Source organism: Aptenodytes patagonicus, chromosome 1 (genome assembly GCF_965638725.1).
Source record: "Aptenodytes patagonicus chromosome 1, bAptPat1.pri.cur, whole genome shotgun sequence".
Taxonomy (NCBI): Eukaryota; Metazoa; Chordata; class Aves; order Sphenisciformes; family Spheniscidae; genus Aptenodytes; species Aptenodytes patagonicus.
In genome coordinates, this window is record NC_134949.1 from 114,147,720 (window position 1) to 114,211,015 (window position 63,296).

The 63,296-nt window shown below is 39.4% G+C and overlaps 2 protein-coding genes and 1 pseudogene across 8 annotated transcripts in view; 2 read left to right on the top strand and 1 right to left on the bottom strand.

Annotated features, from left to right (window-relative positions):
- LIPI (lipase I) overlaps positions 1–5,905 on the bottom strand; it is a 20,476-nt gene extending 14,571 nt beyond the window's left edge. The window contains exons 1-3 of the mRNA XM_076328862.1: positions 5,734–5,905; positions 2,201–2,577; positions 446–554 (exon numbers count right to left, since the gene is read on the bottom strand). Of these exons, the coding sequence (XP_076184977.1) occupies positions 446–554; positions 2,201–2,577; positions 5,734–5,782 (535 nt within the window). The 5' untranslated portion in view covers positions 5,783–5,905. The remainder of the gene's footprint in view (positions 1–445; positions 555–2,200; positions 2,578–5,733) is intronic.
- A 3,929-nt stretch (positions 5,906–9,834) lies between these two features.
- RBM11 (RNA binding motif protein 11) lies at positions 9,835–19,874 on the top strand. 7 transcript variants are annotated; one of them, XM_076352056.1, is made up of 6 exons: positions 9,924–9,985; positions 11,885–12,397; positions 14,118–14,280; positions 15,775–15,853; positions 16,614–16,707; positions 18,654–19,874. In XM_076352056.1, the coding sequence occupies exons 3-6, from the start codon at positions 14,148–14,150 to the stop codon at positions 18,984–18,986; spliced, it is 639 nt and encodes a 212-aa protein (XP_076208171.1). In that variant the 5' UTR covers positions 9,924–9,985; positions 11,885–12,397; positions 14,118–14,147; the 3' UTR covers positions 18,987–19,874. The 7 variants fall into 7 exon arrangements, with proteins under 7 accessions (XP_076208143.1, XP_076208152.1, XP_076208171.1 ...); XM_076352066.1 differs by having other exon boundaries at positions 9,925–9,985; positions 12,036–12,397; XM_076352085.1 differs by lacking the exon at positions 9,924–9,985 and adding an exon at positions 10,333–10,725 and having other exon boundaries at positions 12,036–12,397.
- A 1,980-nt stretch (positions 19,875–21,854) lies between these two features.
- LOC143159253 (multidrug resistance-associated protein 1-like) lies at positions 21,855–58,601 on the top strand (annotated as a pseudogene).
- The last annotated feature ends 4,695 nt before the right edge of the window (positions 58,602–63,296 follow it).

Below are 63,296 nucleotides of genomic sequence, written 5' to 3' on the forward strand. Positions count from 1 at the left end.
TGATCTAAGCTCCCTGTACGAGATAGCTCAACGTACTAAAGCCTACACCATGTTCGGATACCTCAAACTGAAACTAAATCCTTGTGCCTGATTCCTGTGGTCTGACCAAGAGCTTTTGAACTTCCCTTCAGAGGGACCTGACTTGCTCCATCAACTAGACAGAAACCCAGGTAGCATATCATTTAACTTAAGTGGCATTTGGATGTAGCATTCAATTTTCATTTGAGAGACTAGAGGTAAACAGGTTGGAAAATTTCAGCTGTAATTTATGTCCTGAAGGCAGACTTTCACAATTTTCTGAACTTCTAGCAGGGATACATTTTTCCTCGTGTATGTTACTAGGCAGTTCTCATTTGTCGATATTTCAGTGCTAGCACCTATGTGATTCACAGCTATAACAATACAAGGTATATTAGAATATGTGTATCAGGATTAAAAGCCTTACCTGTAATTCTGCCAAGTTTGCCATTATACTTCTGGCCAACCAAACCAGCTATATGAGCCCCAAGACTAACTCCAATCATATACATAGAGTCAAGAGAAGCTCCGTTCACCTATGAGGGAAAAAAAACCCAAAGCCACAGCCACACACACAGTTAACTGAACAGACATCAGTAGACTGATTTAGTTTTCACTTTTTGTCAGTACTCTAAGTTACAACTCTAACTTCCTAACTTTAAAAACAAATGGAAACGACAAAGTTCTTTTCAGTTTGCCATGCTGTACTAGTTAAAACAGTGTAGTAATTATGAAATTATTTGACTAGAAAAATGTAAAAAGGAAGCTTGAGTCACATTTCTTCCAAAATGTCACACTAGTTAGAAGGGGAGCAGGAGAGGGAAGAGGAAGACATTTACCAGATACAGGAAAGATGAACCAAAACTATGGACTAGGAAAAAAAAAATTCTCCCCCTGCCTTAGCCTTCCAATAAAATAAATTAAAAACATAATACCATTAACAAAGACTTATACTGCAGAACTGCTGAATAATGGTGCCAAATGCACAACTGCAGGAAAGCCTTAAGATGCCCATTCTACAAAGCAGGCAGTATTTAAAAAAAAACACCTGCTGAAGAACTCTGAAAGAGTATCAGCAGACCTGTTGGAATCTCTGCAAAGCGATGGGATGATATGTGGGATCTGACATACAATGCATCTCAAAATGAATTAACAAAGGCTTCACGACAGCTTGCAAGTATGAAACTGATAGCTGTGGGACACAACATACCCCACCACCATCACTTCGACGACTCGCACAACAAGATCGGCCCAAGCATGCCCTGCTGTCATTGCTTTGCCAGGCAGATCTGTAACCAGCAATTAATCAAAAATCTCCATCAAGAAATTCGCAAAATACACCTTTTTAACCCACTCTGGACTGGAGACTGTTCTTATAGTCCTATTTTATTTTTCTATTCCATAACAATAAATTTACTGTCAAAATTACAAATTGTTATCACTATATCTAGTCCCAGAGGACAGATTCTGATGGGCTTTCTCTTCTTTCACCTCAGCCTTTCTCAGAATGCTGGGTCTTTTACTCAAATTCCACATGAATATTTTCTTACTGCACAGCATTCAAAATTTCTGAGAATGGCTGGGAAAATAAGCGGTGAGAACAGAAGAAAAATCAAGTGCTAAATCTAACAATGGCATAAATGAGATGATAACGTTTTATTCATTTGATTAAGCAACAAATCTAAAGCCCAGTTAAGACCACTGGCATCAACAATTGTTTCAGCAACTCCCTCTAGAATCAAGAAGTTTATATCATTTTGGAACAAATATTTATTCCTCTGTCAGTGATTTCTTTTTCATTTAAAATCTTTAATTATAGTAGTTTAAGAGTAAAAAGAGTAGAGCAATGCTTTTGTGAAATTTTAATGTTGCATACTATTTGAACATCTCTCACTTCACCTCCCCACTAGTGCATTCACTCTTTCCAGAAGACCTAAAACTTCCAGCTGGCTAAAGAAATCAGATGCACTCCCAGGCACACTTCAGTGAAAGGGAAGCAAGAACTCAGGTGGAGTTGAAGATATGCAGTAATAACTGCATGCAAGGTTAGTAAATACTTTGGTAAAGAAATGTCATTTGATATTGTTCACTGGGCTTCTCTTTAGACCTATTTTAAATATCCATTCCCACTCAAGCTATGCTATTTAAACTTATTCAGAACAGATGCAACTCTCTGCCTTACCAGCATCTGGTCAACATAGTTCTTCAGTATTTCTGCAACTTTTCTGCAGTTTTCAACAGCAGTTATGTAATTCACAGTTGTAGCACCACGATTCCAATCAACTACAATGAGATTAATATCCTCTGAAGACAGTAAAAGCTCCTTTATGTCACCTAGCCATGCCGGTGGAGATCCTGTTGGTCTGAAGCCGTGAATAACAAAGACAATTTTCCTGGAGGTATTAAAGTACACAGATGCAGTAACATTATGTTCAATGAGTCTCTCAGAACAATTTGGATTTTCCCTTGTGTATAGCAGTAGCTGGACATGCAGTTCTGTCCCAGACAAAGCATTGCCTATATTAAGATCTGTAAATTCAGGACATTCTTCCTCCTCATCTGAAAAAAATGAAAATGTTAGACAGTCATTCGATGAGTTAGACCACCTGCAATACCGCCTCTTCACTTTTCTTTCCACATTTTTCCACTAACAGTGAGCAACTTCCTTTTTCTTCACTCCAGACCTTTGCAATAAGGTGCCAGCATGTGCACTGAACAACAAGGACACACAGTTTAACTAATGACTCTGCAGATACCACTATGCTCCTCTGAACCCTTCAAATACAAAATTAACCTTTCCAATTGTTCCCGAACCATATATTTTCTCCATAACAAACAAAAATTAGTAGTCAGTGTTGATAAGAGCCTTTGCTTAACCACCAAATTTAGGTTCTCAGAATTTTTTCACAACTGGTATATAAACAGGAAGACTGCTGTGGTTGTTTCTTCCTCTTTTGGCCAGGGTGTCAAAGTTGCCAATCCTTAGACCTTATTGTTTGATCTAGCAATAAGAAACGGTTGCCTGACAGTACGGGGATGACCCAGAACCCTCCCCTAGTTTTGGATCACTGTAAGGACACCATTACCAAGGAACAAAGAAAGAAGAAACAAAGGATCCTGTTCTGAGTTTGAAAAAATAAGAATCTGTAAGGTCAATGTATGTAATGGCACAAGAAAAAATGTAGTATTTGGCATTTCTGTGCTCAGACAGTTGTAGCATACAAGGTTAAGCTGTAGATCACTCAGGATCGGCAAGAGGATGGAGATTTTCAAAAGAGTCCAAAAAGACTTAATTTTTCCCGTGTGCTTATCAACATCAAAAGTTAATGCTTTAAAAAGTATCCCTTGGCTACTGAGGTCACATTGTGTGGATAAGCCACTTCAGGATTCTGGGCACAATGCTGACACCTGTCACAGTTCTTCTGTATGGCCTCTTCACCTTCACTATGCTGTTAGCTGGCGTATGGCCAAAGAAATCTGGGCCAACCTCTTGACTTCTAGTGGGCTATGCAACTTTATACAAGGCTTTTGTCTGATATTTGATGGCACCTTTCTCAATTTTCCTGTCATTAACAACTTTGTGAAACAAGACTCAGTCAACTTCAAGAAAGAAAAAGTAGGAAGAGAAATAGTACCTACTCAGTTCCTTAAAAAATAATAAAAAACTAACTTGAATTTCTCAAAATTTTTGAGTTACAGGAGAGGCAGTTCTAGCGCTTCTCCTTTTCCCAGCAAGCGGCTAGCAGGCAGAACTGAATCCACCACATTTGCACATCTGAGACGGACAGTGAGCCCTCACCAGTTTATAAAGCTGCGAAGGGCAAGTGCGGGGGGGTTGCAAGGCATCTGAAAAATGTATTTGATACTATAGTGCAGATCTAAACAAAGCTAAACAATATGAATCACAGCACTTAAGATGCAGTAAAGATGTGGTGAAGACAGTAACTCGCTTAGGGAGCTAGACCAATCACCTCTAGGCCAAACCATGTATCTACAATGACTAGACCAGTCACTTCTGGACTGGACATCACAAAAAATAATGGGTATTTGCAAACCGGAACAGGGTTGAAGTTACAGAGTGTTAGAAATGGCCTGAAACTTCCTGTCTCAAATCATCCACACAAAAGTTTCATTCCTATCATCACCTTACGACAATAGCTACAATTATTATGTCTAGGAAAAGTTAGAATTACCTATATTTCAAAATAAGTATCACTGACCTCCTCATTTTGACATTGAATAATTTAAGTAACTTTTACTGTGATTACTGGACACATTATTAACTAACTAGTGGTACAAGAAGGCAACTCAGTTTCATTGCTGAGACTTATCCAAGAAAAAGTTCTAAAATTAAGAGCTATTCAGCTGCAGTTGCCTTGAATTTAATGAAAATGGTATTCAGGAACCCAGTAAAATGTCATACATGTGACATGCTACTGAGATGTTAATATAATGTGTCACATTTAATCCCTAGTTTTCATATAATGATATAAGACAATAAAACTAGAATAGAAATTCTGTTACACAAATGTCATATACAAAGCTAAATGATAAGAAACAGCCACTTCATTAAATTTTTGCTATTCAGATTCAAAGCTACAACATGAAACTCTTCCATTTTTGCCTAATACTGTTCTTAAATCAAAGTTTAATCACTGATCCTTATAATTCACTCCTACATATCTAACATATAAAAGATTCATGCTAAGATATTGTTGAAGTGTTCCTCCATACCATTTAAATGTTTTGATTTCTTATCATTTGATTGGTAGAAATAAGAATTAATTCTTCTAAAGCCAGTGGAATGACAGTGACATAAAGCAGAGACACAGTCTGGTCCATGGAATTGAGAAATCGATCACAAGGAAATTATTTTAACTGACGAAACCTATTTACTAGCTGGGAAATGTCAAAGGGAAACAACTCATTTACTTATGGCTCTGAAGTGACAGCAGTTATTCTTTGAAAAGTAAATAGAGAAAAAAAGAAAAGATGATGTCTTTACTGTGGAATTAGATAAGTACTATAAATAGATTTATAGATTTAATACTTTGAATTGTTTAGCGAGGAGTCATTGCGGGGAGGTTTTTCAAACTCCTATTTCTGATTGATTACTGGAAGGAATACCCAGCCGCCCTTTGCACACGCTTGTGGGAGTACTCACATACACTTTTCTGCACAGTCAGAACATAAAGATAGGCATTGGGCAGTTACATATGCAGCTTAACTCAGTTAATATGCAATTTTAACTTTCCTGTGTACGTTTGTAAGCATTTAAGTACCTTCGGTGGTTGAAAAGGGGAAAATCTTAAGTGCACGCTGACTTTTTTTAACTAAATTTTACTATTTAAAGCATAACACATAACTTGAAAACCTGTCGACCTATCAAATCAGAAACAAAAAATAAACTTAGGTTAACATGTTAAAACTATTTCACAATTACCTCTTTACTTTGTACAAAGTGCACATACCTGAGTGTGTCTCTGTGCAAAGTACAGCCAGAGATAAAGTATCAGGCTTTGTTCTATTTACTTTAAAATGAAAGCCTACGCCTCAGTTTCAAAGTCATCAAATCCTCTTTACTAATTGTCTGCTCCATTAGGCATAATTCACAAAGTTTAATCTTCTGGCCAATTTAAATGAAGGAATATTCATTTTTTATGCTTCAATAAAGCCAAGAGACTACATCGCAAAGAATAAGCTAGCGGTTCTTACCTGATTTCACCCAGTATACCAAGCAGATGAAGAACCACCATTTCAGCATGTGGAAATGGAGAAAAGCAATACGTAATATCCACGGACAAGTGGCAAATCTAGTGTTTCCTTATAGTATGCTAGATTTCCAACCTAACTGAATGCCACTAATGAAGTAAGTGACACGTAGAGGAGGAAGCAGAAAGCAAAGCTCTATTCAAGCTTCTGCAATTCATGACTCCTCCTATTGAATGACTTCAGTATGTAGGGTGGTTTCTCGTCTTTAAGGGTTGTGGCTGTTTTTTAATCTATTTCCCTCTCTCTTTGGCTATCAGCAGATTTACATGTAAGCCATCGATGTTATGTATTACTGACAACTCTGTTACACGCGTGGAATTTAGGAAGCAGAGTAACTAGAGGTACATCACATTACAGACCCACCATGTGTCTTTTTAAAAGCGTGTCACTCAACTGCAATTAGAGGCGCTGGGACGGCCAAAAGAAACTTAGAACAAAAAGTCATTTGGTGACAGAAGAATTTTTCTGTAAGAACTTGAAAATAATTCTGAGAACTGTACCTCCATGGATTATTTTTGCACAAAATTATCTTCTGAGCTTTTTCCAAGGAGTCATTCTCTAATCTAAATCCATAGGAGGTCTGTGAAAGCACTTATACGGGAGAGAGATGGAGCTTAGAGCCACACAAATCTCACTCAGACACTGACTTGCTAGGTGTTTTGGGTATGTCACTTAATTTTGTTCCCTCCGTTTCCCAAACTATAAAAAAGATGAAGAAACATTTATTTTTGTGAAGTTCATTTATTTACAAACCAATTCACTGGGTAAATACAAGAGGTCAAACTTCAGTTTCTTAGAGTTCACAGTGAGGCAAAGAGGCAGATAAACTCTGCATTATTCAAGTGAGACGTCTGGACGCTCAGTTTGCCTATATCTGGCCCCCAATTATTTCCCCTGCAGGAGAAAGAAAAACATACCATAACCACTCAAATATGAGGCAGATGCATCCCAGGAATGTTTTTTGCATAGCATATCCTTCACAGTGCTTCTAAACATAAGGTCTCCTTTTCCTTCCACAACAATTAAGGGGGGGGGTGGGGGGTTGTTTCTTTACTTACTTTTAAGTGATCGGTCTCTTCAGCTGGCTTGATGATTCTGAGCAGCTCAGCAAAGCTGTGCTACACAAGTTTCTGCAGTGGATAGTCTTTAGGAGGTCTCTTCAAAGTCCTTTCCCCTTTGAATGCAGCCACAAGGAGAAGAAGATGCAGTATGTCTACTCGTATGAAAATCAACTCAGCTTAACCGGTAAGCTTTTATTACTTTTTTGCTTCCATTTCTCAAATTTGTCACCCTATTCTCAGTAAAGTTCACTAAGGCAGCTCTTGTTATGCCTTTGCATTCCCTCTTCATCTCAAATCTTTGACACGTTGCCCAACCATTACTGTAAAAGCACAGCCCTACTGACATTACATATTACTTAGACCAAGTAATGGTATAGTGTCAAGTTGGCTCTTTCCCCTCCCTACTTTTTACCATAGATTACTGTTATAGCAAAAACTTAGTGCACCCAAGCAACCACCAGTTAGGCAGCCTCAGCACGCACTCAGTGTGCAATACGCATTCATATACAAGTTAAAGCATGGAAAGCTCAACACCACTAAAAACAAACCGGCAATGGCCCTAGTAAAACATCTACCGTGCTTATCCAAGAGCCAATCGTCTGATCTTAGAAGAAAACCTTACATATGTACCTTTACGTATACCTAATGCCACTAGTTGTGAATAAATACACTTGTTCTTTTACACATGAACGGGAGAAAAAAAGGAAATTTTAAGTTCCCTCTTGAACCGAAAACCAGTAAGCCCAGCTCACATGTAAGTAAAGTACAGTGCCACCCATGTCAATAGAATGACCCATGAAACAGTTTTAAAGCCCTCTGAAACCAGTGTCAGGAAAGGACTCCCTTACTAAATGGACGCCCAGAAAGTTTTGCGGTATTAATCAGGATGTTGAACTAGTGCCTGTTGGACTCACCTCTCTGTGGTATGACAAGGGGACTTTGTTCACCAACAGTGGCACTCACGCCACTTAGAAATTCATAAACCTTAACTACCATTACTATTTACACTATAGTTTCTGCTGACATCCCACTGACAGGTAAATCCTTCAAGGTGACTCTGAGTTTCAAGTACACTGTCACAGATGCGAGACCCTCAAAGTTCAGGCCCTGCCCATCCCACTTTGCTGCATATTGTTAAGTCCACTGCTTTTCTCACAAGGATACACTTCTCGTACTGAAATTCAGAGTTACCTGCTCCAAAAGTGCCTTATGCAAACCAGTGGAGGATGCCGGCACTGCCTCTTCAGGACTTTGACTGTCCCCCACAGCGCTCAGGACCATAGCAGTAGTACCTCCTGAACAAACCCTGATGCTTTTTGGGGAGCCCACAGTCCGCCAGCTATTAAAAAACCCTCAAGACTGGCCAAGTATTCAAGTTGAAAGAAAAATGTAAAAACTTCATTTTATTACAGTACAAGATTACTATGATTTACAGGTAACAGGATGGCACTTTTACAAATCAGTTTACCCCCCAAAGTTTCTGATGAAATAACAGCTAAAAACATTACAGCACGGTTTTCAAGATTAAGATCGAATTCTTACGCAAGACTCAATATCCTGATCCGTGGTCACATGTAAATGTATTTCCCCTTCTAATCTTCTCTCTACCCTCAAGGATTTTGTAATCTTGGGAAATCCCATTCTCATAGCAATTCTTGTAACAATTCTCATTTCTCTTATGAATCAAGCCACTTCTCCAGAAAAATTCCTCTCTAACCGCTGGCTTAAGAGCACTGCTCCCTTTCAGGCAAGATGAAATCACACTTGGCTTTTGCAATGCAGTATGTTAAACTATGAAAAAAAGCTGTCTAAAGATTACAAAGGGAAAAACCCTGACTGGCTGGAAGAAATTTAAGACTCATTAGGTATTCTACACTGAGGCTTATAATTCCTGTAAATTGATAATCCCTTTCTAAATAGACTTCACGAGTCAGTAACTAAGCCTCCATTTGAAAATAATGGGCATTGAGGCAAAGCACACCATCTATGCTTGGGGAAGAAAAAAAATTAATATTTTTCACATTGCTGCCATCAGGATGACTCCTGAAAACGTGCTTCTTTGTAAAACACCACCTTAAAAATATATACTGAATGTTAAATGTGCGTACGTGCTTGAAACCTGTTTGTAGCAACCACGCGACAGTGGGTTATAATGCGGGCATAACTTCAGCTTTAAAGACAGCAATCATATTCCAGTTCTTTTTGAATCTTGAAAGACGTACAACATCCGACACTTTACCTGTGTATTCTATTAGTAACTATCACAACGCTTTATCATACTGACGACTAGAACACTTGAGGGCTTTAAAGGCTTTTGAAGTCTTTGTCACTCGGCCCTACTCCAGCAGCTGCAGCATCCACCTGCTCCACAGGCTGGCAAGGGGAGAACAAGGCGAGAACAGGTCTGTTCTCGTGTGGTCATGCCCTTTTCTCCCAGCTCTTCCCTTCGCTTGCAGTTTCACGCAGACGAGAAGGAAACACTCCAGGGGCACACACACGCTTCTTCCCGAGGCCACCTTTCTGTACAATACACGCTTCCACTGGCAGGTCTGACAATAATGATCTCTTCCTCCGGTCAGCAGGGGAAACGCAGAAAAGAAAAAAATAAGACGCCTCTTAACGCGTTGAAGCTCCCCACAGAATAACGGCACTAGCGAGCGCCTGCCCCGCCTGGCACCAACTCGCCGCACGCTCAGCGTCTCTCAAAAACGCTATTAAACAAAACGTAGGCCTTGCCGCAGCTACGATAACGCCTCCAGCGAGACCTACGCCCACCGCGTTGCGTTGCCTTGCGTTGCGTTGCCTTGCGTTGCGTTGCGTTGCCTCCCCTGTCCCCTCACAGCTCGGCGCCCCCGCCTCTGCGCGACGCTCCTCCCCTCACACGAAGCCCTCCGGCAGCCCGCCCGCCCGCGTTGCTAGGACACCGAGCCCGCTCCCTAGCAACGCGCCCCGCCGCGCAACGCTTTACGGCAGCGGCGGCGCTTGCCCCATCTCCTCCCTCGGTGGTACGCGGCGGCGGTGGCGGCGCCGCCATGTCCTCGCCGGGGCGGTCCGAGGAGGCGGACCGGACGCTGTTCGTGGGCAACCTGGAGAGCCGCGTGCGGGAGGAGATCCTCTACGAGCTCTTCCTGCAGGTGGAGGGCGGGCCCCAGGGGCGGGACGGGGCCGCAGGGCGGAGGCCTCGGCGGGCCCCAGCCGGGCGCGGCGGCCGTGTTGTCCCCGGGGCCGGGCAGGGGCGAGACGAGGCCCCGGCGCTCTGGGCTGGGGAGCGGCCGCGGCAGCCTCCGCCGCAGGAGCGAAGCGCTGCGAGCGGCCGGAAAGCGCGAAGCCGCCGGCCGGCCGGGGCCGGGGCCGGGGCCGGGGCCTGCCGGCAGCGCGCCGCGGGGTGCGGCGGCCGGAGCCGGCTGCCCGCAGGCCACAGTGCGCGGCCGTCCGCGGGGGCGGGAGCCGGAGCCCTTCTCGTATTCCGCCTGCTGGCGACTGCCGCTGCTGCCCCGTCACCCTCGGCGCTGCGGACGGGAGCGGTCCCTGTCCCGCCCGTCTCCCCTCCCTCGGTTTTGTCTCCTCCCGGCCGTGCAAGTTTTGGTGCCACCGATGGGCCCCACGGTAGTCAGGAAGTTAAGTAATTTAAAGATGTCTTTAAAATCCCCAAGGAAAAAATCTTTTTACGCTTTCTTTAATACATTCTGAGCAAGAATTTTTTGATCAATAAGTTGCTTAAGAAAAACCAGTCTAAAACCTGAAGGTGCATCGAGCAAGGTTGAAACTGTTAACAGTGCGAGAGGCAATAGGAAGGAGCTGCAGGTGGGGCTCTGGACTTTCACCTACAAATGACCTTCATATCAAAATGGTTTATGTTTTGGTGCTTGAGAAGGTATTAAAAATTCCATTGGTGGGGTTTTCAGGGAGGTGGTGGGAAAATAATAGCTGGACCTGTTTCAAACCTGAGCTTAATTCTCTTTCTTTGGAAATAAGGTATGCCCAGGAGGAAAGAAAACGGCGAAGACAGAAAATGTTAAAGACACTGACTTGGCTTCAGTTTTGATTTCATATGGACAGCATCTCTGGCTAAGCCAGGCTTCTTAACCTCAAAGTAGTAAGGAAAAGAGGGGGAGAATATGGAGAGCAGGGAGCATTGTATCACTAATGCGAGCATCAAATTTCAAGATGCATTGACAGTAGTTGCTGATTATGGGCTTTTCCTGAATTTGTTTGTGGTGTGTTTGTTTTGTGGTTTTGGTTTTTTTTCCTCCTGGTGTGATCCAGTCAGCCTCTGTCAAGCTAAAAGGTCCCAGACTCTGACTGGACAGTTTAGCTGATGGTATGGTGATAAACTTGCTTCTACCAATCCACTAATTTCCCCCAGTCTCAGAATGAACCTTGCTTCCTTCTGGTGAGTTTACAAAATAAAGAGTGCAAAAAAAGAGGTGGGCAGAATCATCTGTTCTCTTGCTATTTCATTTGCTAATCAGAACTATTTCTACTCACCGGTTTTATTCCACCGATTAATCTGATATTTGTCTTGTTAACTAGGTAAGACCTCAGCGTGCTACCCCATTTGCACTGAAAGGCCTTTTTGTTTGGTATATTCTAGCCCTTTGGGTTTTTAGCTGTTCCCATTTCTTTCTAACTTTCAGTTTTTAACTTTTCCCTAAAATTAGCTAAGAAAGAGTTGTTTCTTCTTCTTTTCTTTTTTTTTCCTTATTTTCTATGCAGTATTCCTACCTGTTTCCAATACTAAACAGTAGTCTGCTGTTTAACTGTAAATGTTAGGTTAAGCAAGCTTATCTTACCAGGGGACATGAGTAATACCATACAAATTCTGGTACAAAAGTGATAAAAATAAGCGGATGCTCTCAGAATGCAGTTTTGCATGACGCTTCTGCATAATCTGCAGCAGTCATCCAACTGCAGACTTCTATCTGGGTCTTTAGGTCACCCCAATAACACCTACTTAGCTTTTCCTTCTCTTCATCATGTTCTCACTCAGGTTTCTCTGTCTTTGCTGCAACAGCATATGCTTCTCATTGCAGTATCGTCCTTTCTTGGAAAGTATACAGTTCAATATTCCTGCTGTGGCATAGTCCTAAAGATGCACTCCTGACCTCTCGCTTTTCCCCCATCAGATAACAAGCAAGTATCCATTACTACTTCTAAACTATGAATATTTTTATTTATGAACAGGAAGACTACATATTTGAAAGACTGATCTGCAAAGGACTTGAGTTCGTTGCTTCTAGTTCTTGAAGAACCAGATCCTCCTCGTTAGGCCAATAATAATCTGAAGATACGTAGTTTTTTTAAAAACTGCAGTGTAGTGCAGAGCAACAACAAAAATGCCTTAAGGAGCCAACTCGAGCAAAAATAAATGTGTTCAGAAGCTTCCTGAATGCCCTTCTGTAAAAACAAACAAACAAACAGACCCCAAAACCCCAAACAAAAACAAAAAACCCTCCAAAACAAACAAAAAAAAAACCCAGCAAACTTCAAGATATTTGGAAAGACAAGATCAACATTTTGAAGATTCCCTGCACAGGACAACCTAGGTAGTATCCATTGCTGTATAGCCTGATCACCCTCTGCACCAATAATAATAAATGGTACATTATTTTTGATCCTTTGTGTTTGTCTATATGACTTCCCTTTTCACCAGAGCTGGGGGGTGGGGGTGTTTCATTTTTCAGCAAAAGCATCTTACTTAATTGAAGATTAGTTTATACACAGCTGGCAAAAGCATACAGCAATCCGACATTATTATCACAGATGACAATCTTTAATGTCTTCACTCTGACAACATGGAGGGTATAATAAGGGAGATGGCTTCACATCACTCTGAATGCTCACAGCAGACAAACTGCAGATTTATTGTTTGACAGTAATCGTTGAAAATGCAGAATAATAAAGTAGATTACTCCCTATGGCTTATTTTCTTCATCCGAGCATATGCCGTGTGTTTATTTGGAATGTTTAACTGTTTATGCAGTTTAATTGCTGTAAAGCTGTTACGAGTTAACTTGCGTTTGCCTGAAGCTATAGATGACTTCTGAGCGACTTTTACTGAAAAGTACATATTGCATCAGCAGTAGTAGTGGAAGCCGGTTCTACCGATGAGTGCTATTTTTTGGTTCAGAACAATGAATTCTCCATCATCTACAGTGATTTAGACATTCAGTAATTTTTTTTTTTTACTGATGGATTTTTTTGTAACTTATGTTCACTTCATTGCTCATCTGGATATTACATCCTCCTAAAGTTAAGTTGTTGCATCCTTAATGCTCCTGAGCTGTGGCAGGAGACTGCTGTTGGCCACTTCTTTTCACTCTGCTAAATCAGCCATACAGACGCATAGTTTGTTTGATAAGAAACTGTTAATTTGGTGACTAATACACTGATTCCGTCTTGTGCAGAGAAAATTCATCATCTTCGATATCTATTATGAAAATGACAGTTTCATTGAAAGTAGAGCCAGTATTTATGGAATATTACTGCTTTAATTTGGTTCTAGAAGTACTATGCAAGGATTAAAATGGTACATGTAGGCAGAGGTGGAACTTCTCAATGAAGATATTTCAGCCAAAGGGTGTGGTTTGGGGGGGTTTTTTGGGAGGGGGGGGCGGGGAGGGCAGAAATGGTATGTTATGTCTGATGAGATGATAGGGTCTCTTGATTCCTTGCCATGCAGTTGTGATGAGGGTTAGGCAGTACAGAAAACTGTTTTGTGGTGGTTCCAGAAGCACTACTCTCCATTCGGGTTTGCTTTCCCACAGTGTTGATGCTGCCCATTTTAGGAATTTAAGCAAGAGTAAAATAGAAGCATATTAATGGAGTAGGTCACTTTTACATAGCTGATATTATCAATTTGCTTAGTTATGTTAGCTGTGCAAAAAGCCTCTGCAATAATTGTACTAGCAGCTGTACACGCATAAGGTAACTTTTGCTATGGAGTCAGTAAATTAGTCTTTCCCCTTGCAGCAGCTATCATCATCATATTTGAAAAATAATCCCAAAATCTGATTATCTGACCCATGGGCTGATGCTTGGTTCCCTTTTAACATTTGCAGAGCTGATTTTCGTTTGTAGAAGACTCAGAATTTGAGCTTGGGGAATGTGGAGAGAGATTTTCAAAATTAAGTAGAGATTCTTATACTGAGAAACTTACACTGTTTCTGACTATGGCAAAATATACATCATCATGAAATATTCAAAACAGAATGAAGTTTCAATCTCTCTTAATTTCTGTGAGAAAATAATACAAATTTCTTTCAGGCTGGACCATTAACCAAAGTGACGATTTGTATGGACAAAGAAGGAAAACCTAAGTCTTTTGGATTTGTCTGCTTTAAGCACAAAGAATCAGTGCCTTATGCAATAGCTCTGCTGAATGGAATCCGTTTGTATGGAAGACCAATTAAAGTGCAGTATCGGTTTGGTACGTTTAGTAGTCTCAATGATTAACCTTTAAGACTTTATAATTTTTTTTTAATGACTTTTTGAATCCTACAGTCTTTTACAAAGATGATGATTTATAGCTGAAACAAATTACAGTCCTTTTTTTTTTTTTAAACAAAAACTTCTTGTGGCTTTTGCATAGGGAAGGATTCAGTATTTTTTGTTTACTAGGAGAATATAATATGTTGGCTTAGAACAGCATAACTTGCAAGCCAGCTCAGACCACACCGCATGGAGAACATAGCAACACAGATTTTCACACCAGATTATATTTAGGAATCAGGATGTGACTTTAACTTGCAGTCTGGCAGGTAAAGTTGATTCAGTAAGTGCAGCAACTATCAAGCTGTTGATAGTTTTTATACTAAAGCCAGAGAGTTATCAGAGCTGTTGTTTTCAGTGGAAGGGATTGTAGTTCGAAGAACATAGTCAAATCAGAGTCACATTCTTCATTTTATGTTTATGAAAAGAAACCTTCTAGAAAGCTAATGATCAGGCAGCATTTGCAACCCAAACATTAAGGACTTGTGTTCCCACTATGCACTGTGCCACTCCTTACTTCAAAGGCTGTACAGAGCAGTTGCTGGGTTTAAGTAGAATGGTTGAGGTTCCTAAAATCAGAAGCAATCTCCCGTGTCTGTAACTGAATGGGAATTATTCTGTTCTTGATTACTTCAACAGCCTTGATTTATGCTTCTGTCCTGGTTTTGGCAGGGACAGAGTTAATTACCTTCCTGGAAATTAATTACCACTGTAGCTGGTACAGTGCTGTGTTTTGGATTTAGGATGAGAACAAAGTTGATAACGCACCCATGTTTTAGTTGTTGCTAGGTAATGCTTACACTAGCCACCGACTTTTTAGTTTTCCATGCTCTACCGACTGAGAAGGCTGGAGGTGCACAAGAAGCTGGGAGGGGGCACAGCCAAACTGGCCAAAGGGACATTCCATACCATGTGATGTCACGCTCAGTACATAAACTGGGGGAAGCTGGCCGGGGGGGGCCGCTGCTCGGGGACTGGCTGGGCATCGGTCAGCAGGTGGTGAGCAATTGCACTGTGCATCACTTGTTTTGTGTAGTAGTATTATTGTTGTTGTTATTCTTACATTATTACTATTATTTTATTTCAATTATTAAACTGTTTTTATCTCAACCCATGAGTTTTTCTCACTTGTGCTCTCCCAATTCTCTCCCCCATCCCACCGGGTGGGGGGGAGTGAGTGAGCGGCTGGGTGGTGCTTAGTTGCCAACTGAAGTTAAACCACGACAGCTTCTGTAAGTGAATAAATGATAAATGAACATTTTTAAGCAGTAAAATGATGCTATAGATTATCTGCCATAAAATGGCACCTTACCTTTATATACTACCTTAGATATGCTAGCACACTACAGATGACACAACACGTTCTGTGTTTTTAACTTGTTAATTGAATAGTTGTAACTGAATAGTCATTATGCTCTTGTCTTATTTACAGGGAGTTCTCACTCATCAGAACTAAACAGCCCTACGCATGGTTTTGAGAACTATATTGACTTATATTCACCTTCATATAGGTAACAAAAATCACCTGTGAATGAACTGTATGATTATAATTTTAAAAAAATCTTATTAAGAAAATTAGTTAATGCAGTAGAGCAGTCTTTAGGCTTTTCATTAAAACAGCTGTTGCATGCTTTAATTGCATCCTTACTGATGACTTGCAATGGGCTGTGGTTAATTTTAATGTTTGGTTGTTTAGCTTGGCGGAAGTTCAGTTAGCTTGAATTTTCCATTCTTTATTTGTTTCTGCAAGATACAGGACCACAAGAAAATACTGAAATATGGTGTTTGTACTAACAATGTTTGCAGTTGTTAGGGGGGGGAAAAATCTGACAATGGAGATAATCTTTTTAAACCCCACTGAGTTTATATCTGTATTTTTTGTGTGTGTATGTACAAGCAGCTGTCATGCACATAGGAATGCACAGGTATAAACAGGTATAAACCTGTTATAATGGAAGCCTGAACACCCCAGATTCAGTATTTTTCAATGTTTCAACATTTTCATTTACAAATGTGACAGAACTCTCTGTGGAAGCTAAACTCCCATGGTGAAATCCAGAACCCTTTTGTGTCTGTACTTAAGTACATGTGAGGATTACTCATTAATTGAGCCTTTGGGTGTATTTTCCTTGTTTTATCATTTTTTTTCATGGAAGTCCAGTTGTTAATACCTCAGTTCTCCTCTTGGATATTAATAAGTTAATCTCAGCACTCTGGTAAGCAATATGTGGTGGATGTCTAGTCTTTGTACATTTCCTTGTTTTTCCCTAGGTATCAAGAGCCTTATGGAAATCCTCCATTTCCTGTTACTCCTTTTCCAATGAACAGTAGTTTACCTCATGAATACTCAGGCTTTCAAAAGATGGTGAGTTTGTGTTAGAAGTTAAAAATTTGGGAGCTTTTTTATGAAGTCAAATGTATTCTGCATTTCTGCAAACAACAGTGCTTGTTTAATGTCTCAAAATGTGGTTTAGGCTGCTAACTTTGATGGTATTAGGTCTATTTATTTTAGCACTTAAGGGTACTATAATAACAGGGGATCTACCAAACTAAACTGTTTTCTTACTGCAGGAATGTCTTAAAGGTATATAGCTTAGGGAGGCTAAAAATGTCAGTCTAGAGATGGAGCTCTCTCCCGTACTGCGTACTGCGTTCCAAATCAAATCCCCTTGGTGAAACAAGCTAACCTAGTAAAATTACAGCCATGCGAGCAATAGCTTCTTCATATACAGCTAATTCAGTCAGGGAACCTCTTAGCTCTTCTACTCAATTCAGAAATGCCCAGCAGAAGTTTGAAATGTCCTAAAACCAAACCTAAAAGTCGCCCAGCAAATCACCACTGCCCAGGTTAGGGCAACAACAGTTTGAGGGTTTCTGGCCTGAACCTTTACACGCCCCTGCAGTTCTCACATTCATGATTTACTTTCACAGCAGTAGATAGCGACAACCCGTATTCCACTTCCCCTCTAAGAGACTCTGGCGCACCGGGCCATTCTTGTCCTAATCTCTTTTGTTTGAGATACTCCACAAGGCAAGGGAAGTAGTCTCTTCAGCTCCCTTCAGACCTGTGGGCCAAACCCTACTCACCAAACACATCATGGAGCTTCTGAATCTGACGAGTATGGATCAGCAGGACTGAAGAAACCCAACATTTAATGTGAGGTACCAACTCCGGACAGTACTGCTGCCACCCTGTCTGACTGGGGAATGGCCAGCCCTTTGTAACTGTAGAAGCGAAGTCTGGGTAGATTAGCTAGCTGCAATCTGAGCAGGAAAATGGAGAGGTTCCCTGTTTGCACAGATGTGGTGGCCTGCCTCCCCTCTTCCCAGGCCGTGCCCTCAGAAGAGCTGGTGCCTGCACACGCTTTCCCATCCCCTCCACTGTGGTTGGAAGGCTTGGGAGTGTACCACATCTCCCACGCTGTGCTCGCCGATGAACCCACTCCTCAGTAACAATGCAGTACATAAACACCGAGACCAAACTCGGCAGACCAGCACACACAACCAACTTCATCCCATTTTCTGCTTGCTAAAAGGGATGGTATTGCAGTATGTCTCCAATGATAGTTTGCTGCAGCTTCAGCAGGAAGTGATCTCGTCACATGTATGCCTTCACACATCTGCCTCACCTTTATTTGGGTGAGCCAGGCAGGTTACTCGCTTGGACTCTGCCAGCACATATAACATACTCAGATATGCTCCCCATCATTTTTCTGGTTACTGCCAGAAAACTTGGTTACTGCCAGTAGAAAGCCGCTCTTTTCTGACCTTTGTAATTCTACTTCTGTATTTGGGCTGTGCGTTTTGTATGAGAGGGACTCTTGGGATACTTTAGGGACTGTAGCAATAAGCTGGGCACTTACTGTGTTGTTCCAAGTGCTTTGATCTATGGATTCACTATACCTCGTTGGAGCGCCTTGTTCCACATTAACTTCAAAATTAGTTAAACCAGGTTAAAAAAAAATTGCATGTCTTTACATTAACAATAGGCACTGCAGTTACAAATGTGTATAAAATACATAGATGAAGAAATGAAAGGAATGCCATGTTCAATTACCTTACACAAGACTAACTGGCAGTTTAATCTTAAATCAGATTATGTCTCTGTTCTAACTTTGCCATGAAGAAATCGTCTACTTTTTCCAATTATACTAGCTGATGTAATAAAATATATAAGCTTTATTCTCAAATGTTCTGCGTTATTTTATAATTTATCAGTATTTTCACTGTATAAGCCATAATGCATGCAAAATTAAACTCTTCAGAACTTCCTCTTTACAGTGTTAACAACTCAAGTTTCTGTTTCTCTAGATGAACCATTTTTTAGCACAGCAGTACACAGTACAGAGTCCAATGGGTCAACAATTTCCTTACTATCAGATGACTCCATCACTGCCTTCAAATTTATCCTTTTCTCCCTATCAGAATCAAGCTGCCAATTTTAAGTCTGCACAGAGTTCTTTTGAATTGGCCCTGCCACATTCAAGTGACTGTGAAGTGCACCAGGTGGATGAAAGCACCTCTAAAAGAAAGAGACAACAGCAAAGTTGTGACAGTGACACTAGTATTGAGGATGAAAAAATGAGACAAAGAGAGCGTGACCGAAAATTCAAGAAGCGTAAAGCCAAGAAAAAGACACATTAATACTGTGTAACTGGATTCATCTTTTTTTTATTATTTGCTATTTTTATTTGAGAGAAATCTAATCTTTCATCTTTGCACTTTATTAAAAAAGGAATGCTCAAGATTCATATTATATTTGAAATGTGTTATGCATAAAGTATACTGATACTTTATTTAATCTCAACCTATTTAAAGAGGAAAGTACTAGAGTATAGGAAACATTTAAGAAGATAAAGTTTTTCTAATAAAAGAAAAAACCTAGTTGGTTCCTCCTCCTCCCCCCCCCCAAGAATCATGGAAGGCTATTATTTCACTAATATAGAAGCTTTATGAAAATATGTAACTTCAGCCACTCATGAAGCATATGTATCACTTCCATCACTTATGGAATGTATTTTTGTGAATGGTGTAAGAATTTTCTGAAGAAGTGAGCGGGCTAGAAATTCTAAGCGTCACATCAGAGATGTGCTCATCACTGAAGTATCAACACCTATAACTTTTTCTCTTTTCTGATTTAGCTCTGTTGTTACCTTCAGTTAGGATCACCTTGTATGGTTATTAGAACTGTTTTTTTCCAGTAGTAAATTTGAGGTCAAATATGGGCATTTGCACTAACTACAAGACTTACATATGTATCAATACTCGAATGTATGTACTTTATGGCTGCAGTTATGTACTGACTAGAACTACATGCATATATATGCATCTTTCTGTAAAGTTACTCTCTAGTGTTTTATTTGCTTATTTGAGAATCTAAATGTTCATTGTAACAAATGGATGAAAAATTTAATGAGTATCTCATCTAACTGATAGCACAAAAGCATGAGTCAGTGGAGTTAGTACTACCTCTTAAGAAGAAAAGTTTTTCCCTTGTTTAGCAGAGGAAGAATAAACTATCTCATATCGTGATGAATTGAAGTAGTCAAATGACCTATTTTCTGTCCTTCACAACTGCCACCAACAGCCTATAGACAGATACAGAGGTATTGTCTTACACAATACCAAGTACAGGTGAAACACTTTTAAGATCCTATTATACAAGAAAGCAAAACACTTAATTTTCAGCTATTTAATATTGCCTAAAGTTAAGTCTTCTGTTCAGACTAGATGTAGGCTTCAAATTGAACCTGACAGTAAAAAAGGATTTTGGTTTTATTAAACTCAGTTCTCTTGGTTATAACGTTGGGTTGCTTGAAAGGAATACTTTTCATCCTTACCCCGGTATTGAGAAAGAATATCCAAGTTTACTGGTTTAAAGGTGATGTATTCTACAAGCCCAAATGAGTTTCAGAAGTGGAAGAATGTTTAGCTTGCAAAGATTTATTTTTTTTCTGATAAGATAAATCACAGCTAATAAAATTACTTTCTCGAGACACTGCTTTTAACTTCCAAGGGAATTAGTTCTTTAGGCTAAGAGGCATTGCTATAACGCCACAGTATGGCACCCTTGAAGTGTCATTAGCAACTGAATTCAACCTTCTCTAGAAAGAACTTATGTAACAAAGGTTTGTGCCTTAAATGAGATTTATGCCTTACGTTTTAAGAAACTTGCTAAGTCCGCCCAATCCCCTTCCCTTTTTCCCTCTACCCTTCCACACAAACACTTGCCCCCAGTAACTTTTTTTTCCCCACCAGTAACTTTAGGACTAAGCTATGTAGATGTAATCTAACTTCTGTTGGAAGATACTGCTGACATTATACCAGTAAGTCATTGATCACAAAAGTTGCCACAATAATGGACAAAGTTAACAAGTCAAATACACTGGATTTCTTTAAACCTGTTCCCTATGCTAAAGAAATTTAAATATAATCAAGTAGAGGAAGAATATGTTAACATTAGCTTAAGTTAGAAGTGAAGTTCGTCAGACAAAAGAGAAAACAGATGGATGCCCAAACCAGAGTTAGCCTACAGAAAGAGAAGCTTAGTCAGGTCTATGCTAATGGGTCCTTACCAGACTTCTCCAGCGGCTAGGCAAGATAATCTGTTCTACGCAATTATACTCTACAAAAGGAACGCCAAGGAGGATCATATTGCATATGGCTGATAAAATATCAATACAGTTCTTCTAAAGTAATAATTTTTCTTACCTTCTTTCTCCCCAGTCTTTTCCTGAGGGAGGTACGGATTTTAACACCTCTCAATATCCGCTTACCTAAAACTCGTCAGTGTGTTAAAAGAAGAAAAACTGGGCATGTGGCAATGTGCTAAAATTACTTTAGCCATAACTAAATTTCTTTTGTACATCTGTTAAGCTAAGACATCACTTTAGTCAGGGCCCTGTTGATATTTTAATTACATTGTCACCATGTTTAGGAAATAAAATACTGGAAATAGAAAAAAAATACTTGAGTTTGGCTTTGACCAAATATTTCTTCAACCCCTATCTGTTTTAGTCACTTTTAAAAATTCTTTATGAACATGAAATGAATGTTTTCTATGTTAGTTCTGATTCTAAATTATTGTTATTTTGCCCTGGTCTTTCACTTCCCATGCTACTGGCTGGCCACAAGACCTTGCTTTCTCTGCTGTCACATAGGTCTTGCATTTAGACTTGTTTCTCTGTATTTTATTATATGGAATGCAGTGCATAGTTATTTCCGTTACAATCTCCCAAACTTTGGACATATCAGTATCACTGCAGTCAGTGATGCATTCTCATTTAAGGTGGCATTGTGCCAGGTCAACAAGAGTCAAAGGGGAGGTGCCATATTAACTACAGAGTAAAATCAAGATTTTATTAACTTTTGGAAAAAGTTTATGTTCAGGAAAAAAACACAGCAATGGAAATTGCTACTATAGCTTCCTTCTTACCTACCTTTACATCTAAATACTAGTGAGCAAACTGTATGAAGCCTCCAAAAAGCAAAACTATAAAGTATTGAGAAGTAATGAACATCAAAACTTATCTGGTATGCAATCTGCCGGAGTTCCCAGTGCTGCAGCAGCCTGGTTCCAGAGACAGGCCGGAGTTTCAGCTGCCAGTCCCAGATGGAGTAGTTCTGTCAACAGCAAGCATGTGCTTTCTAAGTTTTATCCGAAAGTGTTTTAAGTTGCATCTGTTCGGCAGTAACGGCGCTGCAGTGCTCTGCTCTAAGTGGGAGACAGGGCTGGTCTCACGAAGTACCTCACGCTATAGGCCAACTCTCAAAGTACTGTCGCCCTTTGTCGTCTTCTGATGCGCTAAAGATCTTCTGGCACACATCCAGCTAAGAGCTCGTAAAAGAAAAAAGTGGTTTTATACGTTTAGTCACCATTACAACACTGGTCAGCTACTGTGTGCGTACACCACCACATGCCGTTCCCTCTCCCGCCCTCTCGATTTCACTTGAATGCTGCCCGCTAGCACAACAGGCACCGGGCCCGTCATTAAATGACACCACCGAGACAAGTATCAGAGGCAGACCGTGCCCTCGGCGGCCGCAGGTCGCGTTTTAGGGCACAAAGCGCCTTTCACTACAAGCTCTGCGGCCGTGGGGGTACGGCGCCGTACGGCCCGGCCGGCGTGGCAGGGCCACCAGGAGCCTCCGCTCCGGCCCGGTGGGGCTGGGGAGCTGGACGGGCCTCGCCGGATCCAAACTGCGGGGAAGGCTGAGGCAGCGCCGCCCTCCCCGCGCCTCGCCCCAGCCCGCACCTCCTCCTCCGACGGCCGCCTCCAACGCCTCTCCCTTCGCGCGCGGGGCGGTCTCCGCCGGCTGCTCGGGGAGGCCCTTCGGAGCGGCCGCCCCGGGAGGGGAGGGAGCCGTGGCGGGGAGCAGGGCGGCTTCTACGAGAACCCGAGTCCCACCGGCAAGAAGGTGACGCGGCGCGGGGGGCCGAGCGGGGAGGAGGCGTTATTGACGGGGCTGAGGGCGGGGTACCTCCCCGCCAGGGCCTGCCTGCTGCCCCCGGAGGGAGCCGGCGGCTTGCGCTGAAGTACAGGAAAGCTTGTGGAAAAGATACGGGATCTCAGAGCACCCGCAGCATACATTTTTGATAGCTGGGTTTTTTATACCACCTACCGAAAAGAACTGTAACTGCATCTTTTCTTAGAAATTATTTTAGGATGGTAATTACCGAGGGACAGAATTTACTACCTAGGTGTGCTGAAGTCGTTCTTGGGTGTGGATACACGTTCCTCAAGAAGTATGGGAGAGTTCATCTTTGTTTGCCTCTGTTACGCTTATCTCCAATGATTTGCGGAATTGGCAGCAGGGCAGAAGCCTCATATTCTTCTCCTCCTTCATGTGTACAGCACACATTAGTAGTACTTCATCTTTTAAGGGCTGAAAGGAGTTTGCTGTTCTTTAGGTATTAGCAGTTGATAACTTCCAATAGCTAGGTTTTCAAATGGGGGAAAAAAACCCCGCAGGATTTTAACTGTCAAAGATTTAAGGAAGGTTTGCTTGTATTGGACATAGAATATCTCAAGTCGGAAGGGACCTATAAGGGTCATTGAGTCCAACTCCTATGCTTTACTGTTGGTGTGGTCATACTCTAGGGTATGTGTAAACAGTGTAACATCAAGCTAAGGTGGTGGTTAATATCCTCTTACAGCAAGTTAAGTTGTTCTAGTAAGTCACGAGACTTTAGATCTCTCATTCTTCATACCTCGTGTTAGAGCGTATCTGTGGGAGAAGGTAGCAGACAAAGAAGTGTAAATGTAGACCCTATTATAGCTCAGAATTAAATAGCTCCTAAGAACTACGTGTTTGGTAAAAGAAAAAACCCCAACTTTTTCTTCAGGCTTTCAAGTTACATTGCTACTTTTCCTTTTTGCTTTTTTTAAACAGAAACGCAGTGCTGAAGAAAATGTTTTTCTTCAGTTAATTAACATATTCCTGGTTTAGCAGGTGAGAATTTACTAAACTGCTTGTTGATGTTCATTGATGCTCACAGAATTACAGAGCATGCACTTACATCCCACACCATCGTTCTAGCTTGACCTTGAGCCTGAGATTGCTGTTAGCTTTTTGTACAAAAATCAAAGTTTACAACTTTTAGAGATTATATTCAAATATTTTGTGGAGTAGTGTTTATACGTAGTAATAGTCATTTTATATGTTACCTAATGGCATTATTTAAAACATTAATATTTTGATAACTAAGCACAATGTTCCTGTCACAATAGACAATATTACTAGACAACGGGATATAAAAAACCAAATTAGGCTATCCTTTTTTATTTATTATCTGTCTGTGTAAAGTTTGGCAATAAACAAAAATTAAAATAAGGTTTACTTTATACTCCATGTAGTGATACAACAATTTGCTAGATCTCCAGGGACAAATACTTAGTAGTACATTTAAGGTATTTTCCAAGTAGCCAATTTCATGCTTATTTTCTTCCCTCTTTTATGGCAAGCCGCATGTTATTACTGTAGATCACCTGCTCATAAACACCAATAACGTCCCTCCACTTCTTGGGACATTTTCTACTCAAAAATAGGAACTGAAAGCTCAACTATATCAAGTCGTGCAGCTTCCTGTCACTTAATATTTTGGATGTTATTTCAAACAATTTCATGTGTTATGTCTTGTGACCATTACTAATTTTTCACATTTTTTTTTCTTCTTTAAAAATCATTTGAGTCAGACATATACACCTCAAAAATCTAAAAGTGAGAAAAAACATCTTAAGAGTATTATAACTGTTTCTTGCTTTATTGAATATTAATAATTTTAAGGAAAAACTGAAAATGGTATTTGCTATTAATAAGCTGAGAGAAAGCAATCAGATTGTTTCAAGGATTCAGAGTATTCGGTTGAACTCTGGCCCTCACCATCAGTTTCAGAGTAGCTGTTGTTTTTGCCAGTCCTTACATTCTATACCATAAATACAAATTTTCAGTTTTTCTAGAAAGTTATGTAGTATACTGAGTGCAGCACTTCATATGACATTTATTTGTTCATTATGTAACAATGTTTACCCAAATGTTCAAGCTAGGCTGTCCTTTGTATTTTTTAACCAATTCCACAATGTTTAATGAAGGAGGGGAAAAAAAGATTTCAGTTCTACTCAGTAAGAACTTGTTTAGCTATGAAATAACTAACTGGATGCGATTAAACTAATATTCTGAACGTGAGATATGTTTCCTCTTTCCAGTCACAAGCAAAGACAGTAAGTTATGGCTAATACATACTTGCCTTAAGTGCTTGCAATCTAAATGAGGAAGTCTCGAATTAACTGTTATATAATACACCCATAATGCTATATTATGTTTCTTTAGAATTCAGGCAATCTGGAGATTACAGTGTGAAGGGCATTTGGTAAATCTGTTTATCCTCTGGCAGCAGTGAGTTTAGCACTGAGATGAGTTATGCAGAATTCTTAAACAACAGTTCCCACTCAAGTACCAATTGGTCTGCTTGCCTCATCTGTCTCAAAAGCTGGCGCTCTTAGTGAGAAGCTGTGTTATTTTTGCCTTAACTTATCAAGCGTAAGGTAAATTCATTTTGTACTAATGTTACAGCTTCAGTAAATGTTTGGGTGGCCCTTGGGGATAATGAGGTCCACCCCCACGGAATTTTACAACCTCAAAAAAAGTGTTTCTAAGTCTTATTTTCTGTCCTGTGATAAGCACAATGGCACACACATTAGGCCCGAGCCCAGCGCTGGCATTGACTGGAACAGGAATGATACACTGGAAGTGCTCACTAGAGAAGACAGACACTGCAGTTGTGTTGCAGCTCTCGGGGAGGGAAATCCCCACCGGTTTGAAAGCATTAGAGCTGCCACTGACAGGACACACACTCCAGTGTCTATACGTGCGTCTCTGGTTGATTCCTAGATGTTTGGGACTTCCTTTAAGTTACAGAACATTGTCAACATTAATCCTTCCGCATTTTCCCCACCTCAGAAATGGCGTGGCATGGTTTGCTTTGAGTTGTCATAAATCTGACATGTTCATCAAAAATTCCAAATCATCTATTGTTCTTTCAAACAGAGTTCCTGTAGGTTCAGTGTATTCATCAGCCCTATTTTGCCATTTTAAGACCAATTTTAGGTTGTGTTGACACTTAAGTGGGTAAAAGCACTTTGTTAAAACAGAATTTTAACAGCTGAAGATCTACTGTAAGGAAGCTTCTATTGTACTTGTGCTGAAACCCAGTAGTTTAAGGTTGTTACCTTGGTTAAAGATGAGTCGCAACATAATGCAATCCTATGACAGAAAAGGTATTTCATTCCAAATCACAAGAGTAAGTGGGTAATGATGCTACACACATTTGTTTATGAAATAGTGTATTTTCCAATAAAGAAATACAGGATCAGAAATGTAGACAGATTCTGAGGTACAAAGGTTCCTCAGAATTTGCTGTTCAGGTGTGACAATCTGCTTGGGCTCTTCTTACTTCAGGTGAATTTCAGTGTATTTAAAGTGAGCATAAGCGTGCTCCACTATTTAGTCTGTAGCCTTTATAGGATTGCATACATTATTTTGATGATAGAGTTTATTTATATACACTAAGTGATATCATTAACTTTTTGAGTTAGTAGTTCTGCTTATTTTGTCTGCTGTATTTCATGCTATCTAAATTCATTGCTTTCTTTCAGACTAATATCTATAGGCTATAAGAAGCCATTGGAGAGGGATGACCTGTTTGAACTGAATGAAAGTGATTCACCGTACAGTGTGTGTCCTAACTTTGAAAAGCAATGGAGAAAAGAAATCGAAAAGTCTACCACAGGATTAACGGTAGTTATAATTCTGACAATAGGCAATATCCTTTTCTAAATTTAAGGAGTCTAGAAGGTGGAGATGATTTGTTATTCTTGTTGTTTATTGAACAGTCTATATTTTGTAGATCGCGAAGGCCACTCAGTGTTGTGATCAGTGATCTCTAGTGTGGCTATAGGATTTTTCTGGATCCTTTAAGTTCAAACTTATCTCTTAGAAAGGTATCCAGTGACATTTTAACACTTCAAGTGATACAGAATCTACCGTGACTTTTACTTCAGTGATTAATTATCATCTTTGTCAAAACTGTCTGACTAATTCTCTCTGAACTTGTCTGTTTCCCGGTGTCTTATCTTTGCATCTGTATTTCAGGTTAGGTAGAGAAGTCTGTTACCAGCTTGCTTATCAGTAGACGCTCTGGCTTACAGAACACACAAAACAGGCTTCAGTTTTCTTTAATTTTAACAATACTGAGTTTTACAGATATTTTGGGTTTTTTGCTTGAGTTATCCTGTGTAATTTTCATGTAAATCCTTGAAAGTTTCCGTCACAGTTATTATTTTGTTGTTGTAGTTAAAGTGCACTAGGAGCTCTCTAATGTTAGGAAGTTCACAGGAGAGAGGACCTAACCTGTAAGTCCAGTAAGTGTAGCTTTTGTTTTTTAATGACTTACTGAGAAGAGGGCTCCTGCAGAGTCTGACTTTACTGCATCTCTTCAGTCTGATTTTCCTTATCTATTTGTAGATTTGCCCTTTCTTCCACTGATCCAAACACCAAAACCCTTTCTACCAAATAGAAACCCTTTCTACACCAAATTCCACACAATAAAACCCTTTCTACCAAAGCATTCAAAAGTATTTTTCAATAAGGATAATTTTTAATTCAGATACTGTTTTTATTATTCAAGTAATCTGTAAAAAATATCCTGTCCTTCATCACTGTGATAATTAAGAAAGGCTAACTTTTTTTTTGAGCTGTTGTAAGAATATTTGCAATTGTTTGAGCTAAATTCAAACTGAAAAAAATAGTTACTGGACAACTGAAAATATTGTGAAAAAATAGAAGGGTTATTCAACCTTAAATATAAAGTTACTGTAAGCCTGCTATAAATGATAATGCATTTATGTTGAGGCTTACCTCTGTTTTTCTGATACAGGTTTTTTGACCTGTGATAATCATTTGAGGATTAAATTACTTTCTAGTTATATTTGTGGATGATTGGGGCAACAGTAGAAATAATATTTATCTTTTCCTGAAAGACTACTAGGCAGGCTAAATAAAACCAGACTTCATTTCTTACCCCAAAGCTTTTCTTCTAACTGTAGGAAATGTGTTTTTTCAGATCATAAGTACAGTGATGGCTTTAGATGGACACTCTAATATTACATATTTTACATTTGTAAATGTGGGTGAAGTTCAAAAATAATTTTTTCTCTGAATTCTGTACATATTTTTGTAATCTTGGAGGCTTCTTACATCAGAAGAGTGCTATTTAAGAAAACAAGTTTCCATAAACCATCTTTGATTTTGCCATTATGGCAAACATTTAAATTTTTATTGATTAAAGTTGCATTTCTGAAAGTTACAGCTGACATTCTGGCTTTCATGAGTCCACAAATAATGAAGTAAGTTCTTAATGTGTTTCACTTAATGTTCAGAGAGTAACAGTAATAATAAAGCTAAAGCGTTACCAATATCGAAACCAAACTAAGCAACAGCTTAGATGTGTAAAGATTTTATCCCCCCCTGGCCCCAGTGATTATCTGAAAATGATCTAATGAGGAAAAACTCAAAGAGATCAGGAATTTCTTAGCCAAAGGACTGAGACAAAACTGGTAGAAGTTCAATTCCACAATATTGTATTTAATATACTTAAATATAAAATCAAATGTTAAGAAAAATGGAGTACCAAGATATTTAACTTTCCTGCTTTTTTGTCAATATTTTTTCCATCTCTGTTTTTAAAAAAAACACTTAAATATATATAATAATATCTACAGCTTCAGCATTTAATGGAAAACTGCAATGACTGTTGTTATGTTGTTTGTACCATGGGGTTGATGGAAGTGGTTTTTAGAAATTGTGCTTACCACAGAGGTGTTAAGAATTTATCAAATACCTGTGTGTTTATAAAGGAAAGAGTTAATGAACAGAATTATTGTTAACCTCCAAACTATACCTTGAATCAGTGTAATCCTGAACAAAATTGTTAACCATCAAATCTGTTTGAAAACATCACAGTTGCTGGTTATTTAAGATAACCTTTTACTAACACAAATTTAAGAATTTTCCTCTAGGTTTTTTTTCTCTCTCACTTTCATGGTTGGTAGTTGCAACCTTTCTAAGTACAAATGTCTAATTTTTTTTCTTTTTTTCTTTTATGCCATTCTTTATTTGTACTCCATTGTCAGTGAAGTCAGCAATAGCACATTCATGTCTAGAATAGTATTTGAGAACTGTTTCTAAGCTAACAAATTGGAAAACACAGATATGACCTGCCTTTTTTTAACATCGTATTTCTTTGTGACCTTCCACCGTATCTGGATCCAAAATGGACTTAATCAAACAAGTTGCCAGTGTGTCCGTTTATTGAACTTTTTATTGTCCGTTGTTGACAATGCACAGAATTTAAAATTTATTTTCCTTCATTTTCAGAGCAATGATAATGGTCCGTGAAAATCATCCTAGCTCATATAGGAGTGGATATGGCTATGCTATTGCCCTGTTTTTTGTAGTTCTCTCACAAACTCTTCTCCATCAGTTATACCAGCGTAACAACATGCTTACTGCAGTCAAAGTCAAGACTGCAGTTGTTGGCCTGATGTACAAGGTTATCAAGTATTCTTCTACTTTTCTTTCAAAACAAAAACTAAAATAAACAGTGTTAAAAGATAATATGCTTACCAGCATGATCAAAACCCAGGATGCTATACGCTGGTGACAGGCTAAGAGATTGACTTTGTATTTTGATGGTTATTTATTTATAGTAATTTGGAATTTCAGCAGCATTTCTATTATAAGGCTCTAATCCTGAAATTACATACTTTTGCAAGCCACCTGTACAGACATAATATTGGAGATATATGTAGAAACTGAACTCTTCCTATTTTGATTATGGGTTAATTTCCCAAATTTACTGAATGAACTGGGAAAACTTTTTAGGTTGGATGTCTGGGAAAAAGTAAGGGTATACATGATCACTGTTTTTACTATCCAGTAGTAGTGAATATCAGAAGCTGAAGTTTGGTGCATTGTCTCCTCTGGAGGTTGAAATTTCCCCCCTGATTTTAGTGAAATTGATTTTCTGTTGAGTTGAATACCCAGTAGGTTTGTTGTTTTTCAGATGTTTGAAAGATGGCTAACTGCTGTGGAAATCTATCTATAACTTATCCCACCTTTAATAAGATATGCTGAGGTGGCAACGTTATTAGCTACATGAGATGCAGGTGCTAATAATATAAAAGTAGCTATCTGACCTGCAAAACATCAAAATGTTTACTATACTATTAATACGTAGCATATGAGATGAAGCTGGTTTCTCAGTGCTGCACCTTTAGTTTACTTCGTTAGAACATGGCACATTGGTATTTTTACTGCAGTATTTAACTATTAAGCACATGTTAAGGAAGACAAAAAATAGTTCAAATCTGAAATAAATTAGTCTTTGTTAATTTAAAATACAGTCTCTTTTCTCAAGAGAGTCAAACTGATCTTTTGACATAGACTTCTCAGGTGTTTTCTGAACCAGTACACAAAATGTTACTTGTAAGTTGCGAAGCATTTAAATAAAGGAATTCATTCTCTCAAGTCGCATATCAAGGTGTGTCAGTACATCAGATCACGAACAGGGGAACAGAGGCTCCCGTTGGGGTGGGCATGTCTTCTGGCAAGTTTCCACAGCTACAGGGTAGAGATACAGCTTCTTCCTCTCTCTGAGTAGAGTTGATCAGTGAATGCCAAGTCAGGTTGTGCTTTGCACAGGGGATGGATTGTGGAGTGAGTTGCTGCAGCACTGTCTTGTTACATGCAGGAGTTGCAGGTGTGTGAGGCACTAATGGCGGGGCGAAGGGGGGAGAGAGAGATGGGCAGCTAAACCCATCCAAATTGTTGATTTTTGTGACCTCTGTATTTTCTGGTTGCAGGCCTTAACTTTAGCAAATTCCTCACAACAAAACTATACAACTGGGGAAATTGTTAACCTGATGTCAGCAGATGCTCAGCAACTCATGAAGTGAACTGTAAACATTAACCTGTTGAGGTCAGCACTTTTTCAGATCATCATGGCTGTCGTCTTTCTCTGGAAAGAACTTGGCCCCTCAGTCCTAGCAGGTGTTGCAGGACTTCTTTTGGTTATACCTATAAGTGCGCTCATTGCAGCCAAAATAAAAAGACTGAAGGTGAGATATTTAAATAAGCGGAGTAAGGAGAGGTTAAATTGTCATAATATAGGAATGAAGGGGGGGTAAATTATGCATGTGTAAGAATACTATTTGTACATCTAAATTAAACCCAAAACAAATAAACAACGCCAAGCCACAGCTGTTTTTCGTTGAGGAGGGAAGCATAACTACAGTAAGAAAGCCATATGTTTGATAGCTAAACTAGTATTTAGGTTGGATACCTAAATTTTTATTATACTGAAACAATACTTTTGTATTAGTAAAAATTACTGTATGACTCAATTTAGGAAACAGCTATGTTTTTGCATATTAGATGAGTTAATTCCATTAAGTAAGGGATTTTGTAGGATTATGGCCCTCTTTTATTATTCAGGCTAAGCTGCTCACTGAAATTTAGCACGTTCTCTTGAGATTATGGGAATTCCCATAGAGGTACTGCATGTGTTCTGACTTCTTTTCTGCTTCTCTGATGCTACAGTTCTCTTGGCACTGTATTGCCTGTTACTATGACAATTTCTGTGAGTTCCACTGAAAAAAAAATACTACAACCCTAAGTTTTGCATTGCTATCAAGGCAATTATTTGTCTCTCTCTTATTCTGCCTGTGATGGTGCAACATGCAGTGAAGACTCTGGGTCTCCACCGATTCTTTTGTAAGGCTGTGACAGTTTAGAGACATTGAAAAAACCCTCTCACCTCTTTTGCAGGTGAGGTGCAGCAGCTACATATGCACTTAGATCCCTACTGTGATATGAAAGATAGAGAAAAAATACAAAGGACAATAAAAGAATTCTAAAAGTTTGCAGCTTGTTGTTGTATTTGAATAAGACTCAAAACATTAAAGAGGCTGTTAATTAGTATTTTAGAAATTAGTATTTAGAAATGAAATTTAGAATACTCAGAAGAGCCTGAGTATAGCTCAGGCTATATATATATATTCTTCTCAGGAGTGAGAAGAATTTCTGTGTTTCTTTTGATTGGTTCTTTCAATAACAATGTATCAATCAGTAACAGAGGAAACTTTCTTCCTAACTCCTGTATATATACATATATATGTATACAGTGTTTAATATCCATAGTGTTATGTATATATTAATGTATGTGTGTATATTGTGTTATACTATATTGTTACTGAGTCTGTATTTACCTGCTTAGTGATTTTGAAGATTAAAACCATATTATTCCTGAACATCGTGGGAACTGGAAGCCTGTTAAGATTTTAATTCAATGTGAAGAAAAATAAAAAGGACAAAAATTGAAATGCACTCTTTAAGATATTTTAGGGGAAAAATGTTATTTTAATGTATTTAATCCTTTATCCTATCTAATGAATTTTTTTACTACATATATATCTGAAAATAGTATAACTGCAGTGCTAGTGTGTTTTTCAGCAAGGTAAAAATAGCATAAAAGGTATTTATTGCCTACAAGTACACTGCATATTTTACTTTCCAAATTTTTTTGCTCATTGAAAAATGAAAACATTGCTGTCTTTTAACCAGAAAAGCCAAATGAGGTATTTGGATCAAGGAGTCAAGCTACTAAGTGAAACGTTACATGGAGTAAAGGTAATGCCAGAACTAATAAGGGGTTCGGGTTTTTTGTTAGGTTGTAAAGGTAGAAAGTTAAGTTATTTAAAAAACTAAGGTTTTATGAGTAATATTTCAGCTGATAATGATAAAAGTTTAAAGAGAAAATATTTTAACATAATGTGCTTAAAGTGTTTTCGGAAAATATTTACTGGTTTAATTTGATTTGAAAAACTTACTATCCATGATGCATTAATTTTACTACCACATTTTTAATGAGAATGTAAAATATGTTAATAGATGTCTGAAAACCTTTAGCAGAGTGAAATTTTAGCATAGAAGAAAAGCACTTTTAAAAGTTGTCTCTTTTTTGTTATTTATCCTGTTTTGAAATAAACCAGCTCATCATTTATGATACCTAAGGGACAAGTTGAAATCTGAAGAATTAAGAGTGACTGGAATATATCTTTGAGTTATCTCAGGTCTTGCTTTCATTTGTGAAACATTCAGATTTTTGTAGTTTGGCATTGCTGAATATTTGAAAATGACATTTGGAGCTTAAGCTTATTTTCTGAAGCATGGTCACTGCTTTTTTGTTTTGTTAAAATATGCTTGCTTGATTGTCTAGATCCTCAAACTTTATGCATGGGAACATGCATATCAAAGGAAGGTCATGAGCATTAGAGAATGTGAAGTGGATGTTCTGAAGTCATCTGGGTATCTGACGACTTACTCCATGCTAACATCGATGTGTATTCCTTTTATTGTTTGTTTTATAAAAATATTAATTCATGCAGGACTGTTTCTCATGTTCCTTATTGCTTTAGTAGCTGAATGGCTCACAAATGTGGCTTCACATTATCTCAAAACATTAAATTTATCAACACACTGTAATTGAATTCTCAGGTTCTAGTAGTATGTATACGACTGGAGAAGAATGAGAGAGATTGTGAATTGACCAAGCTTTTAAAGACCTCTGTTAGAAAGTCAGAAACCAAATCCAAAGCTCCTGAATCGCATTTCACTGTTTTAATCATACTGTTTTCTATTGCATAGAAATCAACTACCTTCTTTATATTCCTCCTTTTTTAAGTTTTAAGGGAATGCATTTTCGATCTGTAATTTTTAGCTCAAACACTAAACCTCTAAATACATGAAAAAGAAAAAACAAAAAAATACGAACCAAATTCATCCTAGCCTTGTTTCAGTGGAATTCTGTCAGGAATGCATTCAGATCTTCGGATCTTTAAATCCCTCTGTTAACTCCATTGGAAAGTAAATGGAGACTTCAGGGCCTTGGGATGACTGGTTAAGGGATCAGGAGCGCAAGTAGTGTTCTCCTCTGTCCTTCCAGTTGCAGGGAAGGATGAGGGGAGAAACAGGAAGAGCCGGCAGATCAATACCTGGCTTGGAGCCTGGTGTCACCAGCAGAATTTTGGGTTTTTTGATCATGGGTCGGTCTACACGACACCAGGCCTGCTGGCGACGATGGTGTACACCTGTCTCAAAGGGGGAAAAGGGTCTTTGCACAGGAGTTAGCAGGGCTCATTGAAAGAGCTTCAAACTAGATTTGAAGGGGGAAGGGGATAAAAACCAGGCTCGCTAGAGATAAGCCTGGGGGTGGCACGCCAATGTTTAAGGGACGGTGTGCTGGCAAGGTCCTTTGGTCTGTCATCTCAGTGGAGGTAGGGGATGGACATACATGCGGCAGCAAAGACACAAGGGTTATTGAGGTGTTAGAAACCACGGAAGCACCTGAGAACAGTCATGTAGGAATTAGGGCTTCTCCCCGCAAAAAGGTGGCGGGATCAATAGCCCAACTGAAATGTATCTACACCGATGCACGCAGCACGGGCAACAAACAGGAGGAGCTGGAAGCCATTGTGCAGTGGGAAAACTATGATATAGTTGCAATCACAGAAACATGGTGGGATGACTCGCACAACTAGAGTGCTGCAATGGATGGCTATAAACTCTTCAGAAGGGATAGGCAAGGAAGGAGGCGCTGGGGTAGCCCTGTATGTTAGGGAGTGTTTTGACTGTCTAGAGCTTGACGATAGTGATGAAAGGGTCAAGCATTTATGGGTAAGAATCAGGGGGAAGGCCAACAAGGCAGGTATCATGGTGGGAGTCTGTTACAGACCAACCAGGATGAAGAGACAGATGAAATATTCTATAAGCAGCTGGGAGAAGTCTCACAATCGCTAGCCCTTGTTCTCGTGGGGGACTTCAACTTCCCGGGCGTCTGCTGGAAATACCATACAGCGGAGAGGAAACAGTCTAGGAGGTTCCTGGAGTGTGTGGAAGGTAACTTCCTGACACAGCTGGTGAGTGAGCCAACTAGTGAAGGGGCCCCGCTGGACCTGTTGTTTGTGAACAGAGAAGGACTTGTGGGTGATGTGATGGTTGGAGGCTGTCTTGGGCACAGCAATCATGAAATGACAGAGTTTTCGATTCTCGGAGAAGTAAGGAGGGGAGTTAGCAGAACTGAGGGCAGACTTTGGCCTGTTTAGGGGCCTGGTGGACAGAGTCCCTTGGGAGGCAGCCCTGAAGGGCAAAGGAGTCCAGGAAGGTTGGACATTCTTCAAGAAGGAAATCTTAGAGGCGCAGGAGCAGGCCATCCCCATGTGCCGAAAGTCAACCAGGTGGGGAAGAAGACTGGCCTGGCTGAACAGAGCTCTGGCTGGAACTCAGAAAAAAAAAAAAAGAGTTTTTATGACCTTTGGAAGAAGGGGCAGGCAACTCAGAAGGACTACAAGGATGTCGTGAGGTTGTGCAGGGAGAAAATTAGAAGGGCCAAAGCCCACCTAGAACTTAATCTGGCTACTGCTGTAAAAGACAATAAAAAATGTTTCTATAAATATGTTAGCAACAAAAGGAGGGCTAAGGAGAATCTCCATCCTTTATTGGATGCGGGGGGAAACATCATAGTGACAAAGGATGAGGAAAAGGCTGAGGTACTCAATGCCTTCTTTGCCTCAGTCTTTGATAGTAAGACCAGTCGTTCTCCAGGTACCCAGCCCCCTGAGCTGGAAGACAGGGGTGGGGAAGCAGAATGAAGCCCCCATAATCCAAGGGGAAATGGTTAGCGACCTGCTACACCACTTAGACACACACAAGTCTATGGGGCCAGATGGGATCCACCCAAGGGTGCTGAGGGAGCTGGCGGAAGTGCTCACCAAGCCACTATCAGTCATTTATCAGCAGTCCTGGCTAACTGGGGAGGTCCCAGTTGTCTGGAGGTTAGCAAATGTGACGCCCATCTACAAGAAGGGCTGGAAGGAGGATCCGGGGAACTACAGGCCTGTCAGTCTGATCCCAGTGCTGGGGAAGGTTATGGAGCAGACTATCTTGAGTGCCATCATGCAACAGGACAACCAGGTGATCGGGCCCAGTCAGTATGGGTTTATGAAAGGCAGGTCCTGCTTGACCAACCTGATCTCCTTCTTTGACCAGGTGACCTGCTCAGTGGACGAGAGAAAGGCTGTGGATATTGTGTACCTAAACTTTAGTAAAGCCTTTGACACTGTTTCCCACAGCATTCTCCTGGAGAAACTGGCTGCTCATGGCTTGGACAGGCATACTCTTCACTGGGTAAAAAACTGGCTGGACGGCCGGGCCCAAAATTGTTGTGGTGAATGGAGTTCAATCCAGTTGGTGGCCGGTCACAAGTGGTGTTCCCCATGGCTCAGTTTTGGGGCCGGTCTTGTTCAATATCTTTATCAATGATCTGGATGAGGGGATCGAGTGCACCCTCAGTAAGTTTGCAGATGACACCAAGCTGGGCGGGAGTGTTGATCTGCTCGAGGGTAGGAAGGCTCTGCAGAGGGGTTTGGACAGGCTGGATCGATGGGCCGAGGCCAACTGTATGAGGTTCAACAAGGCCAAGTGCCGGGTCCTGCACTTGGGTCACAACAACCCCATGCAGCGCTACAGGCTTGGGGAAGAGTGGCTGGAAAGCTGCCTGTCAGAAAAGGACCTGGGGGTGTTGGTCGACAGCCGGCTGAATATAAGCCAGCAGCATGCCCAGGCTCTACATGAAGGCTGTTTAAAGGATATCTCTCAGTCTTTTAAGTAGAATGAAAATTGGGTAGCACACCTAATTGTGACTGAGCTTTCTGTTTCTTGCTTTTCTTCCTTTAGTGGATTAGACTCAACTTCTGCTCCTACTCCCTCAACTTCTATTCAGACACCTGGGCCAAAGAACATGGCATTGAGTGGGTATATCACACCCCCATCCCATCGGGGTGCGGGGGGGAGGGCAAGCGAGTGGCTGTGTGGTGCTTTGTTGCTGACTGGGGTTAAACCACTACAATAGTCCACCGAAGTGAAGTAGGAGCAATTTGGGCTGTACATGTTTAAATCACTCAGCCATTGCTATGTATTGGAGCCCTTGGTACCAAGTAGGGGAGACCCATTTTGGCCTCTACAATACTGTTTTTCTCAAGTCACCATTGAAGGAAGTAGAGAAAAAAGGAGTAGGGCTGCTGAGGATACCGTATCAGCAACCTTCAGTCCTAATGGTACGCCAGTAGGGTTACCATGTGAGTTGGGAACTTCTAGCTTTTAAGGCTCTATTATGGGTATATTATATGAGCTGCTCATGAATGTACTCTGTCACAGCTTGTACACAACTCAGCTTTTTGTAAGGAAGGGGACCACTGTGAGCAGATACTCATCCTGATTTGATTTCATTTATGGTTAGCATACTGTAAGATCAAACCCTTGTCTTTTCCTAAGGTTTACTTCTAATAGCTTAAACATTAGCACAAGCGTAGTTCATCTCACTTTGTCACAGCACAGTGATGGACATCTCATGATGCACTCACAGTAAAATGTCTTTCTTCATTATATGAAGAGAGTTACTGCACGCTAGTTCTTTAAAAAAAAAAAAAAGCTGAAGTGTTTTCACCACAGGTTTATGAAAACAAACTAATTGAGTCAGAGGAACCAACATTCAAGGATTAACTGTATCTTCTAACATTGGATATGTCAAGCATGCTCTGTTACTTTATAACTACCGAGCAGTAGATCCTCAGGAAAAAAATACACTTACGACTTTAGATTGTTTAGAACTTTAAGGAAAATCATTTTAAAATACCTAAACAACTTTTTTGTCGATCTTCAAATAAGACAAAGAATATATCTTTCCATAGTATCTAGAACTTTTAAAATATTATTTAAAAATTTAGGCAGCACAGGCATGTTATAAATATTATATACCTATGTTCATCTTGCAGACCAAAGTTTCTCTGAGCTGTTTAGAGGATTTTCTGTGTGCTGAGGATCTTAACCCTGAGGATGTCAATACAAACTACAGTGGAAGTAAGCAGTAGTTATTAATTAATTGGTCATGAGTTTATATGGATGATCATTAAGAAACTCAACTGAGGGGACGGATTAGCAACTCTTTGCTCTTTTTTTCTTTACTGCAACAGATGATGCTGTTGGGTTTATTGGTGCTTCTTTCTGCTGGGAATAAATGGCCTGCCAGTCTTAAAAAAGTAAGGTATTTCTTACTTATCTTTATGAGCTCCTTTGGCAGAATGTGATGCCTATAGAGATTTTGTTCAGGTTTAATATATTCTGATTCAGACTAGTTCATGATGTTACATACCAAAAAGAACATCAATTATTGTTTCCAGAGTATCCCATGTGATCAGTGTGCTCTGGAAAGTCAAATCTGACCTGGTCTCCCTGATGCTCCAAGAGGAACCACATAAAAGTGCATGTTCCCCAACATAGCACTGTATAACTGCTCTTCATTCCTTCTTCATTCCTTCTTCATTCCTTCTTTCCTAACACCTCTTCCCTCAGTTTGCACAAGGGAGATTTAACTGCAATACCAATTTTTCCTGAATTGCATTTTGGGGACCATTAACTGGCAAGATGCCCTTTTGTCAGTGTAGCATTTTATATTGCCTACAAGTAAGCTAAGGTCATTTATGCAGCCTTGCATTGAATGCTGATCTTAAAATTGGACTGTGGCTTTCTTTGGAAAGAGCAAACAAACAAAAAGTTTGCTTTTCTCACAGTGGACTCTCTTGCCTGAAAACACCCCTCTTTTTGTTTGTCATTTCTTAGGTGTAAATTCAGCTATGCTTGAACTGCTACGCAATGAACATATTGGAGGGTTAGTAAGGAAATGGAGTAACCAAGCTCTGGAGTGGAATGACAAACCAATTTGATAAGCTCTATACAGCTGTTAAATTTAACTGAAAAGGTTACAACCCACCCAGTCCAACCCTCTCACCACACTGTCTACCCTATTCCTCTCAGGGCTGCAGGGATCACTTCCCATAACATGGCATTGAGCGTCCACATCTCCGCCACTGTATAACCTGCAATATAGTATCCAGGTATGAGCTGCCTTCAGCATCATATACAGACTTCATTAAAGTCTGGTATAGTCTCTGGGTACAGCATTTCTCTACCTCGTTTGTGCTCCAAGCTCCAGTCTGAAGGGACGATGCTTATCTTAGCATAGGGCCTTCAAATCAGAACACACTTAGATCCAGATAGCATAGAGTACAGATACAGCAAGTGGCTCTCCTTGTATGCTAAAGTTTATGAGTACATATGTACTTATTTTGACAGCAAAATATGCAGATGATGAAGGGCAGCTTTTATTTACCCAAACAGCTATTTTTTTCCTTAAGAGGGATCACACGTTGGCTACAGTAGATGCTACATGAGAAGTCTAGGAGTTGCTTGTCGGAATAAGATGATAGAACGTGAACCACAGGCTTGAGAAGAATACAAGACCACTGGTTGACTATTGGTTAGACTGTTTCCCGTTTGATTTTATTGTGACCAGATGAAAGCACAACCTCTTAACTTGCAGACAAATAAATTTATACTTAAAGTCATTATTGCAAGTTTCTGAACAGTACATAGTCAAAAGATGTGCAAACATACATAAGTACTAATTTTTCATTATTCTGAGGGTTAAATAGAGTATTTCTTTCTTACAGTGACCGCAACCCATATGCGATGGAGTATTTATGAAGAGGATAACTAATTTGTCTTCCTCAATATTTCCAGCCTGAGTGTCAGCACTCCTGAAGGCTCTTTAGTTGCTGTTGTGGGACAGGTTGGATCTGGAAAGTCATCTTTTCTTTCTGCTATTCTTGGGGAAATGGAGAAACTTGAAGGAACTGTTCAGAGAAGAGTAAGATTGTCTGTCCATTGTCCCCCTGCCCTGCCCCACTCCTCAATACCTAAATTAAGCGGAACTGCTTTTGAAAGTGCAGTTTTTCCTCCTCAGCTATTTATGGTTGTAGAAATACTGGCAAGGGTAGCTCCAGCTTCTTAAATCTTCAAAGAAAAGTAACACAGTGACACTTTGTTAACAGTGTAACAATTTTTCTTTGTTTTCAACCTAAGTGATTACAAAGCTATTTTCATTTTTTTATAATCTGTATAATTCAGTGCAAAAATCACGCGTGTTTAAGTCATATATTGAGCCTAAACATCTAATGGTTGCTGTTTTTGAACAGCTGTACAAACATGACCCACTCGGAGCAATTACAAACTGTTGTAGAAGATGATCATCTTTCTTGCAATGGCTTATGTGTAGAGAAGATACAGGATATGGAAATAGAGGGAAAAGTTGAACTTTAGGCAGAGATGGAATTAAGGTGCTGGCTCTCCTAGTGATAGGAAACCCTGTAGCTTAACTTGTCTTGTAGTTACATAGAGCAATGAAAGTCCCCACCACAGAATAGAGTTTAGGGAAGTTTTTTATAGGTTATAGATATGGAGGAAGTTAATCTCTGATGACAGACTACAGTGCTTGAGCCAATAAATATCAATGGATAAGCATGATATCAGTTAATCTGGTTGCAAGTGGATATGGCAATGTTAAAAAAGTGTCTCAGCCTTGAAAATAAGTGTTGAACAAGAATCCACTCCTGTGGAAATCTAGTACAGTATCCTGTCACTGTTGGGGGATGAAGAATATGAAGTTGAGGTGTTCTGAATCTGAGAGTAGTAATTAATGGGAAAAAGATCAGCTGTGTAGAATCTAATAAGGATATTATATAGCCAACCAGTGTATCTATAGTACCAATTTGTTGTAAAATTAATAGGTTTTCACAGGGCATGTAGCTTAATGTAAGAAAAGATCTAGGAGCATTTCCAGTTATCATTCCTAACCTGTAACCTTAATTTCTAATGGCTGACAGTCATTGTTATGTGAAAATACAAACCATCAAACTGAATTTTGATATATACCTAATACAGACCCATTTTGCTGCATATAAATCTTACAACGGATGCCTGTTTGTCACTGAGATCTTTCCCTGAAAGACTTTGCTCAATGTATGTCCCAACTCTGTCAGTTTTATTCAAAGTATGTGCTCTTATAATAATTATAGACAAGCTGTTATACAGGAATATTCAACAGATTGTTTTTATTACCTGACTTAGTCAAAATTGTAACAGTTTAATAACACTCAAGTTTTGGAAGTAATTACTGGTTACTTTGAGGTAAAGCTGGAATTTCAAATGCATTTTTAAATGCTATTTTTTATGTTCAGAAAGCCCAAGTAAAAAAATTGTTTCCAATTCTTTTTAGGGTTCAGTGGCATATGTTTCTCAGCAGGCTTGGATTCAAAATGACAGTTTACAGGAAAATATTCTCTTTGGTGCAAATCTAAACAGGCCATACTGTGAACTTGTTTTAGAGTCTTGTGCTTTACTGCCAGATTTGGGACAGTTACCGAATGGAGACCAAACAGAGATTGGAGAAAGGGTGAGAATGTGAGGTGTCAGAAATGATGCAATAAGTAACTTAAGTTATGGCTTTTATGTTTTTGTATATTATCTATTTGATAATTTATACTGATAACTAATCAGTGCTCAGCCAAGTACATCTAGCCCATCTCCTTACTTAGCTTACTTACTTTGAACTTAACTTCTGTTCACACTCTGAACTCTTATTAATTTTTAAAATGGCTCTTTTCTATACAGAAGTTTGAGACAGCCCTGTCCTGTTCTCCGAGGGTTTCCTCTATACTGTAAAAATGCCTGTATGACTGTAAATAATAGTTATGTTTTAATTTTCCGAAGTACCTTGCATTTGCCCATTTTGGAGTAGGAATTTAATCAACAGAGCCCAAACTTTGCTCTAATTACTTGAAAATCCAGATTTCTGTTTTCATATCTGCTATAAAATTTACTTTCATTACCTGAAAAAAATAACGACGAGACTGAGTGTGATACACTCGTCTTCTTTAGTATTTCATATTTAAATGTTGATTGTTTTGGCTTTCTTTTCTTAGGGTGTCAATATAAGTGGAGAGCAGAAGCCGAGAGTGAGTCTCGCTAGAGCTGTGTACAGCAATGCTGACTTGTGTCTTCTGGATGACCCCCTGTCTGCTGTAGATGTACATGTTGGGAAACATCTTTTTGAGAAACTAATTGGGCCTTCAGGTCTCCTAAAAAGCAAGGTAAAGTAGGGTGGCTTCCTTTCAATTTGAGGATGAACTGCTTTGTAAAATACAACAGACAGAGTAAAAGTCCCAGTCATTCTGCAAAAGCTCTTCTCTTACTGAGTGTGTTGATGAAAATTATTCTGAATAAAGAGGCTAAATAAAAAGCACAGCTGATTGTGCCAATTTGAAGCCTATTGGGTAGACATAGCACAGACCAAAAAAAAGATTGAGAGCTGGCCTGACCTGGGAGTCTGAAAGATTCATACAATATTTGCTCCTTTCTTCTTTACTGGCAGTTTTTGAGGAATGCTGTGATCTGCATATAGAAGGCAGGGTAGAGCCCTTTGCGGTCACTCTTGATGCCTCGCTGCAGTAAACAGGTTATAGCCAGTACAGGTTATAGAAAGAAAGGCTTCTTGTTGAACAAAGAAATTCCTAGGGGAAAGTGGAATCAGAAGGAATAGATTCTCCCATTTAAAAACTGTTCATGTGGGAAGGTAAGATAGCTTGTAAAAAATCTCTCCTCAGTGTTATGAATTAGTACAGATTATTCCCGCTGGCTGATGCCTGCAAAACACAGGTATTGCTATGAAATACTTACTATTACGAATACGTTACTTACTATGAAGTAAATGTCTTTCACTTTCCCTCTCCCCCTCCTTCCTTTTCTTAATTTACCTGCTCCATGGATAAGTACCTGGCAGAAGCAAGAACTCTAGTAATGGTAGACTTGTAAGCAGATTTTAATACTGAGACTATTTTAATATTCAGACTATCAAACTACAATGTAGTATATTAAAAGCTGTAGTATCTACCTGTTCTCTTTACAACCTAATCTAAACCATTCCTGAGCAGAAGATACACATTAAGAAACAGGTAAGTACAAGTAATAGCAAGTAGCTATAAGCATAAAGTTTGACATTACAATCAGCAGTTGAAAGAGTAATGTAGTAAAGTAGGCAAAAAATAATAGTAATGATAAAGTAGACAAATAAATCAGCAAAATGCCAGCAAAATTCCATTATATCATTCCAGCTATCATAATATAATGTCTACTTTTAATTCCTGGAAGAAAAAAGTGTTGACTCCTTTCATTAACACACAAAGAACAGCAAGCTCGGTTTTCCAGCCATGATGCAAGAATACTTTGAGATAAACACTAATGTTAATATTTGCACGCATACTAATACTTTCACTGAGCAAGAATGGAATTCCAAAGAGACTCTAGGCTCATGGGGGAGATTTACCTGCTGTCACAGTTCTAGCATTTGGTCATAAATATGTCTGCCTTGTGTAGTAGCTGTCCAAAGACTAGGTCGACTTAAGGAGTTCATAATTTAAAGTATCCCCATTCATCATTTTGTCCCCATTTTTTATTTCTAGCTTTTTGTACTGTACCTGTCTACTCATGGTATAATACTGAAAAGATTTTGGTTTTTTTTTCCATTATAGTGAGTTCTTCAAAAGAAGAGGACCAACTGGGCAGGAGTCTGCGACAAAGAGAACTGCTGAAACATAAAGAGTAAGTATTAAAAAAAAAAAAAAATTAGCCATTTCTTAACTGATGCAATGCTAGAACAACCTGAAGTGCTGAAGGCTGTGCCACTATCCTTCACTGTGTAAATATGGGTTAAGCCTGAATGCCCATTAGCAGTTGGCTGGAGAGCATGTATCTGGAGATCATCTTCTGGTTTTGCTTTATACAAAAGAAATCCAGTTAATGTGCTGCATGAGTTCAAGAGGTCCAGTTCATGGGCTGCTTCACTGTGTGAGCCAAAGTACATTAAGCAGGAATGAATGGGACTTTCAGAAAACCAACTGAAGTCGCTGATGTGGATGCACCCACAATTCCCTGGCAGCAATTTGACTTCTTGGTGTATTAACAAGTTGTTTATGCTCTTCGTTTTTCCCCTGTAACATTGATTTTTCTTTTTCCACCTTTAAGAAAACTTCTGGGCTTTCAAGTAGTTGAATGACCTCCTAGATCAATTTGTAAAGCACTGCAGTGGTATATTTGCAGTGGTAGAAGATAGTGCAAAGATGAAGTAGAAGAGACTCAACCTAGCAAGTTCAGACAATGCAGGACACTTAAGATTAACCACCCTGGTCCAGAAGTAGTAGAATTGGATGTGTCAAATAGTAAGCCCTAATCCTGAGCCCAGACAAGGGCTGAGACCCAAGTTGCACCACACTTACATGCCTCAGAAAAGGGCAGTCTTACATCTCTAGCTGACGCCTATGCAGGGCAAGCTCAGTTTTATCTACACATAATTATACAAGAAATGAAAAGACCATACCTAGCGTTGTCTTCTGACCATAACGTTATTCTAACAACAAAAATAGTACGGCTGAGGACAGTTCATGTCTCCATAGGAGAAATTTACAAGATTTTATAGTATCCATTTTTGCTTAGGAATAAATGGATATATTCTTTGTATGATGATTCACAAGAAGATTTGAAAGTGTTTCTTGTTTGCAGTTCTTCCTTTGATCAATGGAAAATACTAACAATAAAGAAAAAGTTGCCACTGGTGGTGTAATTATCACTAATAGAAAAGGCTTTGACATTTGTTTTTATAAGAATGTATTATTTTGAAGTTGCAGTTTTCTGTTTCTTGCTAAGGTTGCCTGACTTCTCATTACTGAATTTAAAATAAATCTTACAGGTTTTTACCAAATTTTAAGTATGTAGTCCGAGATTTTCTATTTTGATGATCTGCTACTGACTGTATTTTCATATGACATCTAGGTCCAGTCTGTTTTGCATATTTCAGAAAGAAAAAGATTAAAAAAGCTTTTACCTCTGTTAGAAAAACATTGTCTGTCTTACCCTTAGGAAGTTTAAATACCTGTGTGCTGGAGCAGAGACTAGAAATTTTGCACGGTAATACTGCTGCAGTATTGTTTTATGTTAGAAGCACACTTTCTGCAGACTCCATTAAAAAAATATGCCAGTTGCTAGGGAGAGGGAAAAGAACAAGTGAAACAGAGTGTGGAGAAGGTCAAAACTTCTTGGGAAGCTATAGTTGAATTAAAATAAGAATGGGGGGCGGAGAGGGGAAGGTATGAGTTTCTAGCAGGACGGTAGAAATAGGCGCTTGAAAAAAATGAGTTTGCAGAAAAGACAGAAGAGTTTGTGCCAATTAGAGCTCATTTCACTCCAGACCCTGTAATGAAATCCAAGAATCTGTCATTATTCTGCTCCTACCAGTTCCACCTTTCAAGTGGCCTAGCTGAGTTTGGCCCCATTAGTCCTCATCTACACCAAGGATGAGAACTTCCTCCTGCTGACACTAATTTCCTTGGCTCCAGTAGCCCAGAGTGGCAGTTCTAAAGTTTCTAGTTCCATTGATGAGAAGAGTAAGATTTGTTTCACACAAACTGCCCAGGAATTGCACTCGTTTGGTTGGTGGTTTGTTTTGGTTTTGTTTGTTTGTTTTGTATAATCCACATATGTAAGATTTTTTTAAGTCTGACACTGGAAAGTGTCACAAGCAAGGTTGCTTATGATATGTACCGTTAAAGAGCAGAGTGTAGTGGGAGAGGAAGCCTTTTTACAGTATGATTTTATATACCTAAGTTATCAGATTTAATTAAGAAATTCTTTGGATTTATTCTGAATTTAATGTATCCAATTCCCATTACATAATGTGTATTTGCCTTCAACAATGATAATTATTTTAACAGTAACTCCTTTTTTAATATATTCTCTTTTTTGGTATATTTAGATGAAAATGTCAGGTTTTTTGAAATACCTCCAAGCCTTCGACTGGCAATGGATGTGGCTAACCATAGCTGCTTATTTCAGACAAAATGCACTAGCCATTGGACAAAATCTATGGCTTAGCACCTGGACTGCAGAGACAGCAAAAGTTAGTGATTTCACAGAATGGAAACAATCACAAAACTATAAACTTCATATCTATGGGCTTCTGGGATTCAAACAAGGCAAGGACAAGCATTTATGACTGTTTTCTCACCATTTGCCAAGTCTGATCTGCCTGAATGTGTATTAGTAAAGAAATAATGCCGGTTGTTTCATAAACAGAATTGTGTGCAATATAGTGTAACAGTTTAACCTGGGGAGAGAAGAGATATACAGACATGTAGGAAATGCTGTTTAATTTTATTGTACTTCTGTGAGTTCTTGGAACATCCAAGTGTAACCTAGTGAAGTTATGTTGGCATCTCAGTGAGGAAGGAAATCAGTGTTGATATGTAGTGACATGCTAGGATGAGAGACAATTGCAGGAAAAACATACTTATGAAGTAGTAAGATGTATCAACAAAATGCAAATAAGTACATTAATAAAACTAAGACATGAAGTGCAACTGTTGGATTGCTCACTGTGGTAGAAAAGCGTGACAGAAACAAGGTCCATCTCCTTTCCCTCCCCAACCATTCATACTGTCTTTTAATTTATCCATTCACAAGGTCTTCTCGTTTGCTGTGGTGCTTATGTGCTCACCAGGGGATCCCTGTCTGCTTCTCAGGCATTGCATCATCAGCTGTTAGACAATGTATGTATTGCACCTTCCTCTTCAGCATTTTGAAACTAATCCAGTTGGTCAGATCATCAATAGATGCACAAAGGTAAGGGGAAAACTATGCGTATTTTCCATTTTGTGAAAATGAAGCTTGAGTGACTACAGATTTAATTCCATTTAGTATTGTTGAAAAACTAAAGATATCAAATTAAGTGAATGCAATATCTAGCAATAGAAAGCCGTTTCAGTGCATTGAAACTTAAAGAACTGTCTCAAGCTATTTTCTTACAAAATCATCAAAATACGTTATCAGTAGAAGTTGTGTAGAACATATCCAAGATCATTAGGAGGCCATTCCTCAAAGACCATTCCTGCAGTGCAACAAGTTTACCAGACCTAAACCTGATCTGTTTTTAAAAAAAACTGTATTTTTCTTCGATAGTATATTGCATATCAGAATCAAATGTTATTGCCAAAACCAATTAATACATTAAATTCACATTCTCAGAGGTATATAGACTTAAAGTGAATGTTACTTTCTATTTTTGTAGTGTTTTGGCTTTAACTGGAACCTCTAATACACAAACAAGTGTTATTTACGATGACTTTAATACTTCCCACTCTCCTCATAACTAGAATGTTGCAATGCATTACTGTCACGGATGGAGTGAGACTGCACTTCACTCATAAGAGAGAAGCAAAAATATACTTTATTGATATAAAACAGTGAGTTAACAAAGTTCAATGGTAAATGCGACAGCGGTTTAACAAGATTCGATGGCAAGGTACACTTGATTATTTACTGCATAGAGGACAGGGTCGGACAAAACTGTCAGGGAGACCCTCCTGTTGAGTCATGAGGTTCAGAAACGACCCCCTTGCTTTCTAAACTCCTTCTCAGAGAGGAGTCTAGGCGCGGCTGGATCCAGTCCTAGTCCCAGACTCAGTCAAGGGTTTATGTCTAAAGGATTACATATGCGCAATCCTTTATATCACTTAGCGAAGATTTCAAAGTTTAGCATGCTATTAGTCACTTACTGAGGATCTGTTGCAGCAAGGAATCTCTCAACCTTGAGAGGCATCCCTACTCAAGGGGAAATCCTGGCAGGATTTGTGCAGGAGATCTCGATGGGCCCTGGGCTGTCAACTATTTATGGAGTAAGATGATTGACTTTTACATTCAGATTTGCATACCAGCAAGACGTCTGGGTCACTGCTCCAGACAGCCCTCGGCTACTGTGTTGCCATCTGTCTCCCCAAAGTCCAACTTAAGCTAGATGCAGCCATCATGACCCCCACTGGTGGTTGTGTCTTATGGGGGGAGAGGGGGGTGCACACGGCCACAATTGCTGATTACTTCAAATACGGTGACTGTTGATTGCTGTGTTCTCTAGAAGAGACCCAAGACTGGTTGTCTAATACACTAAAAGATCTGTTGATTTAGGTTTCACTCAAGCCCCTAGTCTTTGGTAGCAATATATTATAAACTGGGTTTGAAAAAGCTTTACCGTGTACAGTAAGAGATTAGTAATATTTCAGTACACTTCTAGAATTAATAACAGGAGTATACAAGAGTTAGGATTTGAATTCCTGGCCTCCTTTTCAGTCTGATACGCTTTACGTAAGCTAAATAGTATTGAGTAGCAAAATAGCAAGAGCTGTCTGGTTTTGACTTCACACACTCTGAGCCTGTTCTCTGACATACCATGAGTAGTCTAACAGCTATTATGTCTGTTTCACTGTTAGACAAATAATAATGATATATGAATACATTTCATTAGGATATAATCAGGGGATCCTACTAATTTTTATTGAAGATATTTTAGTTTGATTCAATTTTTAAAGGATGCTTTCTTGAAGTTTTTAGTGAAATTTACTCAAAAAATCTTGATTCTTCTGTGCATTGTTACAGGACTTATTTATAGTGGACTTACGTTTCTATTATTACTGATGAACTTGGCTAAATTGTACACTAGATGTTACTGGAACCATTCTAGTTATCACATCTGCCTCACCACTATTTGTAGTGGTAGTTATTCCCCTGCGATACTTTTGTTTTACTATCCAAGTAAGTTCATTAAGCTTTTATAAGGATTTCTAGATGTATGTGGATGAAATGTCCAAAACAATCGATGTGGATGAAATGTCCAAAACAATCAAGGATACAGGCTTAAATTATTCCTTATTGTGAGAGAAAAAAAAATTTATATATATATATATATGTACACACACAGATCACATCTGAAATTGCTTTCAGAAAAAAATCTTCAGGCTTCTTAAAAGGAAATTAGAACACTTCTTGAACATATCCTGTAATGCTTGGGAACTTTTAACGACTTAGGTTTTTCTCTTTATATTTTCCTTTTTCTTAGGAAGATATAATATGATATAGAAGCCACCAAGAAATTTGATGAAGTTACCTGAAAAAATGGGGTGTCTATTACAGTGAAAGTTAAAAGTTGAAGGGTAACCCTGAAACAGCAGATGTAAATTAGAATGATGCCTAAATTACCTGTGAAATTTTTTGTCTAGAGTGTCAGTTATGCTACTGAGAAACCAAAAAGTAATGTTTCAGAAAGACTAATGGCTGCATTCTTGTTTCTTGATGCTCAAAGTATGGTCTGTGATTAAAGACCTTAAAAGATTCTTAAAATAAGAATGGAGAGAAAGGAAAAGAATGCCTGGATTCAGTCTCTGCTAAGGAATTTAAATACAGACATCATTACATTGAAGAAATAAAGTCTGACGTTCATCTGAGAAAGCAGCAGGACATTCTAATTTGAAAGTTTACGTAGAAGTTTTGGTAGAAAGTGTTTAGGTTGTTACACACCTCTTGTGTTATAGCACATTTTCTATAGAATTTGGAAATAATGTTCTCTTATTTTAACCTTGCCAGTAATTTATATATTGCAGTTATGTCAGCATTATAATGTTGGTGTGTCCCAAAAGACAGATATTTTTTTTTCTATACTGTTTGTGAATAGCTTTTTTTCTGTGTAGACACTTCCAACTTTTTCATTTCAAAAATTACAGGAATTACTTAACAGATTACACAATGTAAAAGAAACTGTAGCAACTTAAAATGTCTGTTTTGTCTGTATTGTTTTATTAGCGATACTACATAGCAAGTTCACGACAAATTTGATGGCTAGCAGGAGCACTGCATTCTCCTGTGATCTCCCACTTCAGTGAGACGCTTGTAGGGCGATCAACAGTTTGAGCATTTGGCCACCAAGAGAGATTCATTAGAAATAATAATGATGATGTGTATGAGAACTTAGTTTACTTCTACAACAACGTCATCTCAAACAGGTACTTTACAGCAGTTCTGCATCTGTGACTGAGACCTCCTTCTGTAGAATTCCACAACTAAGTGTTTACCTTTAGTCAGAGTAAACCCACTGAGAAACAGAAGGACAAGAGCAATTTATCCACTACTCTTTGTAATGAATGCATAGATTATGTCTAAGCACTAGGATGATTTCTTCTTTATGTACCAGAAACTAGCAGGTTTATAGAAAATATGCATATGCTGTCTGGGATGAGAATATTAAAAAAAAAAAAAGTTTACCAATACATCATAAGCATGGACTGTACTACATTTCAACTAACAATTCCTCTTACAAGTTTATGAACAAATCTAATTTATATATCAGTAGTTCATGTGAAAGTAACCTGGTGTCTCTACCTACAGGCACCAGGTAGGTCTTGAGAGTGGAATCTTGGGTTTAAGGAAGTAAGTCCATTTACTCTCCTTCCTTTGTGATTCAGTTCAGTTACAGGCAGAGATGAGCAAGGAGAAGATTTTCAGTTCTGGTTTTCAGTCATATACTTGAATCTTTTCCAGATAGGAAGAGTAGGAAAGGAGCATGAGGAGTGAAGGGAGCACTAGCCGGGAGTTGAGAGACCTGCATTTTGTTTTTAGCGGTACTACCAGTTCTGTGTATGTCATATTCCCTCCCCAGTCCATCTGTAAAATGGGAATGGTAGTACTTACCTCTTTTGTAAAGTGGGTAAATTGCTAATACAATGATCTCAAAGAGTCATTATATTAGCAATACGTTCACTATACTATAAAAAATTTTGTAGGTTATTTGCTTTTTTCTTTGCCTTGATTTACTACAGGTAACTATCATTCAGGCTTGAATTTCTGGGAAATTTAATGGTGTTCTTTGCTGCACTGTTTGTAGTACTGGCTGGAAATACAGTGAGTTCTTCTACAGTGGTTTTATCGATATCCTATGCTCTAAATGTAAATAATGGTATAAATTTTTTGCTGCTACCACATTGCATATGAAAAGGGAAGAATACATACAACAAAGTTGAGTAGGTGAATATACACGATGGCATCAATGAAACTAAATCCCGTGGGCAGAACAGAGTTTTCCATTGAATTCCATTAATTCTGGGAAGCTTCCCATTAATTATTTTCCACTTCTGAATTTAGATGAAATAATAATTATTGAAACATATTTTAAAATCAAGTTAATCAAACTAGGTATGATTTATTTTTAAAAGTGTTTCGTTAAAGCAAATAAGAAGCCTGGTCATGTACAACTATACTTCATATTTGATTTCTTGTTCTTGCTCACTTACTGAATGTTATGTGGGAATGTTTACTTAAAAGTTTACTAAAATAACTTGCTTTGGCATTGTCCTTGTAAAAGTAGTATGTGAGAGCCACATTTGAAATGTGTCTTGAAGTAAGGTAAACCATATTGATAAGTTGCTAGTTAAAATAAATCTTAAGTATTATGTATACATGAACTAAGCATCCAAGTTTCTTTAACCTTGTGGTGCTTAGGAGCCCAGTGGTGTCCAGATTCTCACTGTGGTAAGTGCTTCAGAAACACAGCTGACAGATACGAATGAATAGAAATAAAAAATAGAGAGAGACAATTACCTGTCATGGCCTATCCACATCTTCCCCCAACTCACAAGAGTTCCATTTTCTATTATTCAGAGATAGAACGATCTCCTTTATATCATCATATACTGTCATCATGATGACAGTCACACGTACTGCACAGTTTTTCACCTTCATCTGATGTCAAATTGACACCATTCTTTATTTAGTTACATACGGCATCACAAAATGGTTGACTCTCAGAATTCTTTTGGCTTACTTTTTCCTATAGAAGAGGGAATATTTAACCACAGAATTGGTACCATGGAAGTGGTACCAGTTCTGTCTGCAGAAGCATTCCCAGTGCTTGAAGATGACAGATTTGGCAGACATGATACACCAAATACATATCTCCATTGCAAGTTCTTTTTTCTGTATTGCTAGCTTACTTACCCACAATATGAGCCATATATGTTTTTCCTTTCAACATATCATACAATTATTGTGCACTACTGAAGTAGTTTCAGATTTCTGGAGCTGTTACATTAGTGAAAATTACAACAGCCATTGGGCAGCCTGAAAGCAGACAAGAAGTGCTCAGAGGAACACTGAGATCGGTGATTTTCTAAGTGATAGTTCATTTGGTGTGCCATCATTTTCTGTACACTTTTTGGCTTCTGTGATTAAGCATCCAGCTTATGAGATGATTGAATTCAGGGTAAGTTTTGAAATCAGTATTCTATTCTAGTAGAGTCAAATTTTTATGTCCTACAATGCAACTATTTCCCCAGATAATTCAGAGTCTAAATTTTCGAGTGCATAAAGCATGTGAAATTGAGACCAATGCAGTTTCAATTGAAAGAGTTTGTGAATATGCAAAAATGGATAACGAAGTGAGCATTCTTCTTGAAATGGTGAGCATTCTTCTGGAATATTTAATTTATGTGCATAGAAAATTACTAACTTAGATTGGCTTTAATATTGGTGAGTGGTAATAGCAGGTTATAATTTGTTATTAAATACTTTCTAATTTTTTTTTACATTGAGAATAATATGTAGCTTCTTCATTACATTTATAGTCATAGCAGTTTTATTCCTATTTTGACCAGTACATTTCCTGGCATCCTTCTTAGCAATAGATTTTGTAGTAAGACTAATGCAGCTACAGCTCAGGAGAACTCTCTATGCTATGTGCAACCAGGAGGAGCATTTTAAGAGGGGAATAGAGGAAGAGAGGCCTGTCAGACCCCTAACTGTTACTCACCTCATATCTGGAGAGACATTTGTTTCAAACCGATTTGCCTTGGTTATTGTGCTTTTCTGGACGTAGTGCCCATGTCAAGTATGGAAGCATAAGAGCCTTGGTCTGTCTCGGAAACAAGACTCTCTTCTACATCTTCATTCTCTTTTACCCTTCCCCCATGTTTATGTTTCTTAACCTTTGTTCACATCTTTCTGTTCTCTCCTGCTCTACTTTGTAAAACACAATGTTTCTCATAAAATAGCCATTTTAAATATCTGGGAGATTAGGCATCAGATTAAATTCAGTTCCTGTCAATTGATGGAACAGATACCAGACTATTAGCAACTACCCAATTAAACTGAGTTTACTTTTTTAAATGTGTGTGTAACGTTGTTAAAAAAAAACACAACCCAAAACCAAAGCCCCTAAAAAACCCAGTTGGAATGTTTCTGCCCGGTATGCATGAAAGTAGGTTCTCCTTCCCTTATATTGCATTGGAATTATCCTAAACCTGTTGGGATAATTTTCCTAATGTTTTTATTAACTTGTAACATTTTTACTGTCATGTACTGAAATACCAATGGTTTTAATTCCAGGAACCGTGGATAATGTCAAAAAGACCACCAGTGGGGTGGCCCAGTAGAGGAATAATAGAGTTTGTTAACTACAAGGCTCAGTACAGGAAGGATCTTGGTTTAGTCCTGAATTTACCCTTTTCAGACACAGAGTAAAGAGAAGGTACTGTATACAACAAGAAATAAATCAGAGGTATAAAATTCTGTTTCCCAACTTTCTACTTCAGAAAGATTTCATATGGGGAGACTCCAATACCAGATACAGCAAGACGATGTTGAACAGGGAAGATGTGAAGTGGATACAACGTTATAGAAAACACAAATGAGAAAAGGAAAAGTATTTTCTCCTGCTATGTAGAAATTCTTATCCCTGTAAGAAACTGAGATGTGTTTTATGAATTTGGCAGTTTTAAGGAAGATCCAGATTTGAAATTAAACCTCTTGTCCACTGTGCTGAATATTTATGTAGAGAAATACGCTGCCACATTAGTGCTAATCAACTTTGGGTTTGGGATCAAGGAACACCAGGCGAGACCTAGTTTAGAGTCATTGGTTTGAGCTGAGGAGGGCTAGACAAAAGGGAGGGGAAAAGGAAAGGATTCCCACTGAACCAGGCATAGGCTGTACAGCTTCTGAAGGAGAGCTGTGATTGTGAGTCATGTGTTCCAAAAGTGAGTTTTAAACAGTTTTATCCACCTATAGGATTGCATGTTGGTGAAAGAAACAGAAGTTTTGAACTGAAAGTTGAAACTGAATTCACTAATCATTTTTCATATAGAATGCATAGCATGGAAAGTTATAGTCTTTATCAGAAAACTTTCTGTTTCAGGTTGGAATTGTTGGAAGAACAGGAACTGGTAAATCAACACTGACAAATTGCTTCTTTAGAGTTCTAGAGGGATCTGAAGGCAAAATAGTTATCGATGGAATTGATACATCAACTATGGGACTCCTCGACCTACATGAAAATCTTAACATTATTCCACAGGTGAGATGTGTTTTAGAGGTAACTATTATTTTTTTTGACTAACACAAGACACTTTATTTTTTTTGGAGAAATTATAACCCCAAAGTCCACAGGCTACCAAGAGACAGAGGCATAAAACTCCAGTAGCATTTTACTGATCTTTGAAAACAGGCCCTGTTATGGCCTATCAGGTTTTAGAATTGAATTTTTGAGAATCTTAGCTATTTGATTAGACAATAATCTTCAGTACTGCTGGCATAATGCTATCCTGAAAAATGTCACAACTGCATGTTGGCAACTATATGGAAGAAGCCTCAAAACAGGGAGACCACAAGTATGACATAAGGTTTTATTATGCCAGGTTTAGTTTAACAGTCTCAGCTAGAATAACTCATGTTCTCCAGAATCTCTATGTGTATAGCTACATATGGTGTTTTCAAGTCCCACCTGAAGGCAAAACTATTTTAAAATAACTCTGTCTGAAGAATGTAGGGAATAAAGTGATGTATACACAAATCATGTAATATGTATTTAAAGTAATCTGCTATGGTCTGTCACGTGAAGCTGTCCCTGCTTACTTCAGAACAGGGCAGGAAACTCAAGACTAGTTCACATATCATTAGGGTTGTGTTCATGCTGGTAAACTGATTTACGTTGAAATGCTGTAGTACAGAGTAAAACCTAAGACACAAATTTAACGGTCACCTGAAGACTTTTTTCATGTTCCTGAGTGCCATTCATAAAACCATTTTTGTGCACGGGTGATGTTAATATCAGTTATAATAAATTTATCTGACATTTTCCAAAGGAAGGTCTATTATTTTTCCTAGCTTTTTTGGAGCTTTAACTCTGGTAGTATTTCCTGTGTGTCTCTACCATAGCCTGTGCATGGAGACAAGGCTAATATTTAAACCAAAATAGCTTGGGTCTTTCCAAGAATGAGCTGAATAGAAAAAAAAAAATGTATATATTCCTTCAAATCCTTGGCTGCTTTTCCTTTGAGAAATATATTTGCTCAGGGGAATGATAAATTTACAGGTTTTGACATAACTTTAGGGTCAGAAATGGCAATACTAAACCAAATTTTATTATGCTGCAGGACTTCAAAACACGATAATTCATACATGCTCGGTTGTAACTTTTTTCTTGTTTTAAGCAGCTAATACTCTATGAATCTGCACAACGTCTGACAGTTATAAATTACACAGTATTTATTTTCTCAACTGCAGTTGCAGGTCTGATTTACTGTGGATGGAGTATATTGGATCCACATCAAGGCAACTAAATTGAGAGAGGTACAGGAAAATTCAGTGAACTAACAAGCTGGGATCAGACAAGGAAACTAGAACTGGAAGGATGGAAAAATGGAGACTGGAGCTTGTGGAGAGTAGGCGCAGTCTGGAGTGTTGAACTGCATGGGTCGGGAAAATGGAACTGGACGAAGATAAAAGTCTGGGACAGAAAAAAGGGCATGGCAAGATAGCAAAGCTTTCAGTGTGCACACACGTTTTCAGATCAGTCAAATATATCGAATGCAAACAGTTCTTAACAATCATAATAAAGCACAGACTTGCAAATTCCTTTAATGATGTTCTAATGCAAGTAACATGAAGTTTACATGAAGAATATGCACAAGATCTCATACCATTTTAACAGTCCTTCTTGGTCACCTAGCTCCCTCAAAATTATCACTGTTCCACTTGCATGTAACTTGCTAGTGAATGTTGTTGGCCTTTTACACTCTACCAACTGGGTCACAACCACTGTGACTGCACTTAGTCAAGGTGTCTCTTCGCTGCCTCTAAAAACGTCAGTTCTGTTTATAAATCTGTGCAGGTATTCATATGTTGTCAAGTACTACTTCCTAAATGTGCCTTTTTAAGAAAAAGGCTTTTGTGTGCATCCAAAAAAGTGTTTAGACTTAACTACCGAATGCTTGTTTCTACAGTCGTAAGTGCTGGATGTGACCCATATGCATCCTGGCATCTACTAGTCTACATGTACTTTTCCGGACATTCCCTGCGGTATTCAGTGCACAGAAGCTAGTGATGCTCATTGAATAAACATTTATGCAACAAATGCTTTTGTTCTTATTGCTGAATATGTCACCTTTCCTGTCGGAAATTAAGAAAATTTGACTTATAATCATAGCCGCCTAATTTTTCTTGAGAGCGCTCGTGAATGTAGTATCCAGTGCTTCACAAACTTGACAGTAGTAATAATTCATATGTTGTTGCAGTTGCCAGATGCTGGGTCTTTAGTCGGCCATAGAACTGGTAGCACAAAGAATGCATAAGAAATCTCCTGCGCTTTACATTTCACATTTATGAAGACCTGAGCACACTGAGACCCCACGTGATTTTGTCTTTTCATCCACCAGCTTCAAAATGTTACAATTTCCCTTGCAAAGCTTCATTTCCAAAATTACTTGTCCCAGTTCCCTATGTTAATGTAAGGCTTTATGGCAGACTTTTTAGGTTTGTGTTGGAACTGTGCACTCGCATTCTGCTGTTATTTAGGACCCCGTCTTGTTTCCTGGGACGCTGCAGTCAAATTTGGATCCACATGGAAAACACTCTGATCTTGAACTGTGGGAGGTACTGGAACTGCGTGACTTACAGGATTTTGTCCAGTCACTCCCAAAGAGGCTCCTTCATGAGATTTCAGAAGGTGGTGAAAATCTCAGGTATATAAACGAGAAAGTGCTATTGCAGTTATTTTCTGGTACTGTAAAACTGTGTTCCTCCCAGAGAATTTACTTCAGAAAGTATCAGTACAAAAATGACACTTCTCCTGTCATTCAAAGTACAATTATTCTGGTAGTATGAGTTTCTTTGAGGTGGCCAGCTGGTCGCAACTGTATTAAGTCCTATGGCCTGTGCTGTATGGGAAGCCAAGGAAGTAGACTATTTTCAGCTCAAGTATATGAGTAGGTGTAAAGGAGTGGGGGGGAGGGAGGGGCAATTCACGCACCCCGTAATTAGATTTGGATAGAAATGTGCTCATTTATTTAAATTTGAAAAACAAAACAAAACCAAAAAAACACCAAACCTGGAAGGAAGGCAAAACTGCAGAGAGCTTGTGCCTTTGCTTTATTTGCTTAGGCAAAGGAACTCATTTTTTCCTTGGAAAACATTAACCCATAGTTACGTAAGGAAGGTGATGCTTGAAATAAAAGCAGTCTAAGCATTAGGAGACAAATACTGAAGCTTTCAGCAGCAAAGGGGCAGGTCTTAAATGGAGTGTACTGAGTATCAACTTGAATTTTTTTGACAGATCCTTTTCAGGGGGAAGTTCCTAGAAGCCATACACCACAGCTAACACATAGGGGTATCCAAACTTTCACACTGAACATTATTAAAAAGTGGTTTAGCATTCAGTTTGGCTTATTCAGAGTCTCCATTGTAATGTGAATATAGAAGTTGAAGGCGAGACTAGGTTTACACTACGAAGTTCAGCCACAGGTGTTTAAAAGTCACACCTTAACTATTATTGGTATGCCGAGCAAGAAGAAATCAAAACTTCCAAAGCAAGGTGAACATATTTCACTAGTCTTTTTAGAAGTATAAAGTGTTGTTAAGAAAGATAGAACAGGTAGGCTCCGCAGTAATCTCAGCTTTATGTTGTTCTCCCCTTCCTCAATGTGCCTGACCTGACCTTTTATTTATGTAAAAATACATACAAGTGTATTTTTAAGTGTTGGGCAGAGACAGCTGGTCTGTCTGGCCCGTGTTTTGCTACGAAAGACAAAAATCCTGGTCCTAGATGAGGCAACAGCTTCTGTTGACGTGGAAACAGACAACTTGGTACAGTCCACCGTCAAAAGAGAGTTTTACAACGGCACAATATTAACTGTTACATACAGTCATGGATTCAGAGAGGTAAGTAAGTTTTGGTAAACCATTTTAAAAATAAATGGCTTCATTTAAATGCATCAGTTTTCAGACTTACTAAAATTTACACTCCAACACTTTTTACCTTAGTATCTTTGTATCTCTACAATCCAAGGTATCACAAAAGACTTGAGCATCAATATTAATTTAATATTGATAGCCTGTGTTCTGTTTCCCCCTTCTAATTACAGAATTAATTTAATATTTTTCCTGCTAAGGTACAGGTATAAGCTACTATTAAGACCACTTAATTCTTTAGAGTAAATGGACTATACTGTAGCATTGTTACCAATTAAGCAAAAATGCCGTTTTCAAAAGGCTTTTTTTAATATAGGAGCTCCTAGCTTTACAAACTGATGAATTACCTAGTGCAATGATACTTCTTGTAAATAAAAGTTCCCATTATCCAGAGATATCTGTATTAGGACTGGAAAATACTGTTGAAGAGCTGATTTTTCTTCTCCTGTAACCTTTCTGCTTTTGCATTGTAGAGTGCTTGTTCCGGATGCAGGAAGGATTCTAGAATATGATACGCCACACGATTTGTCACAACGAAACGGTGCCTTTTCTAAAACGGTTGCAGAGGCTGGGATAAGAAGATAAAGAAAACTAATGAATGAATTCTTAATGAAGATGAGAACTCCTTACTCCAGTAAACACTCGAGGGATATGTGGCATTCCTGATGTTTTGAGTAGCTTGCTTACTCAAAAGCTCCTCACAACACTGCTGTTTACTACAACTACAATCTGTATATATTGATCAGGTTTCTTAAAATAACTTTCTGATTTTATACAAATCACTTATTTTGATCATAATGGTGCTGGAACAACATAATGAAGCAGTAATTTTCATGGCCTGTTTTAACTGTTGCACTAGTAAAGACAGATTGAAAAATAAATCTTGCTGTTCACACACTGGTTTTAATTAAAAAATAGTACTTAATGAAGTTGCTCTCACGTTATGCCCTTTTAGTTAATACATCCTTATTATGATTGCAAATTCATTAAAACCTGTCCTGGTTTCGGCAGGGATAGAGTTAATTTCCTTTCTAGTAGCTGGTACAGTGTTTTGGATTTAGGATGAGAACAAAGTTGATAACGCACCGATGTTTTAGTTGTTGCTAAGCAGTGCTTACACTAGCCAAGGACTTTTTAGTTTTCCATGCTCTACTGACCGAGAAGGCTGGAGGTGCACAAGAAGCTGGGAGGGGGCACAGCCAAACTGGCCAAAGGGACGTTCCATACCATGTGACGTCACGCTCAGTACATACACTGGGGAAAGCTGGCCGGGGGGGCCGCTGCTCGGGGACTGGCTGGGCATCGGTCGGCGGGTGGTGAGCAATTGCACTGTGCATCACTTGCTTTGTGTATTGTTATTATTATCATATTATTATTATCATTTTATTTCAATTATTAAACTGTTTTTATCTCAACCCACGAGTTTTTCTAATTTGTGCTCTTCCAATTCTCTCCCCCATCCCACCGGGTGGGGGGAGTGAGCGAGCGGCTGCGTGGTGCTTAGTTGCCGACTGAAATTAAACCACGACAAAACCCCAAACTGCTTATTGTGTGGACATACAGGCAGATGTCACTTGGTGCTGATTTTTAGGACATGCATATTTGCATCTATACTTAGGTAATTCTTGAGGCCATAAACTTGCCACATTAAGTTAATTTTCCTTTTGACCTTGTGATTTCCGAACAAATGAAAAATGGTTTCAAATGACTGAAAACCATTTCTTATGTAGCTAATTGAGCATTACAAAATCACATTGTGAAAGAATCCCAGAAAAATGGGAGTCAGGTGCGGCTATCTCTTTCTTTGCTAGTAGATTTTTAATGCAAACCTCAATACTAATTACAGCAGCAGGACAGGTTATGTACATTTACTGAAAGTGTCAGTTAACCATGCCTTGTCAGCTAACCATGCCTATGCTTCTGTAGGCCACATAAATACTCGTTTTCATTTTTATTACAGTTCCTAAAACTCTTCAAATTCAATACCAACTCAATCTTCAAAAACTAAGAGAAGATGCCCATGAACTGCTTTGAAAATAATAAAGTACATTAATAAAGTTTCAGTCTACAGCCCTGTTATATTACTTTAATATTGACACCTGGTTAATATCAAGTAGGATCTTAATTTCTTGCCCGATAGCAAGCAAACCATATTTGCTGTTTTAGAAAGGTGGTGAGAAGTGATGGAGGCTCTCTGAAGAGAGTGCCTCCAAGATGTGATTCTACTACAGTGAAGGTGAATGATTTCTCTATCCTTTCCTGAAGGTAAAAAAGAAAGCCTGTCTTCCTACATTACAAACAGAGTACTATCTAGTTTAATTGGCTACAAAACACAACTAAATATACTATCAATCACTTGCACAAAACTATTAGAAGCATATAATGATTTTAGACTAGGAACAACCCTGCCCAAGTAACTATTATCTTCTGAAAGTCCTGGAGAGGCTGGTGTGACAGAACGTTTCTCAGGAGAGAGAACAGCTTCCTGCTTTTCATCTCTGTTTTCCCCTTCTCTCCCCCCCGAGTGAGGCCAACAGTACCTTCCCAACAGAGCAGAACCTTCTCGTACCAACATTTAACTTCCCTGCAACATTCAAAGTGCCACAGGCAGGCTCTTCTGGGACTCCGCTTCCCCCAACCTTGTCCCCATCCCTTGCCCACCTTCGTGCTCCCCTCCAAACCCACCCTTACCTGCAAGCATCGCAGGAGGAACTGGAAAGGACTGAAGCGAGTGCCATTCCTAAACTGATTAATGAGTTTTAGGTGTAAGGCTAGGGGAGGTAGACTTCAGTACCTCAGAGACCAACCCCTTTTGCAAGGTCCAGAGAAAATAATCTGAGGACTGGCATCAGTGCACGGTAATTTTTACTTTTATTTGTGGGGAGGCGGGGTTTCTGTGCTTACTGGTGGGCTGACATAGCTTCAGACTACCTTCAGACCACAGCTGGGAAAAGCTGCAGACTGAATAATTGAGAAGTCTGAGAGAAAAGAAAATGGTGGACTAGCGTCAGCAAAAGCCAAATAGCCATCCCTCCTCTTTCAGCCATCTGTAGTCCTCACATACAGCTATACTTTGAAAAAGGAGGTGCAGTGGAGGCAGAAGCAGCATGATATGCTCCTGCTATGTTTTCATGCACCAATAGCTTGCCGAAGTAAATCATCTAACAGGCTTAGGGTAAGGCAGGAAAAGGCAATGTTGCAGTAAGAATTTCACCCAGGGTCTGCAACCTCTACTCTCCTCACACACCTGATGTGAAAGAGACTCACTGTAAGAAACAAAGAGGGACCCCTTGGCTGCCTCAAGTCCAGTATTAATTCAGCCTTTGCAGTACCCAACCCACCAAACACAATGTCGCCAGCTAACTCCCTTGCCAGCGCAGACAAAGCCATGTCATAGCCCTGCAGGCCGGCTCAGCACATACCTCACCTCTCCTGCACTTTCTCGTCCAAACAGCAACTCTCCTATGCCTCCAGGGCATTTGGGGATCAGGCCTGGGTTTAACCCGGCAGGCAGCTAAACACCACGCAGCCCTTCGCTCACTCCCGCACCCCCACAGTGGGATGGGGGAGAGTCGGAAAAAAAAGTAAAATTCGTGGGTTGAGATAAAGACAGTTTAATAGGACAGAAAAGAAAGGGGTAATAATAATAATAATGATAAAAGAATACACAAAATAAGTGACGCACAATGCAATTGCTCACCACCACCGACCGATGCCCAGCCAGTCCCCAAGCAGCGGTCACCCCTCCCCCAGCCAACCCCCCCTACTTTATATACTGAGCATGACATATGGTATGGAATGTCCCTGTGGCCAGTTTGGGTCAGCTGTCCTGGCTGTGCCCCCTCCCAGCTTCTCGCTGGCAGGGCATGAGAAGCTGAAAAGTCCTTGACTAGTGCAAGCACTGCTTAGCAACAACTAAAACATCAGTGTGTTATCAACATTACTCTCATCCTAAATCCAAAACATAGCACCGTACCAGCTACTAGTAAGAAAATAACTGCATCCCAGCTGAAACCAGGACAAGGCCCCACCTCATCCTATGGGGCTACTCATGGGCACCCACCACCTATGAAAGGCTCTGCCCCATATGGGCCGCTAACTGCTGAGACTTCTGAGAAGGTGCTAGGCTGAGGATAAGGCAAGTGTGGAAAAACCCAGCTTGGGGCTGTTCGCAAAGGGCCTTCTGACTCCGCAGGTTACCGTCACTCGGTTGGAGATAAGATGGGGGACTCAACTGTTCATCCCTTTGAGGGGCTCCTTTTCCAGCTAGGTTGCTTGGGTTAGGGAAAGGAAGGATGGGACAGCCAGGGTATCAGGGCAGAGTCTAAAGTGAGGATGAGGCTCAGAAGGGCACCATGATGTTTTTCCTATTCACGGGGAGAAGCACGGAGTAAAACCTGCTCATGCTCTGCTTTGACTTCCTTCCCCACAGCATTCAAAAATCCCACAGGCAGTATCTTCTCAGGCACCGCTTCCTTCAGCCCTGGTTCTAGCCTTTGCTCTACACTTTCCTGACAGTATCACAGGAGAAACTGGAAAGAAGGTGAGGGGAAACCCTCTTTTCCCTCACAGGAACGTACACACTTCTGCCTTTTGCCAGCCACAGTTGATTGCTGTCTGTTGGGGGAAGGTTGGACTAGGCTTAGGGTATCGTCACAGCTTTTGCACTGGGGAGGCAGAGAGGCTTGCAAATGCTCTGTAGCATTTTCTCTGGCTATGTTTCTGGGCAGTAGTCATCCATGAAAATTCTGGATTGGGTTTAAACTGCAGGCTAAAAGATTCATTTATGAAATGCCATCATCGTTCAGGCACTCCAGGCCTTACATTTCCCAGCCTGAATCCCAAGGTGACATACATGTAGAAACCCTATCACAGCTGGAAATACCCAAGGACAATTTGGAACCTACTGGGGCAAGCTTCCCTACCTGCAACTTTTCAAACACCGCATTTGCTCATATTCTGCATGAACCTGTCTCCAACCTTCACTCTGCATATGCCAAGAGCCATTCCCCACGTCCATCCTGCAGCTGTTGACCAACACGAGGAAGGGCCTGTTCCTGCCCCACGTCCTGTGATCCAGCAGGCAGGGCACAAGGGGCATAAGCGTTGGAGGGGTGGGAACTGCTCCTACTCCCAACAGGAGCAAGGAGCTGACGCCCTTTGACCATGGTTTCCCTCCCTGTTAGTGCTTCCTCTAGTCATTCCTTGTTTTCCCTTGTACCAACCTGCACTTTTCTTTGCTGTTCCACTCTTCCACCCCAAACTGCAGCTTAAGGAGAA

Coding starts and splice junctions, on each gene's coding strand:
- RBM11 (XM_076352028.1), top strand. CDS start 9,884: ATGTCCTCGCCGGGGCGGTCCGAGGAGGCGGACCGGACGCTGTTCGTG. Junction 14,281..15,774: donor TAAAGTGCAGTATCGGTTTG/GTACGTTTAGTA, acceptor TCTTATTTACAG/GGAGTTCTCACTCATCAGAA. Junction 15,854..16,613: donor TTATATTCACCTTCATATAG/GTAACAAAAATC, acceptor GTTTTTCCCTAG/GTATCAAGAGCCTTATGGAA.